The sequence below is a fragment of the Orcinus orca genome, chromosome 12 (genome assembly GCF_937001465.1).
Source record: "Orcinus orca chromosome 12, mOrcOrc1.1, whole genome shotgun sequence".
Classification (NCBI taxonomy): Eukaryota; Metazoa; Chordata; class Mammalia; order Artiodactyla; family Delphinidae; genus Orcinus; species Orcinus orca.
Window position 1 is genome coordinate 74822432 of NC_064570.1, and position 72089 is coordinate 74894520.

Consider the following 72089-nt stretch of genomic DNA (forward strand, 5'->3'; position numbering starts at 1 on the left):
TGACTTATCTCTCCCCTCCCCCATCTCCCCTTTTGTAACCATAAGTTTGTTTTCTGTGTCTGTGAAAGAATTTATTTTTAAACTAGTTAAAACAACAAAAAATTTTGACCTCTTACCTTTATTCAAAAAACAAACAAACAGAAAGAAACCATTTGCTAAAGATTCTGGACAGCAGAAGTGGGAGTAGGAATTAGAAGGGGGGAAAGGATGAGATTTTCTGTGGGAACGGCACAATCTCATGCTTAAACAATGACAACAAAAACCCTCCATGCTTGAAAGCAGCCTTAAAGATTATGGAACATTTTCAGGCTAGTTTCCCACTGCTGGGTAAAAATTCATTGCCTTGTGGTTAGAATTCATTCTGACCTGGCAAAGTCATTTTATTGCTTCTATTAACTCTTACCTAGTGCTTGAGAATTAAAGCAGCTCTTAACAAACCTAACCTGAAAATCATCTCCAATTGCTCTATGGTGTTTTCCAGAATGATTCATTTGATTCTCATTTCCCTAAACCTGGCTAGTTTTGCTGTTGTTGTTGTTTGGTGTTTTTTTGCTATCATGGAGAAAAGGAAATGGTTTGATCTGCCCTGAAAGGCAGGTCCCCTGTGAATAGTGACAGGGATGGGGCTATTGGATATTTCCTACCAGCTCCCAGGGATTCTGAGGTTTGAAGGAAATGCAGAAGACATCAGAAATGGGTGCCAAGATCCCAGCTGAGAGGGGAGGGGTGAGCCTGCTTGACAGTGCATCGCCCTGGCCGTAGTGTGCAAGAACGTACAACCCCAACTGGTCTTGGGAACCTGACAGCCTGTGGCTTTTCACTTAAGGGGATGGGGTGTGTCCTTGCCTTGAACCTTGGGGATTCCCCTCCCTTAACTTTCACCACCTTGAACCTGGTTGGCTCTTGGCGCTGGACATGCGGACAATCTGGCCAAAAAGGATGGCCAAACAAATGTAGCCCAATCCCTGGTTCTAGCTACAGAGCATGGCTAATTCCTGCCCAAATAGTCATTTGGCAACTACAAAGAGCAAATTAATTACACTCCTGTGAGTTTAAGCAGCAGCAACAAGAAGAAGGTGAAGTAAATAACACAGAGATTGGAACTGAAAAGGACCAGGGGTGGGAAAACTGTGTAAAACACACTTGGGGTAAAGAATCTGCACACAGATTAAATGTGATTGAAGGCTGGGAAAAACAAAAAGGGGGTTCCTGTTGGAAGATCACAGAACGCCCTGGCCCTCCTTGCTAATGCAGTTACAAGGTGTGCTTGTCCAATCACTGAAATAATAGAGCCTTCAAAGGATGTGGCTTGTGGGGTTTTGCTCAGCTTGGGTTCCCTTTGAGGATGGGGGGGCCAGGGAATTTAATCTTGCCAAGGGCTGAGGAGCTGCCTAGCGCTGCCTGGGAAGCTGGGAGGAGGTGCTTTTCTAAGGATCTTGGGGTGGGACGTTTTTAATCTTGCAACTAGCGAAGAAGGTGGGTAGTGCCTGGCAAAACTGGAATTGGGGAAGGAAGGAGCCCAAGCAAATTCTAGTATAAAAATCACATGAGAAGCTTGTTTGAAACGCAGATTCCCAAGGCCAGCCATAAAAAATTCTGATTCAGTAAGTTGGGGTTAGGGTCTGGGAATCACAGGCAGTGTCTATGATTTGGGACCAGTGGCTCTCTGTCCCAGTTACTTTGCAAAAACTAAATGTGGTCTCTTCAAAAGTTAGCACTCAATCCAATTAGAGACTTGACTGATAAAAATACAAAAAAAAAGACTATTCTTTTGCCACTTCTCGTTCATTCACCTTTGGAGTTCTTTGGCCTATTCACTGAAGAATAGTAACTTACTCAGGAATTACAGAACTATCAGAGGCAACAAAATATAATTCTAGTATCGATTTCTCCACAACTGCCATTACTTAGAGCAAAAGCCTGTCTTTGCCTGCCTGAAAGAGGGAAGGAGGGACAGATCAAGAAGGAGGTGATCCCTTCCTTTCAAGATTTCCTTTCGAGATCTGAAGACTAAACACCTTTCTTCCAGAGGAAGAAAGTGCTGGGACCCCCAGAGATCCACAAGATTCATTAGGACTGTGCAGTAGCTTTAAGGTTTTTTCACCAAGACCCATCCTAAAAATACATTTCAAGACACAACCTACGACACACACACACACTCCACATACATGTACCTATGCGTGGTATGTGTTTACGTGGAAACGTATGGAAAATGGAAACGCTTTATAAAACATGACTTGCCTTTACTGTGTGAAATGCACTTATATTTTCTATGCTCTGCCCTTTTTTCTTTTCCCTTCTCCCTCCCCCATCTTCCTTAATGATAGTCATGGTACCATAAAATGGTTTCATCTTGCTGTTTGAAAAGTGCTGGGGTCAGTGTAAGATTCCAACTGTTCTGAGTAGGAAAGAAGGGGAGAGGAGTTGGAATTGGAAAAGAGGTTTGTTTACTCACTTTTTCCTTCTTCCTTCTTCAGGAAGTAACTCTCTTCATTTATCCATTGTCTAAATTGGCTAAGACAGCATCCACATCCTGCAGAGAAGACTTTACAGTTTTAGAGGTTGATACATCAAAACAAGAGAAACACTCCTCTGAATTTACTGATAAACAAAGAGGTCTTTTGGGGCAATATGAGTATCAAAATAAAGTAATAATGGCAATAGATTGAAGCATGCCAAATATATAAAAATCCGTGAGTTCCTAAAGATATTACAAAAAAGAAAGTCATTGACCACTTCTGGAGTTTTCTAGGATACGAATTCATTACTCTGAAAATTAATAAAGAAAAATGTCAAGCATTAAAATTAATTACCTGATAATGTTATTTAATACCTATTTGTAGCCTCTGCATGACCAAAGTGGATTTGGCCATATTTGTAGCATAAGGTTTCATTAGTGTTTTCCTATAATGTGAACTTTTGCCTTCTAATATGATTATAGAACTAACCATGCCTAATTTTGCTTTTTTAAAAAAATAATTTCATATGAGTGGAATTATTCAGTATGGTCTTTGGTATTTGCCTTCTTTCACATAGCATTTTGTTTTTGACATTCATCCATTCAGGAATATTTTACTCCTCTTTATTAAGCTGAGTAGTATTCTACTGTATGTAGTTACCATAATTTGCTTAACCATTCACTAGTGCTTTTCCTGTATCTATTGAACTGATGCGTTTTTTTTTCCCCTTTATTCCAGCAATACGGTGAGTTACATTGACAGATTTTCAGGTTAAACCAATTTTGCATTCCCAGGATAAACTTAACTGGTCATTCCTTAAATGTTGTTGGATTTGATTTACTAAAAAGAACTTCTTTAATTGAAATATACCTGATGTACAATATTATATAGATTCCAGGTATACAACATAGAGGTGATTCACAATTTTAAAAGTTATATTTCATTTATAGCTACTTGATTTACTAAAATTTTGTTCAAGGTTTTTGTGTCTATTTTATGAGGGATATTGGTCTGTAGCTCTCTTTACTTTTGTGGTTTTTCACTGGTTTTGGTATCAGGGTAAGCATGATTTCATAAATTCAGAAGTGTTTGCAATGCCTGTTAAATGCCTTGCAGAACTTTGAGAAACATTAAATTATGCATATTTAAATTGTCATTTAAATATGTTTCAAAAATAAAATAATCTGTTCTGACCTTCTTCAGTCTTCTCTAATTTCCATAACAAATACGGAAGGTGAACTCTGTTCACCTTCAAGCCTGGTTTGAAGGTGGCTGAATTATTGAGTGATTTGTAATCAGATTTCAGGAAACTATTCCTAAGCAATTTTAGGGATTATTGTCACTAGAAACCTAGAAGGGGAAACCGAGACCCTTAAAGGTTGCCAGACTCTTCCAGATCAGAGTACCTTCCCACTTTCACAGCGCTCCATCACACAGCATTCATTACAAGCTTTTACAGGAAACTATATAAAGTGCCTGCTGTGTATACATTTACCTTATAAAATTAATGTGTCCATCCTTACTCTTTTTCTTCCTTATGAAGGCCTACACTTCCAACTGACACAATCCAAAAAGGGAGCGGCAAAACAATAAAACTACAGGATCCTGTGGCTTGGGGGTTACTAGTTGAACTGGGCATGCTCAGTCGCCAGGCAGATTTTTTTTTTTTTTTTTTTTTTTTTTTCGGTGAAGTGGAAACTACAACAGAGCGTACCGTGCGCACGGAGGTGGGCGTGCCCTCGTGGAGTTTAGAACGTTGCCGCAGCCAATGGGGCCTCGCGGCCGGCTGCCGGGGCTCCTCATTGGAGGAGCGGGGAGGCAAGCGAGTAGAGGGCCCCTGGAGGGAGCCGCGGAGGTTCAGGTCCCGGAGGCCGGGCTACGCCGAGCCTTGCGCGTGAACAGCTGCGGCGGGGGCAGCCTCCAGCGGCGGTGCCAGCAGTTCCAGCCCGTTGCTTTACTTTTTAGCTTCACCAACGTCATTATGCCGAAGAGAAAGGTAAGTCTTACCAAAAAACATTTCAAAGGCCTTCAAATTGCGCTAACAGCAAATCTTGTCATTGCAATGGATGGCGTGCAGTGCACTCGGTAGTTACTCGGGGGTTGCGAGTGTCTTTGCTTCTTCAGTGCTTGTTTTCAGTTGCCTGTTGCAGACATTGCGCCCTCCCTCTGTCCCCATCGATCTCTGAATGTTACTTTCTTTCCGGCGACCCGGCTTCCCTTCTTTTTGAACTCATTCTAGCCGGAATGGTTTCCACCTCGAACAAGAAGCAAAAGCGCTTTTCACCCCCGCTTCCAGGAGGGGAGTTTCCTCTTTACAAACTGCTAGGTTGCGGTTAGTGTGGAGGAAAAGCAGCGCGGGGTGGGGAACAAGTCCACGCATAGGGAGATCGAAAATGAATCCAATAAGTCGGGCAGATGTCGGGGTTATTCCCATGTGGGCCGTGCCCACGCCGGTGCGCAGCGATGGCTCTGAGGCTACAGGAGAGGGAAAGCCATGTTTAAAATAGCGCTCACTCCCCTGCTCGCCTGCGCTGCAGACCCGTATGTACCAACTCCAGTGTCAGGCAGGGCTGGGGACGGCGCAGGCGGGGCCGGGGTGGCTGGACTTGCCCGCAGTTGGCGGCGGCAGCCGCGGAGTTGGCCACACGCAGGACGGGACGCCGCCGGGGGCGCGCGCTCCGTGGCTGCAAAGGGCAGGGGCCACCGGGTCCGATGCGGGGACCCAAACTCACACTCGGTCCCGGAAGGCGGGGTCCGCGTGCTCCCGCGCCCCTGGGTGTGTAGGGGGCACTGGGGTCACTCCTGGCGGACTATTATGTCCCCTTCCGCACAGGCCCCGGACACCAAGTAACTCGCATGGGGACGCACGTTTCCCTCGGAGTCCGGCTGCGACTTGTCATTGTCCCAGGGAGGAAGGGAAGGCTTTCCTCCCACCCCGAGGCAAAACCGCTGTGTAGCGGCTGTGTCTAAGAAAATGCCTTGCCCTCGTGTTTCCAACGCTGTTAACCAGTGAGGGTGTTAAATCTGAAGCAAAAGGGCAAATAATATTCTGCTTTATCCGTTAAAGATGGTGGAATGATTTGTGTGTGTGTAAATGACTGAATTATTTTTGAAATATTGAAGCTTTAAAAATACAGAAGCTTTTGCCATTTTATCTGTCTTTACTAAGAATTTGGTGGAAACTTGTCTCCTCCATTTTAAAAAAAACTATTATTAAAAGTTAAAAAAAAATCTTAGAGTTTATTGTGCGCATACTATGTGCCTCATAGTGTGGGCAGAGTTTGATTTAACATCTAGTTTAATCCTGTCGTTTAACCTTGACAGGGGTATTCCATGGAACTGGGGCTTAGAGACAGGAATTACCCAAGGGTCTCAACAACCAATGGCTAGTACCAGAGATTTAATGAGATGCTGCAGGTCTAGAGGCGTTATTTGCAGACATTATTTACTCCTTCTCTTCATTTAGTGGTGGGTGTGTCAAGAGGAGTTTGAAATGCAAAGAGACTCCCAGCCTAAGAAGATGGATGGCATATTGAGTACTAATAATTTAGGTTCATTATTTAAACTTAATTTTTATGAAAGTATTGTTTTTGCATTACTAGAACGAGGATATTAGAATGAGACCACAATTTTCAGCATTTTATCTTTGGTTTAATGACGAAGCTGGGAATTCTAGTAGAGTCACCAAGAAATGGGTTGCTGAGTGAGTTGATGCCATCTCCTTTCTTGGGAATTATTAACAAATTTAGACAAATAGTAGGTTAGAGGTGCACACATTCTTTATTATAATGGACCCTGATGTGCCGGAATCCTTGTTGTCCAAGGGTCAGAGTTGGTGAAACCATTACTCTTACTTTTCCTCATTGCCCACCTCTCTTAGGGAAATAGAAGGGAAGAAAAGAAGAGCAGTAGAGGAACTGGCGTTTAACTATTGTTTTATTTCCCTAGAAGGCAGGGAAGAAGCTAGCCATAAAGAAGCTAGCCAGGCATCCTGGGACTAGGGGAAGACCTGTATGCAGGCACCTGTGTGGCATCCTAGGGACATCAGAGTGTTTTCAGAGGTGGGAAAGCTCTCCTTGATTAATAGAAATGCTCTTCATTTATACCCATGGCCAAAAGACCTGTACTGGTACCTGGCCAGGAGCAGCCACAAATTAAACATGGCTTCCATGGCCATCCCATCTCCAAGGCAAACCTTGGAGCCGCCTCATGGAACCCTGGAGGTCACGGAAACTTACATAGGAACCAATAGTCATTAGGTAAAGGCTGCCTAGACGCAAAGAAGAGAACTGGAGACAGTCTGTTTGTTGCTCTGCAGGATCTGTGAAGCTGGGGTATCATGTACATATTGCTCCACGATATTTTTCTTGGCTGCAGTACGGCCTGTATAAGTTTCGAAAGTGTCCCCACAATGTTTTTTTTCTTTTTTTAACCGTCTTGGCCCCTTTTTTTCAACTTTTCCCAGAAATCAAGAAAGGTTATTTAATGAGCACTGTTGAGGCTGCAGAGTAAGAAACAGCACTAATAAAGTCAGTAGAAACATCTGGAATCCTAGCACTGCTTGCCTGCCATAGGGATATGAAGTTTACCCTCATGGAGCTTCTGTTTAATTCAATGAGGTGATAAGAGTAGTGGCCACAAAACAGTTGAATGATATTAAGCCTGTATATATGTCCCAGAATACATAGTATAGATTCTAAAAACTGTAGGATAGATAAAGAAAGAAGGTTGAACTGGGGCCAGTCTTGAAAGTGTGTGTTGGGGGGGGCGCGGTTTCAAATATACAAAGAGAAAAGCAGGCATTTTCTGTTTTCAGGCATTTGGCTGCCTCTTCTGATTGTATCTCAACATGACCAGGCCTCAGGTATATACTGTACCTCCAAGGCCACAGTATCCACATTAATAGAAAACAGTCTTATGACATTTCTTTTCTTTAAATATATTTATTTATTTATTTATTTATTTATTTATTTATTTATTTTTGCGGTACGCAGACCTCTCACTGTTGTGGCCTCCCCCGTTGCGGAGCACAGGCTCCGGACACGCAGTCTCAGTGGCCATGGCTCATGGACCCAGCCGCTCCGTGGCACGTGGAATCTTCCCGGACCGGGGCACGAACCCGTGTCCCTTGCATAGGCAGGCAGACTCTCAACCACTTCGCCACCAGGGAAGCCCTATACAATTTTTAAAGGTTACTTTCCATTTACAGTTATTACAAAAAAAATTGGCTATATTCTCCGTGTTGTACAATACATCCTTGAGTCTGTCTTACCTTTGTGAGTTTTATCTATATCTTCGTGTGTGATAGTCATAACTACACGAAACCAAATGGTTTTTATAACTGCGGGAGTATTTTTTGAAGCAGTATAGCCCTCAGTGGTGACGAGTTCTTCAGTTAGCGTTCCATCCCTTCCCAAGTTGGTGAGATTTAAATAAAGTTGAGTTTCATCTATTCATTACCTAATGGGTGGTGGGTTACCACCCACTAATTCCTAGACTCAGGTGGTGGTGGGACAGTGAATGACTGAGTTCTAGACTGTTCTGGTCAGACATCCACGAATGCTTACAGTGATCACGCTGTTATGTGATGACCTGATGGTCTACACAGAGACCTCAGCCAGCAAGTCCTAGAGCCATGGTCCTGGCATGAGTAGCAAACACATTTTCACATCCTTCTTTTTATTTTTCCAGTTCTTCATCACTGGAACTATTGGAAATGTCTAGTGTATCACATCAGAAATTTTCTCTAATGAGGCAGTTTTCCAGGAATTTGCAATGTAAACCCTAGTCTCTCTTTACAGTTAAAATAAAGGTTTAAGGAAGAAAAGTCTGTCTGCCTCTAGCTTTGAGATTTGAAATTACGTTTTATCTCTTTTCATAAAGTAGAAAGGCCCTGGGCTTGGCACGTGGGATGCTTAACTAACAATACTCAAGGTTTCTGATTAATCTTTCAAAGGAGTATCACATATTATAACACCAGAGACAGATTCTGTAAATGAAAATAGAGATAACTTTGACTACATAAAAATGAATATGTCAGTATGGCAAAGAAAAGAAAACTCTGTTAACAAAATTTTAAAATTTATGAACAACTGGGGAAAAAGTAATTTGTACCACGTATCACTGAAAAAATTGTGCTATTTTAGAAAGATAAGGAGGCTCACATGTCCTTATGGAAAAGATGTATATCCTTATAAGAAAATAACAGACTCAATAGATGAAAATGTTTAGTTTTACTAAAAGTCAGAGAATAGTATATTATTAACAATAATGAGATGTGAGTTTTTAAAACCAGTCTGGTTTAAAGAAAAGATTGGAAGTGTTACTGCCCAGTGCTTAGTGACACTGACACTTCAGCAACTCTCAAGCAATGTGGATGGGGGTATAATTTCGTTTAAAAAAAAAAAAAAGCTTTATTGAGGTATGAGGTACTTACCATAAAATCTGTTCATCTATTCAAAGTATACAAATCAGTGATTTTTAATAAATTTATAGAGTTGTGTATCATTACTATAATCCAGTTTTAAACCACTTCTATCACTCCAGAAAGGTCTCTCCCATTGTTGGCCGACAGTCCCTACTCCCACCCCAGTCCTAGACAACCACTAACCTACTGTCTCTATAGATTTGCTTTTTCTGGAAATTTTATATAAAAGGAATCACACAGTATGTAGTCCGTTACGTCTGGTTTCTTTCACTCAGCGTAGTGTTTTTGAGGTCCACCCATGGGTTAGCATGTATCTGTAACCTCATTCTTTTTTAGCGCCCAATAATAGTCTACTGTGTGGGTATTCGACTTTTTGTTTATCCTTTCACAAGTTGGTGGACATTTGGATTGTTTCAATTTGGGGTTATTATAAATAACGCTGTTGTGAATATTTGTATGTAAGTCTTTGCACGGACATATTTTCATTCCTCTTGGGAAGTTTCCTGAGGGTGGAACTGGTGGGTGGTATGGAAGTCTATCTTTAAGAAACTTCCAAACTGTTTTCCAAAGTAATTGTATCATCAGTGAATGAGGGTTCCAGTTTTTCCACATCTGTGCTCATAGCTGGTATTGTCAGGGTTTTTTGCTTATAGCCTTCTAATTAGTCTAATTTACCATAATAAGTAATGATGATGAGCACCTTTTCGTGTGTTTACTAGCATAATGGATATCCTAGGTGAAATATCTATTCAAATATTTGCCCATTTTGAAATTGGATTGTTCATCTTATTATTGAGTTGTAAGTGTTCTTTATATATTCTGGACACAAGTCCTTTATCAGATATATGATTTATAGATCTTTTCCTTCAGTCTGTGACTTTTAAAGAAATTTTGTCTTGATGTCTTGCAAAGAACAGAAGCTTTTTAATTTTGATGGAATCCATTTGGTGTCCTGTCTAATACATCTTTGCCTAATCTAAGGCCACAGATATTTACTTCTAGAAGTTTTATAATTTCAGCTCTTATATTTAGGCTTATGATCCATTTTGAATTAAATTTGTGTATAGTATGAGATAAGGGTTTCAATTCTTTTGTGTGTGTGTGTGCGCGCACGTGCGCAGTGTGGATACCTACCTGTCTCAGCACCAACTGTTAAAAAGACCATCTTTTTTCCACTGAATTGCCTAGGCACCTTCGTTGAAAATCAATTCATCATAATGTAGAAGTTCGATTTCTATCCTCTGAGTTGTGTTGCATTATCTATAGGTTTGTCCATATGTCAATACCACATTATCCTGATTACTGTGGTTTTATAGTAAGATTTGGTACTGGTAATGTCAGTTCCTCACTTTGTTCTTCCTTTTCAAAATTGTTTTGGCTATTACATCCTTTGCACTTCCATATAAATTTTCAAATCAACTTGTAAATTTCTACAATATGCCTGCCATGATTTTGATAGGGATCGAATTGAATCTGTAAGTCAGTTTGGAGAGAACTGCCTTCTTAGCCATATTGAGTTACCCAGTCTGAATGTGAAAGGGCCTGCTATGTAGTATGCCATCCATAAATACTTGCTGAATTTAATTGCGCCAATATTGATATGAAACCTGTATTTGAGTAAAGGCTCCAAAATGCCAGGGTTATACATTTTATTCATTCCTTCACTCACTTCATGTTAAATAAACATTTATCAAGCATCACCTTTATGCAAAGTACCATCACCTTGGGAAAGTAAGCGCATTATTGTTTTTTCCAACCCTTTTTGAAGTGAATGAGTAAAGGCCCTTATTTGTAAGGATCTTTCAGTCTGACGGGGTACGTAATATACAGTCAGTGTTCATAATTCAGGGCAAGAAGTGATAATGAGCCACAAGAAAAACTATGAGCTCTGAGCATTCAAAAGTTTGGTCAGACTCTGTGTCCAAAGAAAAAACACTGGCAGAAAGCTGTTTGGTTAAAAGGGTTGGGGAGGGCTTCCCTGGCGGCGCAGTGGTTGAGAGTCCGCCTGTCGATGCAGGGGACACGGGTTCATGCCCCGGTCCGGGAAGATCCCATATGCCGCAGAGCGGCTGGGCCTGTGAGCCATGGCCGCTGAGGCTGCGCGTCCGGAGTCTGTGCTCCGCAACGGGAGAGGCCACAACAGTGAGAGGCCCGTGTACCGCAAAAAAAAAGGGTTGGGGATTATAGTTTCTTTTTTTTAAATCACAAGAGGATCAGTGCTAGTTTGTTAATAAAGGTGATCTCTGAAGTCTTGCTTTCTTTGAAGTAGAAGGAAGTTAAATTCAAGGCCGGTTCCAACATTTGGGGTTAGGTTGTGTATGGTTGCTACCCTCACTCATTAGTAAAGATTCAGTGATTTCTTGGCCCCTATGCTTTTCTGTAACCACCCTCTTGTGTTTAAAAGGTGGTTGTCTGGGACCATGTTTCTAAGTTGACACATGTTATTTGATTGATTACCTAATTTTGAATTAACTTTGTAATCCTTCTAATTCCACTTGACCATGAAGTCTTGGGTGGCTCTGGTCTTTTTTTAATCCCCCTACCTCTCCTCGCACAGGTACTGTAACTGTTTGCTGAACGAGTGCATGAATGAATTGTTTTCAAGGGAAGAAGGCAGTAACTTTAATTATTTCATATCCTTGTTGGGGAGATAGTCCAATATAGCCTGGCTTTACTGTTTACTAGCTGTGTAATTTAGGGCAGGTTACTTAACTCCTCCCTAAGCTTCTGAGTTCCTAATTCTCTGAGACTCGGTTTCCTCATCTGCAAAACTGGGCTAAAAATATGTTCTACCTCGTTGGGTCGTTGGAGGCATTAAATGAGATGGTGAATGCACAGTTCTTAGCACAGGACCTGGCGTGTGTGAGACGGTCAATGGATACTCATTATTGTAGTGCTGATGTTTTTAATTATTAAGAGAACTGCAGTGAAATAACAGGCTTCTGATAAGCCAAGCTTCCATTTTGTAGGACCAATGGTGCACAGATCTCACCCTGTACGGCCAGTTAACTGCAATTATAGGAGTAGGTAGTGTTTTTGAAAGAACATAAGCTTTCATCTGGTGCATTTTTACACGGTTGATTTTTCTCAGAGAAAAAATTATGCTTAAAAATATTGCCACATAACATTAAAATCCCCTTGGCAAATCAGTTACCAAGTGATCCTCTTTTCCTGTATTTTTTCCCCGAAAGCACTGCCTTTGTTTACACCAAAGTTAAATAGATTCCACTTTCCTGCAGGGTACAATTTGGAAATGGCGACTGAAGCAAACACCGTTTAATCTGTCTGCTTTCACAGTACCTGGTATGTTGAAATACGATGTGAGTCTCCTGAGTAATTTAAAAATCAGTGTTGAAGATAACGAACCGAATCAAAATGTTGAATATTTTCTCCCACTGGCTGCTTATTTATTGTACATTTAACTGCGTTCTTGGAAGAGTTCAGCGGAATCATGTGTGGGTTCCTGGTCAAGGTATTTATTGAGTCCAGTAGTTTTACATCTTGTGAGCATGTCCAGAAACAGGGCCATTTATATACGCCCAAGGCAAATGCATGTTCAGTCCCAGAAAGTAAATGATATGCATAATCAGAAGTAGGGAGATATAGAAAAAGGTTTTAAATCTCAAAATTGGTTCCAAAATTTAATATTTTAAGAAGAACTTATATCCGTAACAATATATACACATATTTATTCCCATTAAAATTTAAATAGCTACCACTTACTGAATACCTGGCTGTACCGGACCTGAGCTTTGTGCTTTATAGTCGTTAGAATAAAATAAAAATTAAATAAAAATATGTGAAGTTGTTAGAAATAAACCTGTGTGGCAAGTATTACGGTGCAATTTCATATTATTTCATTTTATTCTCCCTGCCGTCCTACGAGGCTGTCCTCATCTACAGTAAATAACATGTAGGTGGCTTTCTGTGACTCAGTCACTGTTCCCAGCACTTTGCGTTAATGAGCTGAATCGTCCAACCACCCGGTCAGGTGTGTGCTCTCCACACTGACATCTTCAGAGGTAGCGGATGGCCAAGCCGGGAGTGCAGTCCTGGCTGTCTGGCTCCAGAGCCTGTGCTCTGAACCACCGAGCCCTGTGGCCGGTCCCATCCACATCCACAGTGAGAAGACTGGGATTTAGTGCAATGAAGGCATTTCCCCTGGGTCACACAGCTGGGAAGGGACAGAGCCAGGAATTCTACCCCAGCCCTCTTTTACTCAAGCTTTTTCTCCTAACCATGACACCACAGTACTTCCCGTAAATATTTATTTCTATTGGCCTCGTGTATTTTTATTTAAATCAAGGTGCCCAACAAATGAAACAGGGAAGATTCAGGAGTTATGTAAATATGTGAGTGTCCATCTGTTTAAAATGTTGTCTTTATTAAGATATAGGCTGATGCCGTTGTTTCTAGGTACCAGTCATAGGAAGGTACCCCACAAGTCATTATTATCTGTGATCATGCCCTAAGGCTGCCCTCAGGGTCCAGGCCTCTGGCTTCTGAAAGATGTACGTTATCATGAAGCCTTCTGGGTGTTTCAGGATCTAATGGACTGTAGGGTCATACACAAGGTATATATATGACGTTTCCTCATCCAAGCCTTGGTATCTGAGTATTGAGGGTCTAAAACTTCATATTTTCTCAAATTCCACCATGAAACTGCTGGATTTACTATTTCTAAGATGTATTGTCTTCGTTAATTTGTTATATTTCAAATAATAGGGATATTCCCCTGTGACCAGAAACATGTAAACACACTTGCATATTATACAATATATTGAGAGGTTATAATGTAAATGTTAAGCCACCATTGCTTACACATTGGATTTTAAATGTGAGCAGGTGTTTTGTTTTAGCAGGTGCTAAAAGCCTCATAGTTTAGCAAAGCTGTTGGACCTAGAACTGGATGGAGTTTTATTTCACAGTCCTGGATTACCAAATGATTCATGTTTAATTACAAAAGTTATTTTTAAAAGATATAAAGTGATATTATTTTAAAATTATATCTTTATTATTCTGACCCCATACAAAGGTAAATACAAAGTTTACCCCAAGAGATTTTTTTTTTTTCTTTCTTTCTCTCTCTTTGTTTTTTCTTAATTGGGTACAAGCCGTGGCTTTTTACAGTACAGTACTGGACAGAATTTGTTAAATCCTACTTCGCAGGAAGTTGTGAGTCTTGGGCCTGGTGTATGTAGGAGGTAAACATACCAAAGGCTTGAGGCGATCAACGTGTGAAGCTTTGAAGACTTCTTCTGAAGTTTCATATATATGCCACATAATATAGTTTTTAACTGTATCTTTTCTATCTACTTCTCATTGCTTTCCTTTATCGCTTCTCTTAATTAAAATTTTTAATTTTACTGTTCCCCCTTTGAGTGGTCACATGTCCATCACATCAGAGCTAGCTGAATCATTTTGCAAAAATATAAGAAACATCATAACTGTGTTTATCATTTAGTAGAAATAAACTCATGTCTGAGCAAATAGGAAAATAAAGTCACTATCTGATAACGTTCCTTTAAAATCCCTGGTGTAAAAGTTGGAAGACTGGGGTCTAGTGTGGTCTCCACAACTCTTTATTGGGGGAAAGTCACTTGACCTCTTCGAGTCTCTATTCTTCATCTGTAAAATGGGAATATTAAGACAGTCCCTGTGTATCTCAGTGCTACTGAGAGGATCAAATACAGCAACAAGGTGAAAGTATACAGAGAAATGTAAAGTACTGTTAAAAATGATAGAACTGATTTGGTGTGTTGCCTTTACTTTTTTTTTTTCTGTGGTACGTGGGCCTCTCACTGTTGCGGCCTCTCCCGTTGCGCCGCTCTGCGGCATGTGGGATCTTCCCGGACTGGGGCACGAACCCGTGTCCCCCGCATCGGCAGGTGGACTCTCCACCACTGCGCCACCAGGGAAGCCCCTGCCTTTACTTTTAATAGTGAGATAAAAATACTTGTGTCTGTGACCATTTAAAAACCCAGAATAGTACATTTATGTGCATCTCAACATGTAATTTTTTTCCTTTTTTGTCCACATGCAATATTATTTATTTTAATTTTTATTTTTTAACTTTTTTTAGAATTATCTGACAAAAATTTATTTATTTTTGTAAGTTTAATCTTTTTTTATTTTTATTTTATATTGGAGTATAGCTGATTTACAATGTTGTGTTAGTTTCAGGTGTGTACAGCAAGGTGATTCAGTTATACATATATCTGTTCTGTTTCAGATTCTTTTCCCATATAGGTTATTACAGAATATTGAGTAGAGTTCCCTATGCTGTACAGTAGGTCCTTGTGGATTATCTATTTTATACATAGTAATGTGTATATGGTAATCCCAAGCTCCTAATTTATCTACCCCCTCACCTTCCCCCTTTGGTAACCGTAAGTTTGTTTTCTAAGTTTATGAGTCTGTTTCTGTTTTGTAAATAAGTTCATTTGTATCATTTTTTTAGATTCCGCATTATAAGTGATATCACATGATATTTGTCTTTCTCTGACTTACTTCACTTAGTATGATAATCTCTAGGTCCATCCATGTTGCTGCAGGTAGCATTATTTCATTCTTTTTTATGGCTGAGTAATATTCCATTGTACATATGTACCACATCTTCTTTATCCATTCATCTGTTGATGGACATTTAGTTCCTTAAAAAACTAAAAGTAGACCTACCATATGATCCAGCAATCCCACTCCTGGGCATATACCCAGAGAAAATCATAATTCGAAAAGATACATGCACCCCACTGTTCATTGCAGCACTATTTACAATAGCCAGGACATGGAAGCAATCAACGTGTAATATTTTTAATGGGAAATTGTGTCTTGCTATTCCAAGAGGCTCACAAATGAGGGGGAGTAGGAAACACTCCACTACATATTATGTGTTGCTTGGCTGGGTCTACAGGTTAAGATATTTCCCACCCTGGAAGCGCTTTGCTCTCCTAGCATCCCAGATCTGCACACAGTTTTGAAATTGGGAAAGCCAGCAGAAACGACTTAGAGTGGTGTAGTGGATGAGTCGTGAACCTGAGCCAGCCTCCCTGGCTCTGAATCACAGCTCTTCCACTGACCAGCAAGATTACCAGCTGGGTCATCTTGGGCAAGATGCTAGGTTATCTTGCAAGATGCAAGATTACCTAACCTCTCTGGCTTCAATTCCGCATTTAGACAATAGACATGATACTGTTTACCAACCTCACAGGATTGTAATGAGGAGATTAACTCATTCAGATCATTGTCTTGCACATGAATGCAGTACAGAATCCATGTTTACTGAGATAATGGTTGTTCCTTTGGGTCTGTTCTCGTGTCCTTTTCTAGGACTCCCATACCTGGCATCTCTGTCCTAGACACTTACATAATGTGGTTAGTATGTACACGAGCATCTCACAAAGTCAGGCAAGTGAGAGCTTCGGGTCCATCCTATTCGTTTTCCTCATGAAGAAACTCAGGCCCAGGGACATAAGATACAAGCCAGACTGGGGTCAGGCTTCGAACCTCAGCTGGGACCTTCGCCCACGATCCCATTCACACAACAGGGAGTAAGAGATAGCTGTCATGAAAGAGGCAGCTCAGACCAAAGAGATGTGTGAAATATTTTAAATTATTTCATATTAATGATATACTTCCATTATTAAATTATGTGTATTTATGTGTATTAAATTATGTGTATTTATGTGTATTAAATTATGTGTATTTATATAAGAAAAGTTCACTGAACATACTTGAAGAGGGCTTTTTCTTTGCCTCCAGTTATCTTTTGTAATGGAGTACAGTGTGAGATAGTTTCCCTAAAAGTATCTCTCAGAAAAGAAGAGTTGCTGTTTACATCGTTTCAGCCAAAGCCTTCTAAAGCAGAGTTCTTACTCAATTACTTTTATCTTGAACAACAGAATTTTATGTGGGGAAGACATACTAGCCTCATGGCCTTAATAAGCTCTTTGGGTTTATAGAAGTTGATGAAATTAATAGGCACAAGCAAGGAAGGAGGTAAGAATGAAATTTGATATCAGTTTGATTATTAATCCTTTGCATGTGATCTCTCAATCCTAAATGCTGGATTTTTAAGGGTTATTTTAAAGAAAGCAAGGCAGTATTGGAGGATCCCAAACTTACAGCACGAATGAAAAGCAGCCATGCTGATGTTAAACAATGGTCCTTGTGGCTTTGAATAAAATTTTCAGTGTCTGTTTCATATGTCAAATTCAAATATGTGAATATTTGAGTTTAAGGGAAGTACCTGGTATTTGGAAAACTTCATAAGAATTTCCTGGACAGTGCCTCCATTTGTGGAGGGGAATTAATCAAGTAGTTGTGTTTATGTGTTAACTTTAGCAGAAAAGTAAAGAGTTAGTTATGGACACATTTCAGTCTTTCTCGGGGTAGGTTGTTTGGATTTTTGTCCTAGAATGGTTTCTCCTCCTCTAACCAGCTTACTAGTGGACTGCCTTCTTTTCTCCAGCCTTAGGTTTATAACAGAAAATGTAAATTGATTTTAAAAGAAAATGTAAAGAAAAATAATCATAATTTAAACATATTGACCAGCAAGTTAGAGAAAAGTCCCCTCAAAGTAATACATTCCCCAGGTGAAAAGAAGTGGTTGTTGGTTTGTTTGCAGGGTTACGTCTGCTCCCAGCTTTCGTGCATCAGCACGGATAACCCAGGAGCTGAGACTGGATTTGTTCTATAGCTGCTGGTAGATGGTTACTTGAATTTCATAGGTACTCTAGGCTCTCAACAAATTCACTTAAGTTATAAGCAGTAGCCCTTGTCACTTAAAATCTTAGAAGGAAAACTCTGAGAGCCTACACTTCAGTAAAGACTATTTGGAACTTTAATACAAGGTCCAGAACTCTTTGCTGAGAACCCTGAGCCCTGCTCTTTCTCCTGTGGCTGAGAAATATGGCACCAGGAGGTACTAGCCTTTTGTTCCTAGCTTCCTGCCACACCCTCAATGTTTTTCTCTGTAGTGACAAACTTGGAGGCTAAGGCCATGTAGTGCTTGCTGTTCCCAAGCAACTGTTGAAGGCTATAAGGATTTTCTCATCTTCTCTGATACCTTCCTGAGTTTGGAGCGAGAAAACTGGGTTCACGACCCCCACAAGAGCCCCTGTGTAAGGTGGTAACCACTGTTACCAGGGGAAGGAGAAGCAGGAGAAGCTCAACAGTTGGTAATTTGTCCTGTTGATTCCTGTGGATGGTCTACAGAATGAAAATTCCAATTTTCTTTTCTTGGTTCCCTGAGAAGGGCTGCTGCTACAGTTATCTTAAGGAAACACTGTTGTGTCCCCTTCAGTGCATTTCCGTGTCTTCAGATGCAGGACCCAGGCATCTTTGTGAGATGGGAGAATGGAGACAGTGCAGTTGGTCGGCTGCTGAAGGAAGCCGGGCTCCCTCTGCCCGTCTCTCATCCTACACTCACCCAAGAGGGACAGTTCTGAATTCACGTTTGTAATGCTCTTGGCTTCCTGTTTTACCCAGCTCCAGATTCCTTCATATCAGCACAATGAAATGACTATGAATTGTATGTCTTGAACAGAAAAGGAAGAGGCAGTGTGTGGGCCAGACTTATAAGCCATTTAAGAAATACAGAAAACACTGGGACTTCCCTGGCGGTCCAGTGGTTAAGACTCCACACTTCCATTGCAGAGGGCATGGATTTGATCCCTGGTTGGGGAACTAAGATCCTGCACGCCGCATGGCTTAGCCAAAGAAAATAATAAAAATAAAAATAAATAAAGAAAATAACTGTTTTAAAAAAAGGAATACAGAAAGCACTAATAGTCATGGAATTTGTGTTGGGAGTAGATGTGGCACTGCCAAATGGGCTTTGCTTCCACTCCCCTACCCCCTTAATATTGGTAATCTTTTTAGGGGGTTTCAAGTACAGAAAAATTCAGGAAATAATATAACATACCTATTCACCCATCACTCAGAATTCACACATTTGAACTTTTTTTTATCCTATTTGCTTCAGATCTTTCTAAAAATAAAATGTTACAGATAAAGTTCAACTTCGGAACACCCCCTTGGTTCCCTTCCCTTGTCAGCCTCCCTGGAGAGAAGCATGATCATGAATTTGGTGTGTATCCTTCCAGTCCGTGATTTTATATGTTTATGATGTATATGTCACATATAAATCCATAATATTGATTTGTTTTAAAATTCGTAAAAGTGGAATCATATACCTGTATTGTTCTATGTCTTCTGTTACTTGACATTATAATGAATTAATATAATTTCTTTAGGTATATTATGATAACTAATATATTTGGACTTTTTTAATGACTTATCTTGTGGTTTCTATTTATTATGTGTTTCCCTTTGGTTTGCTTTTTTCTCCCCTGCCTTTGATTGTAAAATTTGCCTTATTCCACTTCTCCTGATTTTTAAGTTTATAGATCTTACTTATTTTCTTAAAATTTTTAATGCCTGTCTTTAAATTTTGTTTTAACAGAGTCTAAAATGACTCTGTGTCAGTATCATTCTCCAGAACAAAACCAGGACCCTCCCATGCTGGGGGTGAGGATGATCTGTTCCCCCTCCTCTCATCTTTTGTGGTTGTTATTGTCTAGAATTGTGCCATCCAATATGGCAGCCATTAACTGCATGAGTCTATTAGCCAATGAGAAAGAATGAGCTGAATTTTTAAAATTTTAGTTTTAATCAATTTAAGAACTGGTATTAGATTCCATTATGGAAAATTTTAAATATGTTTGCAACAACCTGGATATGTGAAACTACTATAAACTTTATGATCTCTAACATATTTAGAGGGTCAGGTACTCCTGGTGAAAACTTAACATTTGAATGGAGGTGTGCTGTAAGTGTAAAATACATGCCAGGTTTTGAAGATTTAGTACCAAGAAAATTTGTGAAATATCTCATTAATAATTTGGATATTGATAACATGTTGAAATGATAAAACTTTAGATATGTTCAGTTAAATAAAATCTGTTATTACAATTAATTTCACTTTCTTCATGTGGCTGTTAGAAAATCTAAAATTACGTGTTATAATTCTATAGGGCAGCACTAATCTAGGATTTCTACTGAAATATTTTTAAACACACAAAAAATACGTATTAGTATCTACAGGTAATAATTAGATTTGCCAATATAGTTTATACATTTTTTCTTACATATTTTCCTTCCATCTTAATTCACTTTTCTTATCGCTGAATTTGATTATTTAGTACTGGGTCCTTGTTGAAAGAAAGGCTCTGTTGGTAGTAAACTCTCTTAGTATTTGTATTCTGACATGTCTTGATTTTGCCTTCACTCTAGAATGATAGCTGGGTACAGGATTCTAGGCTGACAGTTTTCCTCAACTCCTTGAACATTGCTTTGTAGTTTCTTATAATTTATAGATGCTTGAGAAGTAATTCTTTGAAAATAATTCATCTTTTAATTCTGATAACTTTTAAAGATTTTTCTCATTTTCCTTGACCTTCTGGAGTTTTATTATGTCTCATTGTATTTGTTTGCTTTGTTTTGTTTCCAGTTTGTTCCTTGGTGTGAGTTTTCCATCTGGAGGTTCATGACTTCAGTTTAGGAAAGTTCTCACCCATTATGCCTTTGTTAGTATCTCTGTTCTCTGCTTCTGAATGTCTATGAGATACAGGTGGAACCTCGCAGTTAGCCACCATGTCTCCTAACCTCTCTTTCATATTATCTCTTTATTGCTCTTTCCTACATTCTGGGCTAATTCCTCAGCAGTCCGTGACAATTCATTATTTCTTCTACTGTCCCTGGTCTAGAGTTTATGTTTTGAGGTTTTTTATTTCAATGAGCCTACTTTAATTTTCAGAACTTGTAATTTTAAAAAAGTCAGCTACCTGTTGATTTTTGCCAAATTTCATGCTCTTGGCTGACTTTGGGTCTCCATTGGGTCACCAGGTGTTCAGTGATCCACCTGCCTGCCAACTTGCCCTCAGATCATCTCTCAGTGGTGCTTCTGACTCCCCCAGAATCCCTGCTCTGCCTTCTATCAGGCCACCACGTGTGTCCCCCACCCCTTGCTGGCTCTCAGCTCGGTCCCCATCTACTTGGGTGCTGAAGGAGCCTCAGATATGTGAATGAGATCTTTTGGTTAGACCATGGTTCTCTGCCCTTTTGACCATTGTGGGTTCTAACTGGATTAGCATAAGCCTGCCCTGTCTGGGGGAGTGGGGCAAGACCCCTCTGCCTTGGAATTCCCCACATCCCGTCTAACTCACTTACCTTCCCGTCAGCCCACAAGGTGGTTGAAGTACATCTGAGATCATCTGTGTACACCCCCAAGCCTCATTTCTCCCTTTTCTTTGTTTTTATTCCTCAAGATCCCTTGGGACAAAACCTTCGGGCTTCTCTTTTAATCCCTTCATACCATGATCTCCTGCTCTCTCCAGCCTCATGGCTAAGTGTTAACGGTGGACAGTGTGATAAGACAGCCGGAAACGGTAGGTCTTTCCGAAATCGTGTACCTGTTACTCTGTGTAACAAAAACAGACGACAAGGTTGCAGGGACTCTGGTTGTAAGGAAGTGTGCTCAACCTCAAGGCCCTGTTCAATATGATATATCATATTTGATAATTCAGGAGACTTATATATTTTGTTGTATAACATCTGTATAGCGATTCAGTCTGAAATGCTCTCCCCAACATCTGGCTTGAACGTAAACATGACCCTCTGAGTTAGATGTCATTATCATCTATCAGATGAAGAGACTGAGCCACAGTGATGAACTCACTGCCCCAGATCACACGTCTCCCAGGTAGAGAGCCACGACTGAAGCCAGTGTCTTGACCTGCATGTGTGCCACAGTACCCCACTGATCCCAGGGTGAAGGTCACTTGGGTCGTTCCTGACTTGCAATTTTCTATGTGCTTGTTCATAGAATGCTCTTATGGAGAGGTTGAGCTTTGCTGGAGTTGTATCTCTTCCCCTCTCCAGTCTTAGGTTCATTCGTTCATGCATCTGAAAGTATTAACATTTTCAGTTTTACACCTGCTTTTTTGATGGCGTCTTTCCAAGTTTCTCTTTTTCAATAATTTGCATCCAATACAAACATTGTTAGGTCAGTGTTTAGAGAGTGATCTTTCCGTCATATTGCTGTCACAAATCCACTGCCTAGAAGAATATTGAACGTAATGTCACTAGCATCAGTTTAAGCAAATCTTTTAATGTCATGTAACATCAGTAGTAGCTGTGTGGTGCTTCTTTAAAAGCCTATCAGTTACAGCTGGAGGGTACCCCAGATTGAATCTACTGAGTGGCCTGATAAGTGAGAATGAGAGCCCAGCACTTTAGACAACAGAGGATCTGGTTTGTGGCCAGAAGGGTCAAGTTTGTAACCGTGGAAATGAGCAAAGCCAAATGGCTCACCTAGGGATTCGATTTTCTAAGATTTTTCTGTCTCTAACTCAGCTGGCTGATACAGCATGAGATCTGTGAGCCAGACATTCTTTGCAAGAGAGTGGGGACAGAAAAGAGAAGTTCTGGGACTCCACCCCGTCCCCCGCCACCAGTCCAGTGGTTAAGACTCTGAGCTTCCACTGCAGGGGGCATGGGTTTGATCCCTGGTTAGGGAACTAGGATCCTGCATGCCATGCAGCATGGCCAAAAAATAATAAATAAATAAATAAATAAATAGAAATGTGCACCAAGAAATTTAACACAATTTTTTAAAAAAAAAAAAAAGAAAGAAAAGAGAAGCTTTGTTTTCCTTGATGATAGAGAAGATTCCATGGATGAGGGAAAAATAATTGGTTGATTTGGGAAACAGGAGAGAGCTCCATGGATCTGGGAGGTTCTGAAGAGAGAGGAATCGGTAGACGGTGGGTAACAGGCAGCCCCAGGGAAGAAGAGAAGGTTTACTGTGTCTTGAAGAAAAGCTTTTGTCTTTCTCAAAGTCTTTATCTACTTCTGACCTATGTTTTACATATTACTTTATAATCTAAGTGTTTATTTTCTTTGGCTGTGCTGTGCAATCTGTGGGATCTTAGTTCCCTGACCGGGGAATCGAACCCGGGCCCTTGGCAGTGAAAGCACAGAGTCCTAACCACTGGACCACCAGGGATTTCCCTATAATCTAAGTGTTTAAATTTAGCCTTAACTTTATGTGGACTTTCCATGTATTCACGTAGCCTAACTATTTTTAATCGCATTGCATTAGTAATTATATCGTTTATTTAAATATTTCTCTGTTATTTACTGATCATGTGAGTTGTTTCTAGTTATTTCATATTAGAAACAGTACAAACAAAACCGTATTTTTACAAAGTCTCTTTCTTTGAGTCTTCGTGCCAAAATTGGAATTACTGGGTCATTATATGATTAGTCCTAAGTGTCTTTTTCATATTGCCAGGATGTTCTCTGAAAATATTATATTAATTTACAGTGTCACCAACCCCAGCAAACAGTGGGGTTTGAATGTTTTTCTCATTTTATCAGATGAGGCGTTACCGCATAGCTGCTTTATTTTCCCAAGCCAAACATTTGTGCCAAATGTCATTTGCTCTGTGTATGTTTTCACCCTGGGAACTCCGTTCCTATCGTGTGTTAAATAGTTTTAATTTTCTAATTAGTTGAATAGTTTTTATCTTATTTATTGTCTTTAGCCAATAAAAATATATTGGGATAATTGATGTGTCTCATAAATGTAAGTGTATTTCCCCCGTTGGGAGTCAGGTTTGAGCTGTCGTGAGAGTGGGAGGGTGCCTCCCCCCCGGGGGGGTGGGGATGGATCAAAATCAGGAAAGAAATCGGCTGGCGTGGCCGGGCGCTGGGCCATCCTGCCGAGGCTGGGAGTGTGGGAGAGAGCCTGGAGCTGACGATGGAAAAATAGGAACTCCCGATAAATGTATCAAGTCATATCAAGAAATGGGCTAGAAATCAAAGCTAGGCGAGTATGGGGTGAAAGTACGCTTTTGCGCTGGGCTTAGGTTTTCCCTGCTCTCACCTTAGGGAAACAAAGTGACTGGAACATGTGTTGGGTCCCAGGCACCCCTGCTGCTGACTGCTGGGTCGCTGTTCTTTACCGGGCAGCAAGAGATCAATGAAAATTCCTTAGAGTGAATGTGCATTGAGAACAGGGGTTCAGATCAGTTCTTGCAATACTTCCTGGTATAATCTTAGAGCAGTTATGCAGATAAATGCAGTGTGTGTGGGTGTGTGTGTCTGTGTGTGTGTGTGAAACATATCCTCTTACAAACTTACTTTTCCCTGCATAATATCATTGGCTTATGTGGTCTTTTCATATGCATTTTCCAATTTAAATACAATTCACCGAAATTCTTTCTTTCTAGTCTCCAGAAAACCCAGAGGGCAAGGATGGCTCCAAAGTAACTAAACAGGAGGTAAGTGTATCTTTGAAATCCTGTATTATTAACTGGAATTTTTAATATCATTATGACGGTCTACATCTGAATGAATACTCTTCGAAACCAGATTGTTGAGACGACATAAACCAGAGATAAAAGTGTGGCTGTGTAGCCTCCCTTAGCCTGGATAGATTTCAGTTAGGGGCATTCATGAGGCATTTTCCACTTGCTATGTTGTTTATGTTTCTACCTGTTGGCGCTGCTGTCTGTTAAAAGGGATACTGAGAATTCCTTCTGGGCAAGGAGCGAGATAATAGGTAAATTCATCAAGGAGAACAAAGTCAGCCTTTCACAGCAAGGAAATGAAAGACTTGATTTAATAAATTCTCTGCTCCGGTGAGTGAACTATAGATTACTTTTTGGGTTCTGAATATTTGCCTAAAAGGAGTCATCTCTAAAGTCAAAAACTATGAAGGATACATAAAATGTCAAAATATTAAAGTTTTCTTTTAATCAGGAAAATTCTTAGGGTTTGGGATAGTTAGACAGTAAGTCAAAGAAGCTCTGTATAAAATACAGAAATCTCCAGAAAGCTAGGAAGAGATGCTTGCATTTGACCTTCCGTGGTCCTATCATGAACTTCTAAAAGGAGATGAGCTAAAAAAGCAGCCAGTGAGATGGTAATTGTGATGACAGCCATTCCCTTGTGCACAGATCTTTACAGTGTGTGGAATCCTTGAACTTATAACCTAAAAGGGGTCATGGGAGAGACAAAAACAATATCTAGTTACGGATTCTTTGATTGGGTGACTCATACTGTGTTAATAATTCGGAGGTTGTCATGATAGCAAAACCCCTACACACGATTTGTACAAGGAAGTTCGTTCTGCCGAATGGAAAATCTTTAACGGAATCTGTAAAGAAATCATTTAAAAGCAAAACAAACAGAACTGCTGATAGCCAAGTCCCCACCATCCATTTACCCAGTAGTCAGTGTCTAACATAGAGTTTGGGAGGTGAAGTTGGTGATCCAAAGTCAGGTCACTAAACAAATGCTTAGAACCAACCGAAAAATGTTATCATACCAAAGTTCAAGTGCTTGAATTTTCTTGAAAATGGCAAAATACAATTTGTAGGACAGTTGGCTAAGTGTAGTACCCCCTTAATGTTTTTAGATTGGGGCACAAAATGCATTTGGGTTTCTCCTCAGGGACCGCTATTTAAGGTGATTTGACAGTCAGAAAACCTAGAAACCATTACACACAGCAGGTCTTGGGTAGTGAAAACAGCCTTTCCCTCCCTTCCACACTAAAAACCATCAAGCTGGTTGGAATATATGTAAAAGATTTTTGCTTACACACCTGTCTTATGCATATTCTTTTATACCCCAGAATTTTTATTACTTATATTTTTACATTATTACTTCTAATATTTTATCTGATTACATGTATTACCTTATTGCTAACAAAAGTCATTCCTAGAAAAGACTCTTTTCCTGTCCGTTAAGCCAACACCAGATTAAAACTTGTGATTTGCCTTCAGGACACCAACATAGTTGTTTGAAAAGGGACAAGGTCAGTTAGTTGGTGGTGCTTTGGGGTAAGAACTGTCTGACCGTATATTGATTGATTTTTGTTTCCCCAGTGAATTGACTGAATTTTCTAGTCATGAGTGTGCACAGCCTAGGCTACAGCCAATAGATATCAGTTACAAAGGGGGATCCCCTTTTGAAAATCATCTTCCACTCCATGATATTTGAAGGGCATAGTGCAGAGTATAGTATCCGGACGATAAATGACCAAAACAATATGCTACAGTCATTACACTGGGCAGCTTTCAAAGCCCTTTCACCTCCATTGTTTGATCTGATCCTTAAAATCACCCTGGAATGAGGGCAGAGAGCCTTTCAGCATTTTCAGAGAGACATTCCAACCAAAGCAAACAAAAAATGTAGGGAGCGCGTGAATGCACCTGGCTGCACAGATTCCACAGTGAGCAAAAGGAGCAAAAGTCTCTGCCTTCATGGAGCTTCCGTTGTAGTAGGCGGAAAGAGACAGTAAATAAAAAGTGACTGAAAATTTGCTATGAAGAAAAAGAAAGCAATGAGAGAGAGTAATTTATGTCAGAGAAGCGCTGTTTTGGTCAACACATGGGAGTTATTATCCCCATTTGAAGAGAGCAAACAAGGTACGCAGAGAAATCCGTGATTTTCCCCAGGTGTCACAACTTGTAAATTGCAGAATCAGGAAAGACCTCTGCGTCTTCTGACTCAAAATCCCCTATCCTCAAGCCCCTTTGGGGGTCATCATAAAAATCTGGTCATGGGACTTCCCTGGCGTTCCAGTAGTTAAGACTCCGCACTCCCGATGCAGGGGGCATGGGTTCGATGCCTGGTCAGGGAAGTAAGATCCCGCATGCCGCAGGACACAGCCAAAAAAAAAAAAAAAAAAATCTGATCACCCAGTGCCTTTTCTCTGTCTTCATTCTCCAGCCAAAGCCCTGATACACATCTTGCCCCACTTCCCAGTTTTGCAAAGAAGGGAAATTCTAATTAGCTCTTCATTTGTTTTTGAAGGTTAAAAGCAACTTGACTTGTGGGCTTTGCTTGGTACATGGTGAAGATCAGAAGCATTAAGAAATCTCATAAAAATAAATATGCTTCTGAATTCCAGTGGAATGGCCCATATGTTTCAAGCAGTATTCAGCAAAGTCCAGTGATTCTACTTGCATCTAGCCCCCCAGGGAATTTTGTCATATTGAGATTAGACTTCTATGTTGCTTTTGCAACCAGGACATTAAAGTGAAAGACTTCACGTCTTTCATAGTAGCCTTCACTGTAATTTTCTCCAGCCCGGGGAATTACCAGGTAATCAATAAATGCTTACTGAATAATACCATAGTGCCCAGCACCTGTGTACCACACTGACAAACCCTCACATTGTTTCTGTAACTTTTAGCGATCTGTCATTCTAAAAACCTTCCTCTTTTCCCTTAGAACTGCTCTTTTGGCCACTTTTCCTGAGGACTCACAGTCAACAGATGGAGAGAAATTCTCTCTTTTTTTTTTTTAAATTGAAGTATAGTTGATTTACAGTATTGTGTTAGTTTCAGGTGCATACAAAGTGATTCGGTTATACACATATATGTATATATCTGTATTCTTTTCTTTAAATTCATTTCCATTGTAGTTTATTACAAGATATTGAATATAGTTCCCTGTGCGCTACGGTAAATCCTTGTTGTTTCTCAGGAGAAATTCTTATCTTTTTTTTCATGGTAGTTCTGCCCCACAACCTGAGTCTTAAATGAATACTTTGAATTCTAGTGTTTGAAAGAGGGAAAGAGAGCAGTCTGGTCTATTTTATATCTGGTATATATGGTCCAATCATTTATAGATTTGACGGCTTGTGAAAGATGATGAAACGTTCCAGGAAGGTGTATACACCTGGTGCATAATCAGTACTGCTGACTGAGTGAAGGATCGTTTCAGCCTCCTGTGTCTGCGGTGAAAAAGAAAATCTCTTAGGATGGTTACCGAAAAGGAACGTTTAAGAGAAGTCTCTTTTTTTTTAGCATAGAAAGAAGAGCTGGTAAATTTTAGCAGGAAGTCATAAAATCATTTTACAGTAAAACGTGGTTTTTAGAGACGGCTTGGTTTAGACAGCCTAGAAAGGCAAACTCTGTCTTTGCATTAATTTCCTAGGCTTTTTATTTTGGAACTCTTGTACTCGACCTGAATTATGAAAAGGTAGCGAGTCTTTTGGATCGGAACAGCTTGCAGGCCCTGCAGAGCGGGGCTTGGTTGGAAGTCTCTCTGGAAATCCCGCCGGGGGGGGGGGGGGGGGGGGGGGGGCGGATGGGGGATGGGGACCGGGGTTGGGGGCGGGGGATTTTTCAGAGGATTTGGCTTCGCTTCAATGAGATCTTATTCAGGACAGCTCGTTGGTGGATAGGGAAGCCCTTGTAAGTAATGGTTAACCTGTTGGCCGCTTTTCAGGCTCCAAACTGGATGGTAAGTGAGGAGTGGCCTTGGCATTGCACCCTGCAGGCTCACACTTGCATGTCTGACGTGTCTGACCACTCCATTCACCTCCACGTTTTACTGAGGGCGCCCGCTACAGAAGTGCAAGAGAAGGGGGTTCTGTGCAGATGGGGTACGGATAGGAGACAGGGGAGGGAAGGCCAACCGGGCACACGCAGGGCGACACCAAGTGGGGGCGGGGGGATTCAGACAAGACCTGTTCAACCCCCTTTAGCAGAGAGGCCGCCGATTTTCCTCTCAGAGGGCATCTTTCTGAGCACTCCTCTGCCGGCTGCACTTTCCTCTTGAGGCGGTGTGGGCGGTTCTTGAAGCCACACAGAAGCGTTAAGCTGAGCTCTGGCTGGTAATTGGAGGATGCTCTCCAGCATGCCCAGAAAGCATACTGAAGAAGCACAGGTTACCCACTTGCTGCCCGGTTTAAGTGATAATGCTGCCTCTTCTTCGGGGATACCCAGCACCTGCAATGAACCAGCCTGGGAAAGGCACTACAGGATTCGGGTTCTGGTTCCCAGCATGGTTATTGCTTCCAATTATCCCATGATAATCCAGTAGACGCCGTGGCGATTCCCATGGAGCATCTGGTCCAGGCCCCGCCTCCCATACTGTGCACCCCTTACCCCTGCAGTGACGTGTCACAGCCGACACGTAGCCTGCACAGTCTCCCCGAGTCGGCACGTTCTGCCTACCAGCCTGAAGTCCAGCTCAGCTTTGCACACGACCCCAAGGTTAAAATTATTCCAGAAGGCTCTGGCCCTTCATTTCCTTCTGTAGTTTAAAGAAAGATGACTTTAGCTTCCTCCAGCTATTTTCAGCGAGAAAGGTCTTCGATGTGGAGATGGCAAGAAACATTTCTTTGACTTTGGCCTTGACCAGCTGACCTAGACTGACAAGAGAATTCCATGATTCCTTGCAATCCTGAGCCAGGCTCCTGCTGACCCCCTTAAAAGATTATTTGAGACATTTCAGCTCTTGTAATGAGGCAAAGTCTGCCTAAGGCAGCAAATTAGGGAAAAGCTTGAGTTTATTTTTTTCAGCCAGTATTCTTGCATATCCACTGTATGTTAGGTGGTACACTATTCTACTGGAGATAGAGCAGTGAACAAAACAGGCAGAAAGTGTGGAGTATTTGCTTCCGGAACACTTTTAGAGAAAGGCAGTTGTACTTTTAGAAAGTGAAATCCCTCGGGGAGCCATCTTTTGCTGGTGGGAAGTAGAATATCAATTCTATACGCGTGTTTCTGAAATGCCTAGAACGGTTCTGCTCTTAGAAATTTTCTTTGCCATGTCGTTTGCTGTTAACTTGCACCATCCTTGAAGAAAAGATTTCCTTGAAAAATACCAACCTCAACCCAGTTTCTCTAAATTTGTAAACTTCTAAATGAGATTATTAAAATGATTATTTACATCTTTCAACGTGTGCATTTCGTAGATAAATAAATGTGTTTATTTTGTTACAGGTAAGAGGAAGTCTTGCTTGTTAACTGCCTAAGATTTGGAGTCATTCTCTTTTCTAATGTAGTAACCAGGGAGGGGACTCCTGCTATTTCGGTTTCTGCACAATTATATAAGTCTCGTTTAGTATTAATTTATAAGCTTTAGTTCCATTTGTAAGGAGCAAGAGTCAGACTGGACTGGTTCTTAAATAGCACCTCCGTGCTCCTGTTGCCAGTTTTATCACAAAAGTTTGGGTCAGAGCCTAAATGTGTCTTCTTTGCCTTTTCCTTGTCCACCCCACCCTCTACTGCAAAAGGCCATTTCTTTGAACCGTGAGCCTACACCTCTTTAGGAACACATCCTCTGGAATATTCCAGTGCCCAGGGCACTTGGGGTATGTTTCACTGTGTTCACCTGGGGAGGGTAATGGGACTCCTGCATTCTATTCTTTCAACAAAGTAAGACAGTAAGAATGAATTTTTAAAACTCAACTTGGTTGTGTATAATCACCAAAACATATGTTTTTTTTTTGTTTTCGTTTCCTTTGTAGCCCACCAGACGGTCTGCCAGGTTGTCAGCGGTGAGTACTTTGGACCCCGTTGTTGTTAGCTCTTATGAATACACGTTCCCTCGGTCCAGAGCAAAGCAGCAAAAGGAAGATGAAGGTGGTGTTTCCCTTGAGCTTTTTTAATTTCCTTTTTAGAAATAACCTGGGTCAGAATTTCTAGCAACTTTGACCGGTGTTGCCAGCAGCTCACTTGATCAGACACGTTGGTGAAAAACAGTGGCCAGCCCGTTTCGCAAGCGTTCAAAGCCCAGGAAGCTGTTTGATACCACTGGATCCCTGAGATGGAGAATTAGGTTAGCAAAGTCCTAGCCTCCCATTCTACACCTGATCTGCTAAAGGAGTCAAGAATTCCAGTTCTCCCTCCGTGACTCATACCTTAGTCAGGACGTTCTGAAGGTTGTCTGAATCCATAGGCTCTAGCCTCACTTCAGAACTAGAGAATCTGAAAAAGTAACAATTTCCACTCTGCCACCTGGGGTCTCCCTCTGTGGGCCAGGCCCAGGGAAAGGACAAGGGTTAAGATCGTTAAAGCTGGGACCGGCTGGTGTGAGCGAGCCTTGGCCAGGAGTGTGCCTCAGCCCTTGTCACCACGCTGTGCTCCCGGCTGGCTCCAGTACTCATCCCTGCCGCCCTGCTCATGCACCAGTACTCCTTCTGCCAAGACAGGGCAGCCTGCCTCTCTGGTGGAGGACTTGGGTTACTTTATGTGCACTGCCCACTGACACGCAGAGGGAAAGGCATTGACCTCTTGGCTGACGGCACGTATCCCGATGCTAGATAGCCCGGGAGCTGCAAGCTACTGTGACCTTCAGGGAAGCATGGATTCCCTCCTCAGCCCACACCTGTGCCTGGCACAGTGTAGGGAATCCAAGCTGAAATGGATATTGGAAACTTGTTTCTGAATTAAAAAAAAAATACTAGTTTCTGGCTTTTCTTCTCAATATATTTTTGCTAAACTTGTTTCACACATTGAAATAAAAAAAAAAAAAGAAGCAGGTACTGGGACCATTCACAAGTTCAGAAGTATAGCCAGGTTTGGGTTGGCTGAGCCAGTGTTTCACATGAGTCCCAACGTAGGAAGCAATGTCCGAGTTACCAGGAAGGTTAAGACCTGGGAGGTGTGGTCGTGTGTGTACCCAGTTAATCCAGATTCTGCCAGAACCCCTCAAAGGTGGTGTGCTTGTCCAGTGGTATAATTTTCACTGTGGTTGAGAAGTTAAGTTTTAACTCTTTTGTAGATTTCACTGTAGATTATACTGAAAGCCATTGTATTCCATGGATATCTAGCCTTTCAAGGGGGTAGATCATGGAAGTCAAAAGCCAAATTTTAAAATAAGGCATTTCCTGAACACCAGGGACCAGCAATATAATACCTTCCACTGACATCATTGCCCATGGTGCTGACGCAGAGCCTCCTTGGAAGCCAGTGGGATTACAGACTACAAAACCTCATCATTTCCTGTCCCATCAAAACACGAATGCTGAGTTTGGGGGAAAGGTCTGTCTTAACAGAAAATAATATGAAAGGACATCATTTGCTGTAAATTGAGAAAACAAGGGCATGTTAATACACTATATCAAAGCCCAAAATAAAATTTTTTTAATCCTGAAAATTTAGGAGCCATGCAAGCTGATAGATGTGGGGAGCAAGGTACAAATATACAGTGGTCAGAATGTTAAGGAAAATAGTCCCTACTTTTCAAGCTCCACTTTCTTTTTTTTTTTTTGCGGTACGCGGGCCTCTCACTGTTGTGGCCTCTCCCGTTGCGGAGCAGATGCGCAGGCTCAGCGGCCATGGCTCACGGGCCCAGCCGCTCTGCGGCATGTGGGATCTTCCCGGACCGGGACACGAACCCGTGTCCTCTGCATCGGCAGGCGGACTCTCAACCACTGCGCCACCAGGGGAGCCCTCCACTTTCTTTTTTTATTTGAGAGGTCGTGTCCAATGGTCAATCTTCCAGAACTGAACTGACTACAATTTCAGTTTATGCCCTTGATGGAAAGGGCCAGGTTCTGTATGATCCTGAACATCTGGAGGTATTGGGGAGGAACATGGTTTTTTCTCCACGTGGGGGCAGAGAGGGACTCTGGGCAGTGTTCTCTATTTAAAAACCATTCTCCCTGGTGCCAGGGAAGAAGTGTAATTTTTTCCTAACTCAACGAGAGAAATATTTGCCCTAAGGTAGCTATAGAAAACCATAGGTTTACACTTCCGTGGTATCCCCATGTGCTCATCTCAGACCCCTAGGAAGCAGCCGGGCTGAAGCCCTGCGTGAAGGGGCCTGGGGCCACGGGACAGGTGGGCACTGCTCCCAGGAGTGGGGAGAGCCACACGAGGCAAGAGAAAAAGAGTTGCCCGCTGGGCTCTTTGGCTAATAGGGTCTGTGAAAGATCTTGAACTTCGGGAGCTAACAGTGGACATTGTATCATTATAATTGTGTTCTTAATAACAAGCTCTAGGGACAAATGAGCCCAGGGTCTGGATGGGCAGGAGAGTCTCCTCACCTTGAGCTGGCCTTGGAAGAGGAAAGTAGGAAGAAGCTCAACCTTCAACAGCGCTTGAAACCTGCATCGGAGGTGGGAGGATTTGGAACTGGCTTTGGAACACTTCACGGGCAGCTCTCTTATTCCCAATGGGCTTTTGCCTGTGATGGTGCTAGGATTTCTAGACTGTTCAGGAGGCCGGTGTCCCTGAATTCACCGAGTCATTTGGCCAAGGGCCTGAGTCGTTCCTCTTGCTGCTGTGTTGTGATAAAAGGAAGTACAGAGACATGGGACACAGAAGCTTAAATCTGTTCCCAGAGAGCTTTTCTGGCCCGGGGAATAGTGAGTTGGCTTTCAGATCTCACCTGCCATTCACTTGAGAACCCAGGATGAAAATAGTTATGAAATGCGGAGGTCTTTTTGCTGCTACCTGATGCTGAAAATAGGACGACATATTTTTTTGAAATGAACATCATAGTCAAAGTGGACTGTCTTTAGCAGTCTTGTCGCTGTTCCTTTTGGTGCCGAGGGTTGTCTTTTTTCAGTATTTGTATAACTTAATTTGTCTTTGCAGAAACCAGCTGCACCAAAACCTGAACCTAAACCAAGAAAAACATCTGCTAAGGTAAGAGGTGGTCCCCTGCCCCACTTTGGCTTTTTCAGCAGTGAATAAATTATAATCCCATATCCCAGAGTCATCCGAGGCACGAGGACATCTTATGATCCAGGCTCAACGTACAGACTGGAAAACTTCCGCCAGCTACAGACAGGCTTTCTCCGAAGGCAGAGAGCACAACTTTATGTTTCACTGGGAGTGTGTTTTCCGTTTGGTCCGTAAAGCGAAGGAGGTCAGAGCGTGTTGGCGTGAGAAGCCTCATGTCCAAGGCGGGGTTTGGTAGCTGCCTCGAGAACACGCCGTTCAGATGGGGCTCAGAAGGGGTGAGCCCGGGCCCGGGCGACACTGCTGCCAACAGCTGGAGGCGTGGGGAGGGGCTTCTGACTTCACGTAACTGATCCGAGGAGGTCAGTCTGAGGACTAATAATAATTCCTATAATAGTCAATACCAGCAGATAATTAATACCGGCAAACAGTTACGTGGTGCTTATCCTATGCATAGATCCTCCCATCAGCCCCACTGAGGTAGATACACGTATCCCATTAGGCAGATGAGGAAACTGTGGCACAGGACTGTTAAGAAATTTACCCCCAAATGGCTTTTCTGTACCCTGCCCTCCAGAGCGTCGTCCCTTGCTGTGAATTGTTTGAAACGATGTGTATGTTATCATGGTATGAGTAGGCAGTTTGGAAGCAGAACTCATTTCTGTGGCTTGGTTGTTTTTATTTTTTTACTTTTTGGCCGTGCCGCACAGCTTGTGGGATCTTAGTTCCCCGACCAGGGATCGAACCCGTGCCCCCTGCAGTGGAAGCGCAGAGTCTTAACCACTGGACCGCCAGGGACGTCCCAGCTTGGTCTTCAAATCAGGAATTTTTCTTCCTCTGGGCCTTCCTTTTAAGCGCTTTCTCAGCTTTCTTGTCACTTAAGCCCCAGGTCCCCACACGCAGTGTTCCTCTTGCTGGGTCTGCCCCGGCTTCACCACGTCCCCCTGCTGCTACTTCCCCATGGCAGAGCCACTTCTCACTTTAGCAAGAGACGGTGCTCTCCAAAGACACACACGAGGGGAAATCAAAGTCCAGTGGATTTTCTAAGCTGCCTGTTACATGTTCACGGAGCCTCAGTGGAACTCACTCAAAGCTCAGGGGAACCGGGTTTCCATTTTCCCCTGAAAGCCACCACATTGGCCTTGCTCGTGTTTCCCCCTGTGCTTGGACGGAGGCTGACTGAGTTTGCACAACATCACACCGTGTCTAACACACTCTGTTTCCCTGTGCTTTGATCCCCTGTTAGAAAGAACTGGCAACAAAGGTTAACAAAGGTGCGAAAGGGGAGAAGGAGGAAAAGCAAGAAGCTGGAAAGGAAGGTACTGCACCATCTGAAAACGGTGACACTAAAGCTGAAGAGGTACTTTCCCGAAATACCTCCCGCTGATTGAATCAGTGTCTTGAAAGCAATTGCTCGATCCTTCAGCCGGCGACCGCATGTTCATAACGTCTCTCTTTATTGCCTGTAATGTTATTGCAGATCCACATCTCTCGCTCAACTGTTAATGTCTCAGCCTCCAGAGGTACCCCACCCAGCACACTGTCAGTAAAGGGGCAGATTGAAACAGTGAGAGTTAAGGGTACAGTAGAAAATTCCGCACGTTTGCAGTGACTAGCATCAGATAGTAGTGTGGTGTTCTTTTTATCGTGAACCGAGGGAGCTCACAGGTAAAGCTTCCGTGGTCGTTTGCAAAGCAGAAAGCAATAAAGGCAGCCAAGCGTTTGTGTCCTATTTTCCTGCCTTGTCTGTATTACACCCAGAGTTGAAGTCGGTTTTGCAGTAGAGCTGCTAAAAAACAGATGTTCCGAAGTGTGTGTGTCGGTGGGGTAGAATCTTCTTTGGCTTATAGTTGTTTTAATAGTAACTCTATCTTTTTTGTCTTCCGTTCTTTTTCCACAGGCACAGAAAACTGAATCTGTAAACGAGGGAGAATGAATTGTCATGAAAATTGGGGTTGATTTTATGTACCTCTTGGGACAACTTTTAAAAGCTATTTTTACCGAGTATTTTGTAAATGCTAATTTTTTAGGACTCTACTAGTTGGCATACAAAAATATATAAGGATGGACATTTTACCTTCTTGTAGTCATGCTTTTTGGAAATTTCCGTCATCCTTGAGTAAAATAAATACCAATTTAATATTGGAAGCTGTCTGTAAAATTGATTCAGCATTCCATGCACTTGCTTTAAAAATTTAGTCCTGTGCATACTGTGGTGTTTTTACTGTGTGTATTTGAATTTTTTCATGCAGTTTTTCTAGAGCAATAATCAGTGGTGCTTTTGTACCTAGGTTTTATGTGATTTTAATGAAACGTGGATAGTTGTGGCCACCTGCTGACTATTTGTGGTTTAAAATAAAAGGTTTTCCTGCCTGCAAAATACCTGCCTCTTAGTGGTGTCTCTGCTAAATTTAGGCAGTGTTTCATTTTTTTGTTGCAGAAGATGTAAAGAATTTCTACAGTCTGTTCTGTGATGGTCTCTTGAATAAGTCAAATAGGATTGTTTCTTAATTTTCTGCCCTTTAAAAATGTTATTTTAATAAAATCATCTATGAGTGCCAGCATAGAAGAATTACGTCTAATATCCTTTATACCAGAAGTGGCCCGCAGTGGTCACCATATAATAAAACTTAATACAACACTATTTTATTGAAGTCCTTATCAAGAGGATAGCATTCTGCTAAACCAGAACAGTGAAAAACCATAAACTTGGACTCATCCTTGAGAATGTTCCCACCTTCAAAATAATACGAAGTTACACATTTGTATTAAAATATTTTCCCATTGGTTGAGGACTTCACAGTTTTGAAAGCACTTTATACCCATGTGACCACATTTCAGCCTTGTGTCAACATAGGAAAGGACTTGGCCTATGTATTGTCAGAAAGAAATAGGAGAGTATGTGACTTACTTCAGGCCCACAGGAAAGAGAAAAATTGGGACTTGAACCTGGTCTCGTGAATAGTGTTCCTTAAGTCTGTTTGGGCTGCTATAACACCAGGCTGGGCATCTTATAAACAGCAGAAATTTCTTGCTCACGGTTCTGGAGGCTGGGAGTCTTGAGATCAGGCGTCAACATAGTCAGGTGAGGACCCTCTTCAGGTCTCAGACTTCTCCCTGTGTCCTCACATCGGGGAAGGGGCTGGGGATCTCTGTCTTTTATAAGAGCACTAATGCCATTCATGAGGCTCCAGCCTCATGACTTAAGCTCTTCCCAGAGGCCTCACCTCCTACTACCATCATCGCGGTGTCCTTCTGTTTCTGGAAGGACAGTGGAGCATAGGAGCTGTTTTTAAAATGTAATTTTGTTTGTCTGTTTGCATTCCTGAAGAAGTTGGGTAACTGCATGAACACCCCAGAAAAGCTGAAATCTGCATATTCCTCTTAGATGAAGATTTGAATCTTTTAAAATGGAGACTAGTAACTGCCTGTGCTGCTCAGGGACTCTTGCAAAAAGGCTGTTGTTTCTCGGGGCTTCCATGCATTTCTCTTGTTATCAACAAAAACAAGTTCCCTCCTCCAGTGTATATTTTGGGGCTCAGAACTTAAACCTGTGTCAGTGTCCCAAGTTTGTCGTTAATCTACTGCAGATATCAACCATGTTATATACAGAATAATCTCGTTTATAGTTTCTTTGGCTTCTGATTATGAAATGTACCTTAACTCACGGGTGTTAGATATGCCAAAAACCACTTTTGCCCCGAAGAAAAATAGCTGGTATCCTGTGAACACTTTACAAAAATATTTTCAATGTGCAGTAAGTACACAGTTGAAGTACATTGCTGGCTAGCTTCCAGTTCAGAAGTGGAATATAAACTTAATAGGTTTACTTTTTAAAAAGTTACAAAAGTGCTACAGGTGATTCTTCTTTTTTTTTTTTTTTTTTTGCAGTACGCGGACCTCTCACTGCTGTGGCCTCCCCCGTTGCGGAGCACAGGCTCCGGACGCGCAGGCTCAGCGGCCATGGCTTACGGGCCCAGCCGCTCCGTGGCATGTGGGATCTTCCCGGACAGGGGCACGAACCCGTGTCCCCTGCATCGGCAGGCGGACTCTCAACCACTGCGCCACCAGGGAAGCCCAAGGTGATTTTTTTTTTTAAAACATCAGACATTACAATGGTATATAAAGTGAAAGTCAGAATCCTTCTTTCCCCCATTCCTATCTCCCAGAAGTAATCACTGCCCACCATTTTCTCTATTTTACTATGTATATATGCGTGTATATGTGTATATACATGCACTTGTATGCACACGTGTATATATGCGCATATCATTTTTAAATACTATACATTCAATTTTGAATTTAATTCAACCAATAAATTGTATTTGGAGATAATAAAGATTATCTCTAATATTGCAATGCTGCCAACGGTACTGCAGTAAACATTCTTATACACAAAGCTTTGTCTACTTACATCTTTCTACTCAATTAAATAATTTCCTAAAAGTGGTATGTCTGAATCAAAGGGAACGTACATTTGATGTTTTAAGTATTGCCCAAAAAAGTGATGCCCATCCACTTGCATCAACAGCATATGAATGCCAACTCTTCCTGCCTTTGTCAGCACCCTTATTTTGGTCAGTCTCATAAATGAAAAATAATGCCTTACTGTTTTAATTTTCAATTTATTTTATTACTAGTAAAATTGAGCTTTTCATAGTTTAATGTCATTTGAATTTCATCTGTAAATTGTGATATTTTTCTATTTTTTTATTGGGGAATCAGTGTGTTTTAAATCATTATTATTTACAGTGACCACTGATGCCATTACTTTTAATTCAGACACACAAAGATCAGTGGTCTGTAGGCCATTGGTATATGTCTCCTAAAGCTTATGGGTATTATCACTGCCACACTGACAAAGCAAGGGAATACTATAGAGCAGACAGCTACCAGAATAGCCAGAAGGCCCACATTGGTTCCCGAGAACTTGAAGACCTGAAGGGTACACTGCCAAGGGTAGAGATACACTGCCTGCAAATACATAGAAGGTTTGGGAATCCCATCCACTGCCACACTGCCTACCCCTTTGGTGGATGTATTCAAGTTAGAAAAATATGTGTTCTCCAAAATACCTATCTGCTAACCTGCTATGAATCTACAGTGACTTTGAGTCAAATGCCCGGTAGCTGAGCAATGCACTGCTTGTCCAGTCACAAGTGGTAGTCCTAAAATTCTCCCTGAGGCTGGCCCATGGATCGTGGTGGAAGAAGAGTGGGCTTTGACGACCTTAGGGTTACCAGGGGGAAAGGGGTGAGTGGGGGACGGATAGATTGGGAGTTTGGGATTGACATGTACACACTATTTAAAATAGATAACCAGGGCTCCCTGGTGGTGCAATGGTTAAGAATCCACCTGCCAATGCAGGGGACACGGGTTCGAGCCCGAGTCCAGGAAGATCCCACATGCCGCGGAGCAACTAAGCCCGTGCGCTACAACTACTGAGCCTGCGCTCTAGAGCCCGCGAGCCACAACTTCTGAGCCCACATGCCACAACTACTGAGGCCCACACGCCTAGAGCCTGTGCTCCTCAATAAGAGAAGCCACCGCAATGAGAAGCCCACGCACCTCAACAAAGAGTTAGCCCCCGCTCGCCACAAGTAAAGAAAGCCTGCACGCAGCAACGAAGACCCAATGCAGCCAAATATAAAGTAAATAAATTAAAAAAAAAAAATCTCAACAAAAAAATAAATAATAATTAAAAAAAAAAAATGATGACCAACAAGGACCTACTGTATAACACAGGGAGCTTGGCTCAATATTCTGTAATAACCTAAATGGGAAAAGAATTGGCAAAAGAATGGATACTTGTATGGTATCCAATGCTGAATCACTTTGCTGTATACCTGTAACTAACACATCATTGTTAATCAACTCTACTCCAATATAAAATAAAGATTAAAAAAAAGAAAAGAGTGGGCTTTGAGAAGTAAGTGATTCTGAAATTCTCACTTTTACGTTCTGTGAAAAGATACCGTGAAATAAAGTCAAGATACATTGGCCCAACGGTAGGTGAACTGTTTCATAAAGTCTTGAATGTACATTTACATAATTAAGGAGTTTGAAACAAGGTTATGAAACCATTTTTTTCCCTGTCCCCAAATTTTAGGAGACGTTACTCTTAGCTAGAGGTACAAGTATTGTCCCTCAGGTTGCCAATCCCAGCAGTCACAGGGAGGCCATCTCAACATTTAGCTGTCACCTATGCTAACGTCTCTCTTCTTTGAACGCTTCTCTCTTAATCGTGAGTTCTAAACTTCCATTATTATTTTCTATTGTTTTTTTCAGAACATTGATATAAATATCTTGCAATAATTATAATGATTAAGATGATAATAAATAGGCACAATTTATTTAATGTCACTTTTCATAAATTAATTTGGGAGAAAATTTGTGAATTCTGTAATTATTTTAATCTAATGTTCCTATGCCTCGGTAAAAATAAGCCTGTTTTTCCAATGCCAAATAGAGGGTCAGGCTCTTTTAAAACTGCAAAGGGAACTTGTGATTATATATCTCTCCCTTGTGAGAGAGAAGAAAGTGAAAGCCCAGTTTTAGAACTTCATGACCTTGAATTAGGCAGTGGTTTCTTAGTTGTGACACCAAAAACGCAAGCAACCAAATAAAAAATAGATAAATTGGACATCAGATTAAAAACTTCAAGAAAGTAAAGGGACAGTCCGCAGAATGGGGGAAAATACTTGCAAAATCTGATAAGGGCCTAGTATCCAGAACATATAAGGAACTCTTACAATCCAACAATAAACAATTAAAAATTTTAAATGGGCAAAAGATTTGAATAGACTTTTCTCCAGAAACATATAGCAATAGTCAACATACAAATGAAAGGATGCTGAAAATTATTAGTCATTAGGGAAATGCAAATCCAACCCATAAAGAGACAACACTTTACACTCATTACGATGACTATTTTAAAAAAATGGAAAATAAGTGTTGGAGAGGACATGGAGAAATGGAAGCCTTCACTTATTGCTGGTGAGAAAATGGTGCAGCATCTTTGGAGAACAGTTTGGAAACTCCTCAAAAAGTTAAACAGTGTTACCAAATGAACCAGCAATTCTACTCCTAGGTATATACCCAAGAGAATTGAAAACGTATTCACTCAAAAACTTGTGCGTGAATGTTTACAGCAGTATTTTTTATTTTCCCAAAAGTGGAAACAGTCCAGATGTCCATTCACTGATGAATGGATAAACAAAATGTAGTACATCACAGTGGAATACTATTCAGACATAGAAAAGAATGAAGTACTGACACATAGAATGAACATGCCTATGTATATTCATACCACAAGGATGAACCTTGAGAACATGCTAAGTAAAAGAAGGCAGTCACAAAAACCACTTATTATATGATTACATGCATAGATAATGTCCAAAATTGGCAGATTCATCATGGCAGAAAGTAGATTCATGGTGGCCAGTAGGTAGGGGGAGGGGAGAGTGGGAAGTGACTGTTACTGGGAACTGAGTTTCTTCTGGGGGGATAATGAAAAGGTTCTGGAATTATTGGTGTTGGTTGTACATCCTTGTAACTATACTAAAAACCACTGACTTGTACACTTTTAAAAATGACATTTACAAAGCTACTGAAAGCACAGGACTTAGAATCAGGAGGCCTGGGTTTACATCTCAGCCCCATTTGTCACTAACTGTGTGAACCCAGTAAGGTCATTTAACTTCTGCCTCTGTTTCTCATCATTAAAATAGAGATAATATCTGTTTGACAAAGCTGTTAGGGTTGAATGAGATAGTCACTGTGGGATCACGTAGTGTCGTGCCTCAAGTGCAGTAGGTTTTCCATAAATGCCAGGTGAATTGAAATTGGATGAATACAAACAGGCCTTGTAGGCCTTGCGTATAGATCATGTATGTCTGTCATAGGCAGTCAGTCTTGGGTCAGTGAGTCTCCTTTGTGCAAAAGAAAGATTGTGCTTCATGTCAAAGGCAATATAATATAATGGTTAAGCTTGTAAACTGAAACCATGCTGCCTAGGTTCAAATCCTTTCTTTGTTTCTTACTGGCTATATGACCATGGACAGATTACTTAGCCTATACTCTGCATATCTTAGAGTTCCCATCTATAAATGAGAATAAAAGCAGTACTTACTTTATGAGGTGTTAAAAATGTTAAACGGTGCAAAATGAGTGTTCAGGAAGTATTGAGTCAAACCATGGAGCAGGTGAGATGTTAGCCCCTAGAGGGCAGTGAGCATTGTCGCATTCACCTCTGTGATACATAGTAGAGACACAATAAATATTTGTTGAACTGAGTATGGTCTTCAATAAACAGGGAAGAACCAAGCTCAGGGCTATACCATTGCTCTATTTGTCTCCAAATTAAGCTAATTGGACAGTGTAACCCAAACAAATCGCAATTCATGCTCGTATTCCTTGGAATTAATGCAAAAATTAAACCATCTTTATTTCGTTTAGTTTGTATTTAAAGCTAAAGCCTTTTAAAACACCAATACCATAATTTTAAAAACATCTTTCTGTTGGTTGTGGTACTATTCTTAGGACAATACTAGTTCGACCTGTGTACGCAAGTATTTACTTTTAATTTAGACCCAACTTCACTTTTCTAGAAAAATTACACCTTGTTCTATAATACCTTTCTTTCTAGATCACAAATTACTTAATAATTGAACAGGGAATATTCATTTAGAGATAAATACACCTGGACCTAGGTTGACGGGTCTCACTGAGTTCCCTGAAGCCAAGTCATCAACTCTGAAGATGGAAGAACCCCTGAGGTCATCTTGTTGCCCTCAGAGGGAGTTTAGATTCCCCTTTACAACAGCACAAACAGTTTCTCAGACTTATTGAATTCCTCCAGTCATGAAGTTATCACCCAAACAGCCCTGAGAGTTACAAAGTACTTTCTTATTTTTGAGCTGAGAACTGTATCCTTGTAGCTGCCAACTGTTGACGCCAGGTCTCCTGGGATCGGGCCCATATAGAAGTGATTCTTCATCTAGTGATCCTTCAAACGTTTGAAGACATCTGTCACATCCCCTTGGAAACACCTTGGTTTCTCAAACTCATCTATAAAGATAAGACATAGATCTCTTTTAAAAATGTAATGTATTTAAATTAGTCTCATAAATTCAGACTGTTGAGAAATGAGAGAAGAGTTTCAAAACAATCACATTACGCTGAACTATGTGAAATGCCTATCTTATTTTCTCTTTGGACCTTCAAAAACAGCAGTTTCACATGGTTCAACCAATCCTTATCCTTAGTTTTTCCCCCTTGTGAAAATTTGATTAGTGTATCTTCTGTGTGTTCATCCTGACCCGTAATAACTATGTTTGCAGGGCAAAGAACACTTCAGGATTGCACCAAAGTCTGTCCTCCACATTCATGTATTCATCAAAAATATCCTGAACATCTAAATGCTGGGCATTTTGCAAGGCATTGGGGATGCAGTGGTGAGAAGGTCAGTGTCCTGCTCTTACGGAGCTTAGAGTCTAGCGGGGAAGCCAACATTATTAGTTACTTAGTAACACAAATAAATGTGTATTTATAAGAGCCATTACCAAACCCTAACATTTTCCACAGTAAAACCTGCATATAATTACTCTAATGGATTTCATGTTGAGAACAGATTTTAGCCACAAACACATAAAACTAAGTAAGTTAACTTATTGAATAGCATTTTTTAAATATTATTTACCTGGTTGCTATAGAGTGCCTGTGAAAAGTGACTCTTTGGGCTTGGCATAAATGTTTAGTTGTACTTCCAGGAAATAATTGGTCTTGAGTACTTCCTGTGGCTCTTCCACTGATGTCTTTTAGGACTAGAAGACTCCAGTGTGTCACACAAATGACCTGTGGAATTGGAGTGACTTGAAAGGTAAAGCAGAATTTGGGGAGAGTGGAGGATGGGAGGAAGGAAGCCTCAGAGACGGGACTGACCTTTATAGGTATCTTATGTAGTTTTGTTCTTAGAGCCAAGTCTCCTTTGAATTCCAGAAGAATTGCTTTTTTTTTCCTGTGAAATTTTTAAGGTCTTCTCATAGTAGGATCTAAATCAGGATAAGATAAAATTTTACAATGTGCATTCATTCTTTGTGTTTTGTTTTGTTTGTTTTTTTAATTTTTTCTTTGTTGCTGCTATTAAGTACATTGATTTTTTTAATTTAATTTTTTTTTTTTTTTTTAATTTTGGCTGCATTGGGTCTTCGTTGCTCGTATGGGCTTTCTCTAGTTGCAGTGAGCAGGGGCTATTCTTCGTTGTGGTGTGCGGGCTTCTCATTGTGGTGGCTTCTCTTGTTGCAGAGCACGGGCTCTAGGCACGCGGGCTTCAGTAGTTGTGGCACTCGGGCTTAGTAGTTGTGGCTCGTGGGCTCTAGAGTGCAGGCTCAGTTGTTGTGGCACACAGGCTTAGTTGCTCCGCGGCATGTGGGATCTTCCCGGACCAGGGATCGAACCCATGTCCCCTGCATTGGAAGGCAGATTCTTAACCACTGCATCACCAAGGAAGTCCCTGCATTCATTCTTTCTGGTGGAACTCAACTTGAGTAATTGATAATGAACGATACTCTTAAAAACTGGTTTACTTAGCATATACAAAGCCCCCATGAACTGCATTTAACCAGTGACTGTTGAGCAGCTACTGTGTTCTAGTACTTTGCTAAAGAATTGATAACAATCCCAAGAAGAGATGTAATTTGGGCCTTCATTCTTATGATTCCAGACAGGCCTTTGGCCATATGAACTTCTAGGTTGTTTTTTTGGTTTTTGGTTCTTTTTTTTTTTTACAGTGAATTGAATACTGATTCATCAAATTGTATAAAATCCTCAGTTAATCCATAGCTAGTGAGTGGCTATACTGTACCCACGATGGAGAGAAACAAATGGACATTTGACTGATCTTTTCTGTCACAATGAGTTGCTTTGCCTCTTGCATTCTTAGAGCACCTTCTTGACCTGTATTTTATACTGATTCCATTCTATCTGATACTGTAATATCATGTTCCCTTGTCTGTTTCTTCAAGTAGAATTTGAGCCTCTAGAGGCAAGTCCTTCATCTATTCTCCAAAGCATTCTTATATTCTTGTGCCTGGTGCATAGGAGTTACTCAATGAATGTTTATTACATGTTTAGGTGAACTAAATGAAAAGTCCAAGTTGTTTAGCCAACTCTGTGAAAGTACTACTGACTTTGAAGGGAAGCAAAACTAAAATGCATAAAAGAAAAGACTCCAGAGTAAAACATCAAGTATTAAACGTGTGCAGTTCAGTCTAAAAAGGCTCTAGGAGACCAGAGCAGGGAACCATTTTGAGCATCTGTGGAAGGATTATAGTGGAGAAAGCACATATGCTCCCAATATTTGAAGGAGGTCTGGATGAGTCCAAGAGTAGCAGGAGGACTTGTCAGACAGGGAACAGCCTTTTTAAAGGCTAGAGGGAAGTATGTGTGGTCAGATATACCTGGAGTAGATTCATCTCCCAAAACCATGTTTTGGATACCTGAGCAAATAGATTCACTGTCTCCTGCTTCCATTTCTTCTGTAAAATGATAGGTCAGATTTGATTAATGGCTTTTTAAACCATTTTTCAAAGCAATAGGATACCAATAATTCTTTTTTGATGGTGGTGGAGGCAACTGCAAGAGAGGTATGACCCACCCTCGTGGCCATCACCTCGCCTCTTTGGGCAGCTCCTAAGGCTCGTTGGCTGAACCCATGGGACACAATTTGAAGACTAGTGCACCAAGGGACTTCTCAAGGCCTCGGTGAGAGGTTGCCTCCTCTCAGCTATCAATGTGTGCAGTATGTGTGGGAAGATGGGAAGACACCATGACTGGAGAGGAGGGTTGCAGGTGGGAAGCAGCGGGAACTGGGCGGGGCCTGGTACACAGTAGGCACTCGGGAAACGTTATGTCAGTGTTTGTGGGAATGTGCTGCTGTAGGCTGGGAATGTGACGTCCACACTGTCAGAGAGGCCTTGCATGGTGGTCACCAGTGCTTAGCCTTGAAACATAGAGCCACCAGAGAGTCTTCCACAGGGGCAAGACAGAATGAGAGTGCAGTTCAGGGAAAAAGCGCCTGACGACTAACTGGATTCCTCACCTCACTCATATTTTCCCTTTAAGTAGAATGTAGGCTGGATGTTGCAGAGGGAACTATAGTTTGTTTTCTAAGGTGAAATATGGTATTGCAGTTACTCTTAGAAAATGTGTACTAAAGTTTTTCTTTAGGGATGAAGGTTTGTAAGAGCTACAACTTATTTTCAAACAATTCAGATCTAGAAATAGATCTGGATCTAGATCTGAATTGTTTAAAAATAAGTATTATATATAGTGTATCTATTATACATATAATGTATATGTATACATAATAATGTATATTTAACATATATAATGTATATATAATACATGTATATACATCCATTTGTACACATATATTTATCTACACAGATACTACAAATATGGCAAAATGTTAATTACTGGATCTAGTGGTGGGAATACAGGTGTTCCTTATATTGTAATAGTAATCATACATATTCAGAGAGTACTTACTCTCTGCCAGACTGTGCAGTAAAGAATTTGGCCTTTGTCTCCAGCTCCTGAGGGGGAACCTTTAAACCCTTGAAATTTCCCAAGTGGTAGGAGTATCTTTGTTATTCAGGGTGGGCCCCTGGGCCATGTGGTTTCAGTCCAAACTGGGGGTGGGGAGACTGGAGACCAAGTCCCAGCACACGGGCAATCAATCCATCAAACATGCCTATATAATGAAGCCCCAATAAGAACTCTGTACACCAAAGCCCTGGTGAACACCTCAGGCTAGTAATACTGCCTGTGTATTGTCAGACATCAGTACCGGGACTTCAGTGCTTCCTGAGAACAATGAAAGCTTTGCCTTTGGAACCCTCCTAGACTCTTCCATATGTGGCTCTTCCTTTAGCAGGTTCTAATTTGTAACCCTTTCCTGTCATAAACTGTAACCATGAGTATAATTGACTTAAGTGAAGTCTGTCCCGTTACCAAACCTGGGGTTGGCTTTGAGAACCCCCTGAACCCGCAGTTGTTCGGAGGTGAGGTCGGTGTCAGAAGTGAAGATAGTCCTGGGGACCGTGCCCTTGGACCTTGCAGTTTGGCTACCTAGGACACAGGCATTCTCCTTTGTATTTTTGTGTGAATATTTATTACTCCTAACATGAGCATTAATGAGTTGTGATAGGCACAACCATTTGCCTATTTTATAGATTAGAAAAACTTAGGAACAGATAACTCTCTTGCCCAAGGTTACACAGTGAGTAAATGGTGAAACTAAGCATTTAATCCTTGCCAGGCTGCATCAGTTTGTGCATCTTGCTGGTAAGGAAACAAGCTTATTATCTCAAGGATATAATTCCAGAATTCTGAAAAGAATTCCCAAGTCGGTAGGTCCAAGTTGGGTCCTGTCTCCTCCATTCTCTAACTGCAGTTCTGTACAATAATAATGGACCTTCAGAATGAAGACCCTGAGGCAAAACAAGACACCAACCCCTGAAAGAAAGATTCAGTGGTGTTTGATACTACACACTTTGTTTTCTAAGGTCATTAAGTGGACTAATTAATTTTGTAAAGAGTTCTAACAGAATGGGCTTTCTCATAAACTTTTCCGTTGTCCAAGTAACAAGACCTCCACATTCTCTAACCATCCCAGTTAATAGGAGGCTTGCTATAAAATGTCAGTGGCATGGAAAAAATGCTTTAAAAGAGAGAGCAGTCCCGCACCTCTCTCTACTAATTGCTGGTTGACAATAATCCAAATCAAAATGGCATGTGCTTCAGAATTCAAAAATCAGGATGGTAAGAATTTCAATAACCTAAAGAAATTATGTGAGGGAAGAAGATCTATCCAACAAGCTCTGAATACTCTTCTTTTGCAGAATTCAAAACACTTCAATAGGAAAGGTTTAATTTTAACAGGCCACAAATGTCAAGACTTTGCAAGCATGTTGGTAATCTTGTAAACCAACTAGCTGAACGTGCATTCATTTTAATCAAATCATCACAAAAGCTTCCAGATAGATGGTACTATATAGATGCAAGCAAAAAGTGTGACTGACCCTCTGCAGTAGTCATGAAGTTGGGCATTTGCTCTTTGAATATGTGCGTTGATGTGTGAGCAATGCCCTGACACAGGTTGTGACGGTGCTATTCTTCCCTGGCCATCCCCCCAAAAAGCCTGGAGGTAAGTGATTCACTAGTGGGAGGAAAATTGGGCAATGCCAAGAGCACATAAAAACAAGAGAAATCCAAGAGATTAAACCTCTGGTGCTGCTTTATTCTGCTAACGTGAGCCTAGTGGCCGAAAGAATCTCTAAGACGTTTTAGTTTGGGCTCTTCTGTGGAATTCCTTATGTGGCTTATATTTCACCTAAAAAAGCAGAAAAAAACCAAAAAACAACACCCCCACAACTTCAAACATTGTGTTTGGAGATAATGCTTTGCTCTGATCTGTACTATCCTCATTTTCCAATTTTTTTCAATGATTAAAAAAAATTGGTTCGAGAACATAATTAGGCATAGTCCTAAAACCTTATATAGGTTAAAGAAGAAACCACCCCCCCACCACCACAAAAAGAAAGAAAGAAAGAAAACACAACCACCAAAGGAAAATAGGAAATGGTGTATACAGGTTTCCTCATCTATATAAGAAGAATAATAAAAGTGTCAATCTCATTGGGCTGTTATGAGGATTAAATTAATTAATATCTTTCAAGTGCTCAGAACAGTGCCAGGCACGTAGTAAGCTATATAACGTCATTTAATAAAAAATTTTAAACACAAGAAACTTTGCAGGCGCGAGTGGAATAAAGTGAGTGACCATCAGAAAAGCTGCCTTTGTCTTTCTTATAAGTAATTAGGTGCCATGAGGCAGTTCTGTAGGCAGAGAGAATTGAGGTACAGTGAGAGAAATGTGTTTCCAGCAAGTCTTAGCTAAGTGTGTTATCCCTGGGTTTATTTTCATTATATGAGTTTTTGATTCCTGCATACTTTGAAGTTCGCCTCAAGGGAAAAAGTTGAATTGGGACTCTTTGTGACTAGAATCTTTGGCCTGGAAGGTTGGCGCCTTCAACTGTTTCTCATGCCAAGCCTGTGAGATTCTGTTCCCGTTCCAAAAGCTGACAGGAGCTTCCTTGCAAATTTTTCTGAAAGAAATGAATGAGACTAAACTCCACCAGATTTCTGCCTTTATGGACGCTTAACTAGCCTAATTAGCTTGGTGAATTAGCAGTGCGAAGGGCAGAATGCACAGTGCAGCCGGCCCAGCTCTGGGGGTGGAGACACATGAGGCCCCCCAGATCACGAAGCAGGAACCCTCCCGCAGCTGGTCAGGGACACTCAAGACAGGCTGCAGTGAAAAGACCGAAGAAAAACTGCTGCCATCTTTTGGCTGATTCCACAGGAATGTGGATTTTGAACTTTGAGCCATGTGAAATTATATTTATACCCAAAAAGGCTTTGTAATGCCGAACCTAGTGAGCATAAGATATTACATCATTTACACTTTGGGACATAAAAAAAGAAAGAAAAATTTAAGGTCGTTTTCAGGAGTTCTTTTCCAGCTCCCAAGGGAGAGGAAAGAAGACTGAAAATGGAAAATGGCATTAAGCCGTGGCAGGAGGGACCCGGGTCTAACACAAAGAACTTTCAGGCCTTCAGTTGAATAGTTGTATTCAACCCTATCAGACCCACCCACTTTGTATAACAAATATTTTTTAACATTCCTTTTACCAAACTAAAGCTCCTAGACAATATAACATGCCTACAGGCATTCAAAGCTTAACATCGTTGGTGGGAATGTAAATTGGTGCAGCCACTATGGAGAACAGTATGGAGGTTCCTCAAAAAATTAAAAATTGAGGGCTTCCCTGGTGACGCAGTCGTTGGGAGTCCGCCTGCCGATGCAGGGGACGCGGGTTCGTGCCCCGGTCCGGGAGGATCCCGCGTGCCGCGGAGCGGCTGGGCCCGTGGGCCATGGCCCCTGGGACTGCGCGTCCGGAGCCTGCGCTCCGCGACGGGAGAGGCCACAACAGTGAGAGGCCCGCGTACCGCAAAAAAAAAAAAAAAAAATTAAAAGTTGAACTACCATGTGTTCCCGCATTTCTACTTCTAGGTACTTATCTGAAGGAAACAAAAACAATATCTTGAAAAGATACATGCATCATTATCATGTTCATTGCAGCATTATTTACAATAGCTAAGATAAGTGTCCATTGATGGATGAATGGATAAAGAAGATGTGGTATATTGGAATGGAATACTAGTCAGCCATAAAAAGAATGAAAGCTTGCCATTTGTGACAGCGTGGATGGACTTGGAGGGTATCATGCTAAGTGAAATAAGTCAGACAGAGACAGACGGATACCATATGATGTCACTTATATGTGGGACCTACAACACAAGCAACAACAAGAAGAAAAACCAAGGTCATAGATACAGAGAACAGAACAGATTGGTGGTTGCAGTGTGTGTGTGTGTGTGTGTGTGTGTGTGTGTGTGTGTGGATGGGCCAAGGGGTCAAAATGTACAGTCTTCCAGCCAGCTATTAAAAAAGTAAATCATGGGAATATTGTGTACAGTATTGTGACTATAGTTAATTATAGTATATTGCATATTTGAAAGTTTCTAGGAGGGTAGATCTTAAAAGTCCTCATCACAAGAAAAAAAAAAAAAAACATGTCCGTGACTGTGTATATGGTGAAGGACATTAACTAGACTTATTGTGGTGACCATGTCGCAGTGAATACAAATATAGAATTGTTATGTTGTGCACCTGAAACTATTACTGTATGTCAATTATACCTCAGTTTTAAAAAACCTCAATAGACTGCTCTAACCATAAAATAAAGAATTTAAATCAAAGCAATTTATAATAAACTATGTATTTCAGTATGTAAATGTTTGGGAGTGACTTCACAAGAAGACAGGTAGATGCATAAAATAAGTTCAGGTCTAAGAAACGTAAGACATATTCAGTGAGTTAACATATTTCCTTTACATTTGAGACTTTAAAATGGGAGATAAATGTGTTTATATGGGAGCATGGAACCACAGTGAGGCAACAGCTGCATTTGCATTGGAGACTCAGACACTATAAATGGCGTTGCTGTTGGCCATGTGATTTCCTGAAATGGCGCACAATGCTCGTTAAAGTTTCAAGCTAAGGACAGTGTTTAAAATCGTGCAAAAAGTATTCGGAATACTCATTGTGCATATGTTAAAACAGTTAGGTTCTAAGCTTAGAACTTATAAACAGGATTTTTTTTTTTAATCTACATGAATGTCCAGGCGGACATGTGCACATCGTGAGAGATGCAGGACGATGCTATGTTGTGCGGGACTGTCACACATTGCAGGATGTCTGTCATCCCTGGTTCCTGCCCAGGAAATGCCAGTCATCCCTCTGGACCGCCCCCCCCCCTCCCCACTCTGGTCATTGTGACAACTAATAATGACTCCATACCCTCTGAGGGCAGAGTACAGCCAACACTGAGAAATACCACGCTAGGGCCTCGGTCACCGCCCCTGTGAAGTCAGGGCGGGAGTCTGGGTGTGAGGTCAGGCCCCAAGGGATGGAGTCTGTGTTCTTCTTTGGGGTTAGGATGGAATGGCAGGCTTGAGATCACAGATAAACTTCCTTCTCTATGTTTCTCCACTCTAACTTTTAAATTTTAATTTACTTTATTGTTTTTAATCAAATGTTTTAAAAGTCAAACAGTCGCTTTTTTTAAAATAATAGATTTTTTTATTGAAGTATAATTTACAATGTGTTAGTTTCAGGTGTACAGCGGAGTGATTCAGCTCTACATATATATGTATATATTTTTATATATATATATATAAAAACATATACATATTCTTTTTCAGATTCTTTTCCGTTATAAGTTATTACAAGATAGTGAGTAGAGTTCCCTGTGCTCTACAGCAGGTCCTTGTTGTTTATCTATTTTATATACAGTAGTGTGTATGTTAAGTCCAGACTCCTAATTTATCCCTCCCCATCCCCCCAACCCCCTAACACCGATGTCCCCTTTGGTAAACACAAGTTTGTTTTCTACATCTATGAGTCTATTTCTGTTTTGTAAATAAGTCCATTTGTATCATTTTTTTAGATTCCATATAAAAGTGATATCATATATTTGTCTTTCTCTGTCTGAAAAGACGAGTAGTCTTAACAGTTCCCTGCTACACATTACCCAAAGCCCTCTCCCCAAAGGCATATAGTCTCAGGTATTTCCTCTCATATTTGCTTCCATAATTCTAAATAATGTGCTTTTCTCCCCCTGCAGTTTGATTTTTTAAATCATGATCATCTTAATTACATACGGTATATAATAATATACATTGTAAATTATTAAAATCATTTGTAACCATAACTATTATCTGTTGGCTTTCAAACAGGGAAAAGAAGCTTTCACACCATATGTACAGCAGGGGAATTCCCTAGTGGTCCAGTGGTTAAGACGCTGTGCTTCAAACGCAGGGGGTCTGGGTTCAATCCCTGGTCGGGGAACTAGGGTCCCATATGTGATTTTTGGGGCAGCCAAAAATCACACTTAAGCAATTTCCATATAGTGTTTTAGAATTTACAAGTGAGTTTGCACAGGCATGGGTTCATATGATCCTTGCAGAAGTTTTGAGAGGGATGTCATTAGGGTCATTCTCATTTAAAAGATAGGAAATTGGAACACAGGTAAGTGACATGCCCAAGATCACGTGACTGTAAAATACCAGAGACAGGCCTAGACCCCAGAATGTTCGCTCTTATTAGGCTGCTGTTTTTAAATTTGCTTCGAGAGCTGAGGGGACTATTCTGCTTAGATCCCCTTCTGGCAAAAACTCCTTTAAGGCCCCATTCCCGCGCGCGTTCTTCCTGAAACCTTTGCTAACCCTCCCAGGCAGGTCTTTTCTCTGAGCTTCCCCGGGAGTTTGTTGGTGCTTCCATCTTGGCACTCAACACAGTGACCCATTAGTTGTCCTTTTCACACTGCCCTAGGCAGCTTCTCCCTCCTCTTTCTGTCCCCAGACCCCAGCAGGTCATCAGGTGGAAGGTGTGGCATCTCTGTACCGGCACCTGTGCTAAGCGCCCGGGTACACAGACGACCAGGACAGAACACATCCCCTGGCTTCCAAGCCTCGGGTTTGGTAAATTCGTGAATGTGTGATGCTACTCTCTGAAATGGACAGAGGAGCAACGATTTCAGGAGGATAGCTACACAGAGAGCAACGTCCTCTCAGATTTGGCTCCTTTGCACCTGAAAACTTAAAACATTAGCCAAGTCAGATTGCAAGAGACACACGTGCCAGACAAACTAGATTCACAAGATAATGAAGATCATGGGAGTGGAATTAACAAAAGAGGGGGCCAGTAAAGGTCTGTTCTTATAAGAACAAAGACGGAAAATAATTTTTGGTGAATGGGAGTGATTTATAAGTAAGGCCACCTGGAGAAGTTTACATTAATCGAGGTGGGAAATGTTAAATGTATGGATGGTTATTTTATCTGGAAGAATATTGAGTAGCTTTAATAATGGAGAAAATATCGTTGGCTTTCTAGGTGGTCAAGGAGAAAGTCGGAGAGGAACAATTGAACGTGATAAGCTTAGTGGCAATATGGTAAGAAAGAAGGAGTGAGATTTAGCAATAAATTAGTAATGGACATGAAATTAAAGGGAGTTGATGAAGTTTTCAAGTGCTATTGAGAAATTATGAAGGAAAAGAAAGGAGACGGTTTTGTGGGGGGTGAGTGATTCTTTCACTATCCAGTTGGGTTAGAAGTAATGGTGATGAACACCCAGCAGAAATTTTACTACATAACATACAGGTTATATCCATACCAGACAGGTTATATCCATAAATGCCACTGAAAGGTATTTGAATTGCCAGTCTTGCATTTCCTTTCTTTTTCAGCCTAAGGAGGAAAACATCCTCATTAACTTTGATAAATAACCACAGCTATCAATAAATAACTGTGAAGAGGTAGCCTATTCCTGAAACCAAAGAATAGGTTCTTGGTTTTTTTGTTTTTTTTTTTTTGGTACGCAGGCCCACAGGCTCAGTGGCCATGGCTCACGGACCCAGCTGCTCCACTGGGATCTTCCCGGACCGGGGCACGGGGCAGACTCTCAACCACTGCGCCATGAGGGAAGCCCTAGGTTCTTGGTTTTTATCACTTGCCACACACCCTTGTATGGGCCAAGACCGGTACCTCCTCCCAGCATCCCCTTCCCATGAAGAGACCAGATTTGATATCTATGGTTGGATTAAAAATTGAGGGAGAAATAAAACTGTCTTTAGTCACAGGCAACAGGATCCTCTATGTAGAAAATCCTAAGGGAAACAAACAAACACACACACAAAACTGTTAGAACTAAGGAGAAAAAATAAACTCAATAAGATCTTAGGATGCAAGATCAATATATAAAAATCAGTTGTAGTTCTATATACTAACAACGAACAATCCAAAATGTTCTAAAACTGGATTTTAGCAATGGTTACAAAACTTGGTAAATCAGCCCCCCAAAATCATTGTACACTTAAAATGAGTATATTTTATGGTATGTAGATTACATCTCAATAGTTTTTTAAAAATTGGGGGATGTCAAAAGAGCAATAAAAGATCATTTTTTTCCATAAAAAGAGGATTTTACTCATCATCTACTCTTAATTTCTATGGTGTAATCTTTTGTGTCAGATACTCTAGCCTTGAGGGGTAGAGCCTGGGCTGGGATATTTCTAGGTCATACCCGAAGTTGAAGTTGAGAGATGCCAGCGTCATAAACCTCAGCACTGTCAGAAGGGGGCAGGACTTGTTTATTTGGCAGAGCACTGATGAGCCTGGTCACAATAAAAACAGACCAAGGACAGTTCTGAGGGGTTAGGATCCGTATTCCCTGAGGTTGGGTGGGTCGCATCCTAACAGGACAAGAGGCCCTGGTTGTTTGAAAGAAAACTGTCTCCTTGACTTCCAAGACACAGTCAGCTGTTTGGACCAGAACAGGGGTCTTGGCTTTGATAACCAAAGTGACTAGTACACTCACAGCTCTCAACACTTGACTCTTCACAGCTCCCAACGTCTTTGCAGACCAAGAAGAAAACACAGTACCTGAGCATCTACAAATGATTGTTGCACAAAATGTCAATGGCACAATTCCCACCAATGGCCCTCTGCCTTAGGCTTTGCAAAGCCCTAGACACTTATAATTCAAATCACATTTGTAAACATAAAACATTCCAGGAAAAACTGTAAGAATATTTAATACTTTTATGAAGAATTTGTATTTCCTGTCTAGAAACATCATGAAAACCATCAGTGGAGTAAATTTAGATTCTGGGCTCAGAAGCAAAGTATACAGATTTAATCTCCCATGTTTTGGTGATTAAAATAGACAGGTGCTCAACAAAAAATTCTCTTTTTTTTCAATGCAACAATGCAATTCATGAACTGATTCTATGGCATTTAGGCCTATAGCCATTTTTATTTAAGCTTTGTTTTGTTCCCTTTTAATCTTTTGTAATTGAGAGACTTATGAAAAATACAGTAATCCTTTGTTATTTGTCATATTTTAGAAGTACTATGTTAGCCGAATACTCGGGTTCAAGGAAAGTTGACTATTTGCAAAGAATAATAGCTATATACACGTTCTACACCTTGTCCTAATATTGTGGAAAGAAGTTTTAGTGAGGAAACTAACACACCTTGTCTGTGGTCACACAGAGCAGCTTATAGATTTGCAGTGCCAGCCACTGTGCTAAGCATTTTGTATACATGCTGACCTTTAATCTTCATAATGAATCTAAGGAGAAGCTTGCTCTTGCTTTACAGATAAAGAAAAAGGAATTTAGGAATAATTCTTGCCCAAAGTTGTTCATAAAATTGGTGGAAAGAATCTCATCAGAGTCTACCTGGTTCTAAAATATATCCTTCCTCTCTTCTATGTGGCATCCTGCAATTCTTCTTTGATGAGAAAGGATGCAAGGTTGTCAACATGTCAAATTCAGCAAGGTTGTCAATGTGAAAATGAATGATGATAATGTCCAGAACAAGCTAGCTGAACACACTCTATGAGAAAAGCATCATCCTCGTTATTATCATCATTGATAACAAACATTAGCCATTCCCCCAAAAAGCCACCCAACTTTTATTAATGACATTGAGTTGTGAAAATTCCTCAAACATGGCAAGTCAATGACCACTTTGGATTCAAAATATGGGCTTAATAAGAAGAACAGCAAAAGGAAACAACTCTTGTAGCTTTGATGCAAAGCATACATTAAAAAGTAATTTATTTAAAAAAAGAGGGGCTACTGAATGAACTTCAGGATGAAATAATGTTAAATTAGGCTTTTTAAATCTCAGAGGAAGTCGCAGAGTAATAAAACAACATACCATACTGTTTTATTTCAAATTTTCTTCTTTTATATTAGCATTAGTTTTAGAATAGTCAGTAATTCATCTTTAGCGGGCAACCAAAATAAAATAAATTGATTTTAAAAGAGAGAGTTTTAATAAATTACCTCTGTTCCTGATGCATTTGTATCTCCATCAACCATGTCCTTACAGAGTCCAAGAGCTAAAGAGTAATTTGGGAGTGTGCCCTTTTAGAACCAGGTGAAACGGCAATTATCAATGTAATGGGGTAAGTACTGGGCCGAATAGCTTTTCCTGAATTAGTGTGTAAAAGGGAATGTGGGAAATTAACTGTGTATAACTAAGTTCCACGTTATTTGCTGCTGGGTGACATATTGCTAGAGCAGGCAGAGGGCCTGAAGAGACATTTTTCCAAGGAAGACACAGACGGCCAACCGGCACAGGAAAAGGTGCTCAACATCATTAATCATCTGGGAAATGCAAATCAAAACCACAGTGAGATATCACCTCACACCTGTCAGAATGGCTATTATCAAAAAGACGAGAAATAACAAGTGTTGGAGTGACTGTGGAGAAAAGGGAACCCTTTTGCACTGTTGGTGGGAATGTAAGTTGGTACAGCCACTGTGGAAATATAGAGTATTTCCACATATAGAGGTTCCTCAAAAATTAAAAATAAAACTACCATACAATCCAGCAATTTCACTTCTTGGTATTTACCCAAAGAAAACAAAACCACTAATTTGAGAAGATACATGCACCCCTATGTTCACTGCAGTATTATTTACAATGACCAAGCTATTGAAGCAACCTAAGTGTCCATCAGTAGATGAATGGATAAAGAAGATGTGATACACACACACACACACACACACACCGGAATATTACTCAGCCATAAAAAGAATGAAATCTTTCCATTTGCAACAACATGGATGGATATATATGGCATTATGCTAAGTGAAATAAGTCAGACAGAGAAAGACAAACACCGTGTGACATGACTTACATGTCGAATCTAAAAATAACATAAACAAGCAAAAGAAAATGAAAACAAGCTCATAGATATAGAGAACAAACGGGTGGTTGCCAGAGGGTGAGGGGCTGGGCAAAAGAGGTGAAGTGAATTAAGAGGTACAAACTTCCAGTTAGAAAATATATGTTATGAGATATTATACATCATAAGAAATATCATCAGTGGTACTGTAGTAAGTTTGTATGGGAACACACGGTTACTAGACTTACGGTGATCATTTTGTAATATATTTAAATGTTGAATCACTATATTGTACACTTTAAGCTAACATAATATTGTAGGTCAACTATATTTCAATTTTAAAAAAGGATTAAAAATTTTCAACAAGGTAAATCAGGGAAAAGCGAGTCCCCTAGTAAAGTAGTGGATTCTTTCCACCTTTACAATATGAAATAAAATCCACTTAAACATGTATATCCAGAAAAGCTCTTGAATTTTACTTATTCAGAATCTCTATTGATTTGGGTACTGCTAGATGTTATTGAGATGATGTTTCAGCCTGCAGAACAAGGAATATCTAGGGATCCAACCTCAGATGAAGCCCCATTAATGACTAAATCCAAATCCAAATCTCAGAATTTACTACTAAAAGGTGATAAGGAACCTCTTCCAGAGACAGTCAATCAGACCTCCAGAGAGCAATAGAAAATAACTTTCATCCACTTAGCCAAGAGCTGGTGTGGCAGAGACATTGCCAAGTCTTTACCAAGCCCATTTTACTTTCTTCCCTCTTTCTTTCTTCCTTTCTTCCCTCTTGGGCCCCTTTACAGTTAGGCTGGGGCCATGCAAGATCTGGCCAGTGGAAATTAAGAGGTAGTAATGTACAGGCCTGGCCACACCTTCTGCAATGACCAGGATATGTGTGGACAATGGTGGTGTCACAAGATAAAAGGAGCCTGAGCTCCTCCTGAATAATTACCAACCTCGTTAGACTGGGTGATGGGAGCAAGCAATACATTTGTATCAGATTAAACCACTGAGGCATGGTACTGTTTGTTAGAGCAGTTAGGCTGACTAATACAGCAAGCTGAAACCTGCTAAAGATCTTCTTGACAAAGGCAAAGCCAGATCAAGGACACCTAGCCTGTGGACAGAAGCAGGCCAAATTGGATTTGTAGGGGAGTATGAAAAAGGGCATTACTCTTCGAATAGCTAAGTTTCATGACATTTTACCTTCCTTCTACTCATCAACATCACACTCTTCAAAAATTCATTCAAGAGTTGCCGTTCCCTTTGCTTTCTTCTGCTTCTCAGGCCAGGGCAGTGAAGCTGGACACAGTACTGGAGAAGGGGAAAAAAGGAGCTAAAAAGGAGTCAGAGAAAAGGGACTCTACCTGAAATTGCTGGACCTTTAAACTCCTTTGATAGTTCCATCCCTGGAAAAGTAGCCCCTTCCATGTGCTGAAATCAGATCACTGGAATCAGCCCTCCTCCGACTGCCTGGGGTGGAAGCAAGCAGTGTGGAAGGGCAGCAGGGAAAGAGAGGACTCATGTTCACTGTTCTGGGGACCACTGACCATCACTGGGACAGACTGCACTGGTGAGGATTCTCTTCTGTGCACGAAAAAATATGAATAGGCTGAAGCAGATTTCACCTCCCTAAGAAGAAAACTCTAAAGCCATTTAAAGCACCATTTATATACAATTGCAAATATGTTTATTGTAGATCACTTTTAGCTGTTCATTAAACCAAATCCCCGGGGACATTTTATGCCAATGCTTTGGAAATTAGACCTTGTTACTTTATGTAATTGAAAACAATAAAGCTAAGTGCCTGTTATACTCTTCTGTAATTTGAAACAGGGACTCCCAACCTCATGTCCTGTCTCCAGGCCCCTTGATGGCCTCAGAGATAATGATGGGAATCTGTGCATTATTTTCATTATATTCAAAGACCTTACAGAAATGGGAAATTTAACTTTAAGCTGTATGAGCTGTCTGAATTGTCAAGTTTCAGTCTCTTGACGGAGACTACATCAGCTTAGTTCAATAATTGATCATCTCAGAGGATGATTAATAATTATCTCATGCTATTTAGAAACTCTGAATAACAGTCATTTAATGTCTTTGATTAATATAAATGGGTTAATCACCCAATAAAACTTTCATAAAGAACAACTTTTAAGAAATAAGTTCCAAAAAAAAAAAAGAAAGAAGTTCCATGTAGGAAGAATTATTATCAGTTTAAGAATCTAGCCCCAAAAGGGGTATAATCCAAATGTCCATGAATAATATATAAAATATGGTATAGATATACAATGGAATATTATTCAGCCATAAAAGGAATGAAATACTGATGTATACTACAACATGAATGAAACTCAAACAAACAGTATGCTTAGTGAAAGAAGCCAGTCACAAAAGACCATATAGTACATGATTCAGTTTACCTGAAATGTGCATCAGGTACAAATCTTTCAAGACAGAAAGTATACTCGTGGTTACCAGGGGCTGGGATGGAGGAGAATGGGGAGTGTCTGTTAACAGATATGAGACTTCTTTTTGGAGTGATGAAAGATTATGGTGATTGGTGCACAACTTGGTATAGTATACATTAAAAGCACTTAAGTGTACACTTAAATGGGTGAATTTTATGGTATATAAGTTGTATCTCACTAAAGCTGTTAACATTTTTCAGAATCACCAATTGAACTTCATAATTTTCCATTTGACTTTACCCCAAATTTGTCTGAATTAATGGACTCTTACAGCCTGAGAGTAAAGTTGGGTTCTGGAGAAAGAAAAACAAAAGCAAACAATAACTGTGTGTCTTGCCTTGGGAGAAAATGCTAGAACCTCAGCCCTGTCTCCCCACTTGCATTAGGTCTTCTCTTGCACCCTGTTCCTTACTCATGGCAGGAGGGTATGAGACAAGAGTGTGGTCCAGGAGAAGCTGTTTCTCCTAATACTCCGTCCCCATAAAGGACCCAGGGCTTCATACATCCCTTCCATACAGAGAATAAGGCCTGTGGCCTTCAACCACACTGAAGCCAATCTTCCTCCTTGACAATTTCCCCTTTTCTCTCTGCAGCCAGTTTTACCTGGCACTAGATCTGCAAATGTGACCCTTTTTCATTTTCCCCCTTTGAGGCATTTAACAAATTTCTACCAAAGTCATCAAGATACACAACAGCATTCTCCTAATTATGTCATCAGTCAATTGTGAAAATTTCAGAAAATATATAAAAGCATAAAGAAAATACAACCATTACCTAGTACTAAACTTTTATAACATTTCGGCATGTTTCTCTCTGAAGTTATATATATATAACTTTTATATAGAGAGATATGTATACATATCTATATATATCTATATAAAAATTCTTTTACCCAGTTGAGAGGACACTGTAAATTCATTTTTGTAGATTATAGAAATCTTATAACTAGCCGCCTTGTAGGCAGTAACTGCTAAAAAGCCTAGCATCAAACATCTTACAACATTCATGTTGTAGACAAAACTCACTTCTAGATTAATTTTATGCTTTTCTATTCAGATTTCTTCTGTCCTACTTTCCATGTTCTCTTATTTCTATATTTAATCTTGTTTTATTATATGCATTTCTATGAAACACTCTAAAGCCTTTCCAAAATAAATAGTTTTTCCAACATAACCATTTCAAGGGTACAGTTCACTAGTATTAAATATATTCACATTGTAATCTTGCAAAACTGAAATTCTAGACCCATTGAATAACAACACCCATTCCCCCCTTCCTCTACCCCCTGGTAATCACCATTCTACTTTGTTTCTATGAATTTGACTACTCTAGATGCCTCATGTAAGTAGAGTGATACAATATTTGTCTTTTTGTGACTGTCTTATTCTGTTTAGCATAATGTCCTCAAAGTTCATGCATGTTGTAGCACATTGCAGAGTTTACTTCCTTTTTAAAGCTGCATAGTGTTCATTCCATGTATATGTCATATTTTGTTTGTCCATTCTTTTTTTTTTTTTTTTTGGGCCATGCATCATGGCAGGCAGTATCTTAGTTCCCCAACCAGGGATCAAACCCTTCCCCCCTGCAGTGGAAGCATGGGAAGTCCCTGTCCATTCACTGTTGATGGACATTGGGTTGCTTCCACTTCTTGGCTATTGTGAATAAAGATGCTCTGAACATGGATGTGCAAATATCTCTGAGACTCTGCTTTCAATTCTTTTGGATGTGTAGCCCGAATTGGGATTGTTAGATCATATGGTAGTTCTATTTTTAATTTTTGAAGAACCACCATACTGTTTTCCCTCGTGATTGCACCATTTTACAATCACATTAGCAGTGTACAAGGGTTCTGATTTCTCCACATTCTCACCAACACACACTATTTTCTGATATATTTTGCAATAATGGATTTATTTCAGTGGTCAGGAACCAAATATTTTCAGATTTTTTGGGTAATAACCATCCTAATGGGTATGAGGTGATATCTCATTGTGGTTTTGATTTGCATTTCTCTAATGATTAGTGACGTTGAGCACTTTTTCGTATCCTTGTTGGCCATTTGTATACCCTTTTTAGAAAAATGACTATTCCAGCCCTTTGTCCATTTCTGGGGAGAGTTATTTGTTTTTGTGTTGTTGTTGAGCTATAGGAGTTCTGTATACATTCTGGATATTAACCCCTTATCAGATATTTGACTTGCAAATAATTTCTGTCATTTCATAAGTTGCCTTTTCACTCTGTTCATGTGTCTTCTGATGCACAGAAATTTTAACGTTTGGTGCAGTCCCACTTGTCTATTTTTGCTTTTGTTGCCTGTGGTTTTGGTGTCATATCCAAGAAATCACTGCCAAATCCAACATTGTGAAGCTTTTCCCCTACATTTTCTTCTAGGAGTTTTACAGTTTGGGATCTTATGTTTAGGTCTTTAATCCATTTTGAGTTAATTTTCATATATGGTGTAAGATACGGGTTTAACTTTATTATTTGCATGTGGATATCCAGTTTTCCCAGCACTATTTGTTGAAGAGAAAGTTTTCTGTCCCATTGAATGGTCTGGGCATCCTTGTCAGAGATTATTTATTTGACCATGTACATGAGGGTTTATTTCTGGGCGCTCTATTCTATTCCTCTGGTTTATATGTTTGTCTTTAGGCCACTACCACACTCTTTTGATTATTGTATCTTTGTAATATGTTTTGGAATCAAGAAGTTTGAGACTTCCAACTTTGTTTTTCTTTTTCAAGATTGTTTTAGCCATTTGAAATGATTTGAGATTCCACATAAATTTTAGGATGGATTTTTTTTTTATTTCTGCAGAAAAATGTCATTGGGATTTTGATAGGGATTACATTGAATCTGTAGATTGCTTTGGATGGTATTGACATCTTAACAATGTTAAGTCTTCCAATCCATGATTACAGGATGTCTTTTCAATTATTTATGTCTTCTTTCATTTCTTTCAGCCATGCTTTATTGTTTTCATTGTACAAGTCCTTCAACTCCTTGGTTAGGTCTATTCCTAAATATTATATTCTTTTTGATTCTATTGTAAATGGAATTGCTTTCTTAATTCCTTTTCAGATTGTTCATTGCTTGTGTATAGAAATACAACTGATTTTTTGTGTGTTGATTTTTGTATCTGGAAACTTTGCTGAATTTGTTCACTATTCTAACTTTTTTTTTTTTTGGTGAACTCTTTAGGTTTTTCTACATATAAGATCATGTCATTTGCAAACAGAGATAATTCTATTTCTTCTTTTCTGATTTGGAGGCAATAAACAATTTTTTAAATAGAATAAGTTCTCCTGTTTGAGATATAATTGACATACAAAATTGTATTTGTTTTAGGTGTACAATCTAATGATTCAAAACATGTATATATTGTGAAATAATTGCCACAACAAGTTCAGTTAACATCCATCCCCTCTCATAGTTACAAATTGTTTTCTTGTAATGAGAACTTCAAAGATCAACTGTCTTAGCAACCTTAAAACATACAATACAGTATTGTTAACTATAGTCACCATGGTGTACAATACATCCCTAGAAGTTATTTACCTTATAACTGGAAGTTTACCTTTGACCACCTTCACCCATCTATCCCACCCCCGACCCCATGCCTCTGGCAACCATCAATCTATTCTCTGTATCTATGAGGTTTTTTTCTTTTAGGCTTCACTTATAAGTGAGATCATACAGTATTAATCTTTGTCTGTGTAGCTTATTTCACTTAGCATAGTACTGTCTAGATTAATCCATGTTGTCACAGATGGCAGGGTTTCCTTTTTATGGCTGCATAATATTCCATTGTTTATCTATACCACATTTTCTTTATTCATTCATCCATTGATGGACACATATTTTTTTCCATGTTGTAGCTATTGTAAATAATGCTTCAAAGAACATGTAGGTACAGATATCTTTTCAAAATAGTGATTTCATTTCATTCAGATATATACCTAGAAGTAGAATTGCTAGATCACATGGTAGTTCTTTTTTTTAATTTTGGGGAAATGTTCATAGTGTTTTCCATAGTAGTTGCACCAGTTTGCATTCCCACTGACAATGCAGTGTTCCCTTTTCTCCACATCCTCACCAGCATTTGTTATCTCTTAACTTTTTTATAATAGCCATTCCAACAGGTGTGATGTGAAATCTCACTGTGATTTTGATTTGCACTTCCCTGATGATTAGTGCTTTTCCCTTTCATGTATCTGTTTGTCATTTGTATGTCTTCTTTTTTTTTTTTGGTGGTGGTACGCGGGCCTCTCACTGCTGTGGCCTCTCCCGTTGCAGAGCACAGGCTCTGGACGTGCAGGCTCAGCAGCCATGGCCCAGCCGCTCCGCGGCATGTGGGATCCTCCCGGACCGGGGCACGAACCCGCATCCCCTGCATCGGCAGGCGGACTCTCAACCACTGCGCCACCAGGGAAGCTCTGTATGTCTACTTTGGAAAAAAATGTCTATTCAGTTCCTCTGCCTAGCAAATATTAAAACTATTTTATAAACATTATTTTTAATTGCTACACATGAGTCCGTCATCTAGATCTACCATAATTGACATGAATATTCTTCATTCCTCTGTTGTTGGACGTTTAGATTGTTTTAAATTTGTATTATGAAGAACAATATTGCAATGTATGTTTCTGTGTATAGTTCTTTGGCCATATTTAACATTTTTTTTACTTATGATAGATTCCTAGAAGTGGCACCACTGAGTTAAAGATTATGAATAGTAAGACTTTTTGTAATACTAATTTGTAAAAGTATAACTTAAAAAATATTAATTGAACGTGTAACATTTGGGATACATTGTATCTATCTTTTGAGAATTTACATTACATATCACATTTTTAGATGGCATGAAATATACCATATACGTAGCTTTAAATACACAAGTATATGAATTATATTTTTTTATAAAGTTGAGCTCTTTTTTTTTTTTTTTTGCGGTACACGGGCCTCTCACTGTTGTGGCCTCTCCCGTTGCGGAGCACAGGCTCCGGACGCTCAGACCCAGCTGCTCCGTGGCATGTGGGATCTTCCCGGACCGGGGCACGAACCCGCATCCCCTGTATCAGCAGGCGGACTCTCAACCACTGCGCCACCAGGGAAGCCCAAGTTGAGCTCTTTTGTTGACTCTTACATTCCTTTCCAATCCTGCTCCTCCTTGTTGGGGTGCCAGACAGCCAATACTAAAGGCTGGGTTCCGGGGGCCAGGTTGGGGTGGAGTAGCTTCCTCTACTTGTACCAAGTAGGGGGTTTTAGGCAAAGGTCTTGGGAGCGAGGCTGCGAGTGATTTTTCTGAGGAGATGTAGAGCGAGTCTGAAGGGCCTGACTGGACTTCAAGTGTAGAGCTATGGCCTCAGTAAGGCTCGTGTAGCAGCTGGGGGGCAGTTGGAAAGGGGGGGATATTTGGAGTTGTCACAATGATTGTGAGGGTACTGCTGGCATTTAGTGGGCAGGGGCAAGGAAGACTAGAGACATCACATGGCTTGAGACTATTCTCTTAAAATAATTTTTTCAGCTCCTAATGTCAGTATCTCTCCCACTGCCACACACTGGGCTAGTTTTGTGTTGACATATCTAGACTCCAAGGGCCACCCTGTATTCTGTTCCTTTAACCATTAAGGACCATAGAATTGTGAACATTCAATAAGTGATAACTTCAGCGTCCCTAAATATAGATCACTGAATGTTGTATACGTTTTTAAAATGTACATTTCATTCTTTTTTATGGCCGGTAATATTCCACTGTATATATGTACCACATCTTCTTTATCCATTCCTCTCTTGATGGACATTTAGGTTGCTTCCATGCCCTGGCTATTGTAAATAGCGCTGCAATGAACATAAGGGTGCATGTTTCTTTTCAAATTATGGTTTTCTCCAGATATATGCCCAGGAGTGGGATTGCTGGATCATATGGTAGCTCTTTGCTGTACAGCAGAAACTAACACAACATTGTAAATCAACTGTACTCCAATAAAAATTTTTTGGAAAATGTACATTTCAGTGATGATGGGTTGAGAATAAAAGGAGAAAGTTTATATTTATTAAAAACATATTAGGTACCACAAACTTTATGTATTAGTTTCCTATGGTTGCTGTAACAAATTACCACAAACTGGGTGGCTTAGAACAACCGAAATGTATCCTCTCACAGTTCTGGAGGCCAGACGTCTGAAATTAAGGTGCCAACTTTTGGAGGGACTGCGTTCTCGCCACAAGCTCTAGGGGAGGATGCATCCCCTGCCTCCTTCAGCTGCTGGTAGCTCTCAGCCTTCCCTGATTTGGGCTGCTTTCCTCCAGTCTCTGCCTCCAATGGCCTTCTCCTCTTCTGTCATCTCACTCTTTTATAAGGACACCTGTCATTGGATTTAGGGCCAACTTGGCCAAACCAGCATGATCTCCTTGTCTCAAAGTCCTTAACTAAGTATCAAAGACCCTTTTTCCAAACAAGGTAACATTTACAGATTCTGGGGATTAGAACATGGATCCCTTTGGGGGTGGAGAGTCACCATTCAGCCCACTATACTTTATTCCAGAATTGTGTTAATTTTCCAGCAATCTTGTGATGGGGACATCATTATCCCTTGTTTATACGTGAATAAATTGAAATTTAGAAAGAATAAGTACTTGGCCAAAGTGTTCTGGCGCCTTCCAGAGCTAAGAGTCACCCTGAAGCTCCTGCCGCCTGGATGCAGTGTTGATCAGCTGTGCCCTGTGCCTGGTCAGTTACAGAGCACTGTCCTCACTAATGCAAAAGTAGCCTCAGACAGGGACTTCCCTGGTGGTCCAGTGGTTGAGAATCTGCCTTCCAATGCAGGTGACACGGGTTCGATCCCTGATCGGGGAACTAAGCCCGCATGCTCTAGAGCCCACGTGCCACAACTAGAGAGCCTGTGTTCCACAACTACTGAGCCTGCACTCCACAACTAGAGAGAAGCCTGCATGCTGCAACTAAGACCCGACACAGCCAAATAAATAAATATTTAAAAAAAAAAAAGTAACCTCAGACAGCAGTGTTCACAGGTGACCTTGTACATGCCACTGATCTTGGCCTAAAAGAAGTAAAAGTTCTCTTTGCTAAAAGAGCATTCCACTTAAAATAAGAAAAAATAGAGGCAACAAATTAAATGTATTCTATCACAATTCCAAATAGGTATCAAACTAACCTAAATTTACATATTCATGCAACGTTCCAAAAGTGCCTTTTTCCATTTTCTTATCCCCTGAAAAAAGACACATTTCTTCAGCTCAGTCTGATTTATTCTTTCAACATTTGTTGAGTACCTACTACAATGTATGGTCCAACCTCCCTTGAAATAAAAGGCATAAAGATATTCTGGCAGTTTCTATATCCTGGATTATTTTTTAATCTACTTTATGGAGTATTAACTTTTTTTTACTCTTTTACTTTACTTAAATTTGGGATGTTTTAAATAGCGTTAAGATTTTACATAACTGCAACTGGTTACTTCTAAAAATTTTTTTCTTTAAATAAAGCTTTTTTTTTTACAATTTAGATTTAGGAGTGGTTTGAAACAGGTCTGGGGTGCACATTCAATCAGGTCCATCGAAGCAATTGCGAAATAAAGAGAATATCATGGTGTTTTCAAAGATACCTTGTCCTTCTATCAAGGATGGGTTTTTCAACAGATATATATTACAATGCCTCAGGAGTGAAACATCTCATGTATTCAAAAAGTTGGTAGTTTAGAATCATAGCATCTTTTAGGGAAGGGATGGATTTCTTGATAAGCTTGTGTGTTTAAGGAAATAACACATTTAATGAACTCACACACACAAATAACATCTGTTATCACTGAGGGAAATTTAGTGGAAATGCAAAAATTGAAATGACATTAATTTGGCCACATTGGGGAGGATCTTCAGAAGAGATTTGTGTTTAGGTGCTTTAAAATGTAAATAGTGCCCATCAGGGGACATAGCTTCACTTCACATAAGGGGTTTTCAGATAAATGAGTGTGAGAAATTTGCACTAATTCTATAGGGGCATAATTAAAAATAATTAGAAAACAAACCTCACATATTTTATAAAATAACTTCAAGAAAACAGACAGAGATGGATTTTGCACTTTCAGAAAGCAGTGAGCATGTAGCACAGGCTTGAGATCTGAAGTCCCCAGTGATGAGAGCTTCCTTCCTTGTGCAAACCTGCCAATACACTTTTTAAGAAAGATAAGAAGAAAACATTTACAAAGGCGGTCTCCAGGGAAGAGAAGGTATGCGTTTAATGATTCAGTCGTTGGCAATCATCAATAAGTATGCTAGTGAAAGGCAACTAAAGAGTATAGTATACATGTTGCAAATCCAGGAAGATACTACTGTGGCTGGCTGGCTAGGTAGGTAGATAGATAGATAGATAGATAGATAGATAGATAGATAGATAAACATGGTGAAATGAAAAAATAGGCAGAATGACCATCACTCTGGCTTTTGCTACAATAACAAATAATGGCCACATCTCAGTGCAACTACAAACATTTATATCTTGCTCACATATCATGAGAGCTGTAGGTCAACTGGACTTGTGCTGAACTTGGCTGTGCTCTATATGCCTTCTCATTCTCGGACCCAGGTAGAAGCAGCAGTCACTGTTTGGAGCACGCAATACTCATAGTTGAGAGATAGAGGCAAACCAAACCACACTAGGGCATCATAATTTTCTGCTGGGACATAGCATATTTCCCGTCTGCTCACCTCCTATTGGCCAAAGCAAGTACAAAGTCAGCAGGGCAAGGAAGTATGTTGCATTACAAGGAAGCATGGCTAAAGTGGAGAGGAATGAAAAATTGTGAGCAAATAGTCTATCACACCTAAAATGTAGAAAACAGCAAAATAATATGACCAAATATATATATATTAAAGAAAACACTATGATTATTAAACACTTATGCAGTTCCAACAGAAAACTCCTCCAGTCAGTGGTGGATTCGAGTTTTATGGGGCTTAAACATATGCAATTTTTGTGATTCTCTTTAGGAAAATGTGATCAAATACTCCTATTTCATAATTAGAGCCCCTGAAGCTTAAGTTTAATTATCTTCAAGGTAAATTCGATTTTGCTTTCAGTTTATATATTGTAAAAACTCTAATTCCATTCATCAATAAAATGTAGCAAAATATATATATCCTCCACTTCAAAACTTGTACTGACACAGTTCTTTAAAAGTAAAATACTGTAATTTTTAATAGGCAAATGGTCATTTATTAATTTGGACTTAAGAACACAATAAAATAATCTCTGTCTTCCTGAGGTCACATAGATCACAGACTTAAAGGGAGGTGGGAATTCCCTGGAGGTCTTTGTCTGAAGAAACCCATTTTTATTTATTCAAAGAATCCAAATTAGCTGCCATTGTTAAATATATTATGACCTATGATCACCCCGGAAGATAGCTGATGTGGAGATGGAAGATTTTCACTAAGAATTAATTGATGTATTTTTTCAGTCAACACAAAAAGTAATTTATTTCTTATAAATTTTCTGCACTCTCCGATATTGTTGAGAATAATGAAGGAATGGTATGGTTTTTCAAGCCAGGTGAGTTGAAACTAAACAATAAGAAGAGAATAAGGCTGGAATATATTGGAGTGTACAGTGGTAGTCCCAGATCCATCAGTACATTAAGACCTAAGGATAAGGTGAAAGATGAAAGCCAGAAAGACTGCACCCCAAGTCTTTATCATTCTACTCTTCACTTGGTACGGTAGGCAAGATAGCATCCCCCCCCAAATCCGTGTTCAAATCTCTAGAACCTGTGAATATGTAAGGTACTTTGCAAATATGGTTAAGGTTATAGACTTGGAAAGGAAGAAGTTTTCTGGAATATCCAGATGGGCCCCATCTAATGACATGAATCCTTCCAAGCAGAAACCCTTTTCCATCTGTGGTCAGAGAAAAGTGATGTGATGACCAAAGGGTCAGTGAGACTTGTGAGTCAGACTCGACCTGCCGTGCTGACCTCTAAAAGCAAACACAGCCCTGCGGACACAGTGATTTTAGTCCAGTGAGATTCTTACTGCACTTTTGACCTATAGAACTGTAAGATAATACATTTGTGTTGCTTTAAGCCATGAAATTTGTGGCAAGTTGTTACTGTAGGAATAAAAAAGGAATACATTTGGTGAAGCAGGGAAGTGACTCATACAGATGGTGCCCTTCATTACCTGGTGTGACTGCTCCTGGAAGCTCAAACCCCCCCCCAAACCTCAGCACCCATGTTTCTGGGATCTCCCAGGTACATACACTGACACTTTGCCATGGACCACCAGGCATTTTTTCCAACTCAGAAATCTCTTCTAGTTTATCTCTTCCAGTTTCCTCAGTTTGTGTCTGTGAAGTGACATTTCAGATCCTCTTAGTTTGATTATTCTGCATGAGATAAAGTGGGAAAATACACTTTGGCAACCCCGTGGGTCACATTCTTCTGTGTGATCAAGCTGTTTGTAGTGGATCAGGGAAGTGATTTTGGAAGTACGTTCATTTTCTACTGGTACAGTGTTTGACGATTTGTTTTGTTCATATTGCTGAAACAGAGAGCAGAGAATGTTAAGTTCTTTTGTGGTCCTTGAAATATTTGAACTGTTAAACTGCATTCTGATTAAATCCACTTAAACCTTGTGGCAACGCATTTCTGTATTTTTGTTTTGTGCTGGACAAACTGCTGTGCAAAACAAGTTATCTGTTTAGCTCCGAAGGGGATACACAGGAAGAAACCATAGAGGAAACTTTAATTAAAAACAAAGACAAAAGTGAGCCATTTGGGAGAGTTAAAAAAATATATAGAATATATGCAAAGGCAAGGAATGGGCTGATTCTAAAACACGGTTTAAAATAGTTTGAATGAAAATGGTCATGGACTGGAGGTAAGAAACAGTCACACATAAGCTATTATGAATGGTTTTCTTGCATATAAAATAGGCTGGAAAAAGGATTCAAGCAGCAGTGAACGTGTGTTAAATAAATGGGCTAACTATTGAGGAGGAACTGAAATCCCCCTGGAGAAAGACGCTGTGAAAGAATAAATCCATTTGCCAATTAATGGACTAGAATGATGAGCTTTGTATTCAATTGGCATTATAAAGTTATTATATAATATTTTAATATACCTTGATACATATTCTTTTTCAACATCAAAGGATCTAATAGTGCTGAGAAGAGTGTTTAGCATCCTCACAGAGCTTAATTTCTGAATTTCAGCTGTGCATCGCTGAACAAACAGAATGTGATATTAATGGAGCATTGCTTTGCCCAGAATATTGACTATTTATAATATTACAGTCATTAAAAAGAAGCACCAGTTTACTGATACAATTTAAATACTAGAGGTTGGAAAAAAGAGAACGTTATTTGTGTTCCTAAATTAGAGATATTTATTCACGCCAACTTTTTTTCCACTGTAATGGAAGTGGAAGCAACAAGAATGTACTGTGTATTTCCCCTTGAGAAACAGCTAAGTGTAACACAGAACACTGGACCTGGTGCCAGAACACCTGGGTTCTAGTCCCCATTCCTCTGGTTCTGGCATTGACAATGCTTGGAGGCTTCCTAGGCCTGAAAAACAGAGATAATGTTACCTGTTTTTGTCTGATTCACAAAATGAGGTAACATGATACACCGCAATATGAAAGTGCTTTGTACATTTTAAAGGGTCCTATACATTAGGGTCCTTACATTAGGCTTAAAATATATTAAATAGTAGATAAATCAGTGAAATACCAATTCAGCATAAATATGTATTGTTATAACAATTGGCAGACTTTTACAAAAATTTAATCTAATGGTAGTTTCATGATCTGCGTCTTGTCATCAACTTAGGCTGTGTACATTTACAGTGATGTTCATTACACATGAATATTTGGAAAATAAACATTGTCTTCTCCATAGTTTTGCCTAGAGCTAGCCTTTTCCCTTAGTTTCTGAGTTCTCTTATATTGGTTGTTGACAGCCAAATCATGTGTCCATAAGGTGCCAGAACATGCTAAATTCACTGACCTACTGACCAGCAAATATTAATCACATATTATGTGCGTAGCTCTATACAAGGTACTATTCAGTAAACTCAGCAAAATGAGTGGTTTGATTTTTTTTCCTCTTCTATATAAATTGACTAGCTCTTTGTCTGAATTAATCAAATCAACCAGTAGGTTTTTGGCTTCCTGTAGACACAGCTTAAATGTCACTCTCTATCTTCAAGCTGCTATTTTGAGAATTGGTGATGTGTAGGTGGAAAACACTTTACTATTTAGAAATAGAGTACTATACAGTAAGGCTTATTAGACAGTTGTTTTCACTTTGTAGGTTTTATTTCATTTAACTTTTTATTATGGAAAATTTTAAACATGTGCATAAGCATATGGTGTAAGAATCCCCATACACTTAACCCAGCTTCAACAATTAACAACTCATGGTCAATCATGCTTCGCCTCTACCCCCAACAAACCCTCACCTACCCCGTATCATTTTGGAGCAAGCCTCAAGAAATCATATAATTTAATCCTTAAATTTTCCAGTATGTATCTCTAAAAGATAAGGATTTTGAAAAAAAATAACCACTATAGCATTATCACACCCAAAATAAAATTAACAGCAACTCCTTAATATCATCAAATATTCAGTGTATGTTCAAATTTCCAACTATTTTATAATATTATAATTTTTGCAGTTTGTTTCATTTAGTATTTCAAATAAGGGCCACACATTGCAATTTGTCCAAATGCCTCTTAACTCTTTTTTTTTTTTTTTTTTTTTTGCGGTATGCGGGCCTCTCACTGTTGTGGCCTCTCCCGTGGCAGAGTGCAGGCTC

General features: G+C 40.2%; 1 protein-coding gene and 1 long non-coding RNA gene across 5 annotated transcripts; both read left to right on the plus strand.

Annotated features, from left to right (window-relative positions):
• Positions 1-4260: 4260 nt before the first annotated feature.
• On the plus strand, positions 4261-35766 carry HMGN3 (high mobility group nucleosomal binding domain 3). Of its 4 annotated transcripts, XM_033428586.2 has the most exons (7): positions 4262-4455; positions 24183-24233; positions 30224-30253; positions 33300-33350; positions 34633-34746; positions 34867-34909; positions 35287-35766. In XM_033428586.2, exons 1-7 carry the CDS (start codon positions 4441-4443, stop codon positions 35298-35300), a joined length of 318 nt encoding a protein of 105 aa, XP_033284477.1. In that variant the 5' UTR covers positions 4262-4440; the 3' UTR covers positions 35301-35766. The 4 variants fall into 4 exon arrangements, with proteins under 4 accessions (XP_033284476.1, XP_033284477.1, XP_004270144.1 ...); XM_033428585.2 differs by having other exon boundaries at positions 4261-4455; positions 34867-35766; XM_004270096.3 differs by lacking the exon at positions 34867-34909 and having other exon boundaries at positions 4264-4455; positions 34633-34705.
• A 13996-nt stretch (positions 35767-49762) lies between these two features.
• Positions 49763-55804, plus strand: LOC117201432 (uncharacterized). Its single transcript, XR_004483447.2, has 2 exons — positions 49763-53027; positions 55237-55804. It is a non-coding gene; the product is annotated as an uncharacterized LOC117201432 (long non-coding RNA).
• The last annotated feature ends 16285 nt before the right edge of the window (positions 55805-72089 follow it).

Excerpts from the sequence above, each read along its gene's own strand:
- HMGN3 (XM_033428585.2), top strand. Across the intron at positions 24,234-30,223 it reads CCAAAGTAACTAAACAGGAG|CCCACCAGACGGTCTGCCAG; the intron begins GTAAGTGTATCT and ends TTTCCTTTGTAG. Across the intron at positions 34,747-34,866 it reads GTGACACTAAAGCTGAAGAG|ATCCACATCTCTCGCTCAAC; the intron begins GTACTTTCCCGA and ends ATGTTATTGCAG.